Source organism: Crotalus tigris, unplaced genomic scaffold (assembly GCF_016545835.1).
Source record: "Crotalus tigris isolate CLP2741 ecotype Arizona unplaced genomic scaffold, ASM1654583v1 scf7180000017903.3850313, whole genome shotgun sequence".
Classification (NCBI taxonomy): Eukaryota; Metazoa; Chordata; class Lepidosauria; order Squamata; family Viperidae; genus Crotalus; species Crotalus tigris.
In genome coordinates, this window is record NW_024096713.1 from 1,120,219 (window position 1) to 1,192,307 (window position 72,089).

Sequence of the window (72,089 nt, forward strand, 5' to 3'; positions counted from 1 at the left end):
TCTCGACGGTTTCCAAATGGACTTTTGCCTAGAACGTGACCATTCTTACTGAATCAAAGATTTTCATTTATGTGTACCTGGTAATGTCTTAATGTTGGTTAATTCCAATTTACTTTCAAAATACACAAACTTTTGCTCAGAACAACTAACAGAACAATATTCCTATAGATGTTTTGGCTCTTTTTCATCACATCTTCTAGTTACTCATCACCTGGGAATTTGTTTTGACTGACCTTGGCTAAATGGTTTATACAAGTGTAACATTAGAAAAAGATACCATTCTTAGTCTCATCTCTCTATCACATTCTTCCATTAATACATCAATTTATGTGAATTCCAGTCCTTCCATCCTGGCTTTTATACCTTATGAACCTCCCCCTTGAAAGTTTTCTACATTTTCAGCGTTATTAGTCACAGAATGCTTTTATACACACTAGGCCTTGATCCAGTCCTTCAGATTTTTGAGGATTTACACATAAAAAGACAATGGATAGTACATGTATTAAACATCCAATTTAACATGTAACATTCAAAAGAGACAAGTGGAGAAGGAATACAAGCACTGCAAAGTGCATGGGGATCTCAATTGTTCTTAGTTTGAAGGATTATTTCACTTCCTTACCCCAAATTCTAAAAGAGTTGAAGGAAAGGAATAGGTTATATCCAGCCAAGCTCTTTAAAGTTCCCTCTAAAATACCCCCCCCCTTTTTTTTTTTTTTTTTTTTGGAAAGAGGGATTCATCCTATCGAATTGGCCGGGATTAGCCGGCTGACGTATTGCCCTCTAGTGAATCTTGAGCCTTGTGAGTTTCCGTCGCGGCCTCTGCCGGCTGAGTTTCTGTATCAGGCTAGTCAGCGCTTGCTCTCAGTTCTTTTCCAGCCTGAGTGACTCTACTTCTTTCCCTGCAACCATTATGTCTCGGATCCTCAAATCGGTGGATTACGAGGTTTTCGGCCGGGTTCAAGGTGAGCAGCGGAGAACGATGCGAAAGCTAAATATTTAGGAAAGGGGAAGAGAACGGCACTGGCAAAAATAGCTTCAGAGTGCACGAACTGCCCTTCTCGGGTTACAAAGAAAAGCTGGCAAGGAGAACCGTTATATAAAGCGAATTTAATTGCCAGATCACGCTGGACGTGCTTGCTCAAAACAGTTCTGTGCTCAATTTGTCTTAAAAGTGAATTGAAGAGCCGGCAAGGGTCTTGCACGTGCGCAGCAGGTGCAAGAAAAGGCACTCACGGTTTCCATGTCCCCAGCTCCATTAATGCTGCCCCAGTTACAAGTTATCATTACCTCCTATGCTATCTTCACAGGAGAGCTGTTCACCTGCTTACTAGGATTAGTATGTGTTTTAAAAACGGGGGAGATAAAACATTTTAAACTGGCAATGAAAGATTGTATTATTAAACCCTCCTTCATGCAAAAACTAGTCATCAGAGAGAATAGTCTTTTTCTTAATACATTTTATACATAGGGATTTATCCATATCAGCCATCTTTCAAAACTGCACAAGCACACTTTAGTGAAATACAAAGGCGTAGGAACAGCAACAACTTGACCGATATATGTGTTCTCTCTTCAGGGAAAGCACTGTAAACTATTTTTTTGAGCAGTGATTTTGGATGATGATTGTGAGCATTTGTACAATGCTTTGGATACATATTTTCAGGGAGAGTTTAATTTTCTTGTTGTTTTCATAGAACTCCACTTCAGCTCAAAATCAGTCATTCTGGGTAAAATGATGGTAGATTTGTCACTGAAATGACTGCACATACAAATAAACCAGGAAAGAAAAAAGAAATGGTTATTTATATAACTCATCCTACATCTTTTTCTCTCTAAAAGAGCTCATCAAAATATGGCCTTCTCTGATATAGGGAGCAAAGAGTTAAAACCACAATTATAAAAATAGAACTCAAATGCAATATTCCTAATTTAAAACAAAAAAGTTAAAATATGACAACTAATCTAAAATGAAAAGCAGAGGATTAAAATTGATTGAGTGCAATAACAGAACCATAATAAAAGAATAAAATATTTTCCTGTCAGGAAAATAATATAAAAGTAGACACCAACTGGGCTTCTATGTAGGACATACCACAGTTAGGAATCCAGCCCTTTAAGAACATGCAAGTACATAGCTGATATCCACATCTAAAAGATGTGGAATGGAGAGTATGTCTCTACATGTAAAGAAAAGCCATATTTCTCTTTACATACATCAGTACTTCTGAATTGCTATACAATTTGGATGCATTTTGTAAAATGATATGCATTCTCTCTTTGTATATGATGAATCTATGTAATAGTTCTGATTTAAATATTTTCTATCTACATGACAAATTTATTGTATTGCAATTCCATTAATTGCTAAATAAATTATTTGTTTGTTTGTTTATTTATTTGTGTAATTAATTTATATGCTGCTCATCTCACTATCCAAAGTGACATATTCAGTTTCTGAGTTATGATTATATAGTGAAAAACTTGATTTTAAACATATTTATATAAGTGAAAGATAATTGAATATATTATTTTATTAAAATATTTTTCCTACCCTACATATAGCTGAGTAAAATCAGTAGTACAGCAACCTAGTATCGTAATAAAAACACAGATGATAAACTGTGATAAGTTTTTATTTTGCTCTGTTTATCAGTTCTTTATGATCCCAAAAGAAAGAACATAATAAGAAACTATACAACAGCTTTAGCAAAAACAACTGAATATCATAGTGTGAAATTATTTTCCAATATTACCTGCCCCAAATATAGTTCCCTAACCCAGATGTGTATCTCACTAACAGTAGAGGCCAGTTAAGCAATATTCCACTGAATTCTGTTGCACATCTGGATCTCACTGGATCTATCCATTGTTCTATCAATTTTATTTGTTTTTCAAAAGATGTTATTCTTAATCATTTTTCATTTTACAAAACCTATCAAATTAAAAAATGTATTGCAATATTTGATTGGTTGTTATAATGTTGTTTTGTAAATGCAAATGAAATGTTGCTCCTTAGTTTGAGCAAATATTTATAATTTTATTTTCTTCTTTCTCAGGGGTTTGCTTCAGAATGGTAAGGCAGCATGAAGTACATCATCTTTGCATCACTTCTCTGTAACTTTTTTGAGAATAAAATAGAAAGCCTATGTGGAGACATCAGAAATCTGCAATGCCAAGTTTCTGTGTTAATATGGAGAGTTAAGCATCATATAACTGTAGGGTATGCTTCAGTAGAAATCTTTTTACAGTAGAACCCTGATTTTATGACCATTAGTTATATAAATACCCTAATCTGTTTAGTATTTTATTGAGCGACATATGAAAAGAGGTACTTTTAGATGAATTTAAGCACTGTACAAGGGTCCCAGGTTACCTGGAAATCTTGCATTTCCCATTATCCATATTTAAGATTGTGCATCCTGGAAAGATGGGAAAGCCCATCTTTCATAATAATCAAGAAACACAAGCAGATTCTGTCCACTTTCCAAAGCAAAGTAGAGATTGTTGAAAGGTTGGGAAAAGGTGAAACAGTGACAATATTAGCAGGGGCGTTTTGAATTGGGAGATCTACAATTTTACAACCAAAAGGAAAAATGCCTTCTTGCATTTTCAGCAACGCGGAATGAAAATGAAAAAATGAAATGGAAAACAATGATATGTGAAAAAAAATCAGCATTAGAAAATACTTTTTATGCAAGGTTTTTCCGAATGAGATGTCTTGGTGAACAAGAAATGATTAAATGGTAATCCTCACGTTAAGGGAAGCTGAGGAAGGTTAGCATAAATCAGGTTTCTCCACTTTGGCATTATGTAAAATTTATGAGCTGATCGGACAGGTACTCAGTGCCTGAGACAGAAATTCACAGATTTCAAAAATGAGAACTTTAGTGCTGCAAATATTGATAATACTGTTATTATTTCTGGATCCTAATGTATAGTGCATTAGAAATTGTTTTGCAGTGGCTAGAAGATCAAGAGGACTGTGATGTTGTACTGTTCTGTAGGATTTGGCTGCAAAAAAAAATAACTAATTCTCTCAAGAAATAATTTTGAAACATTATAAATAAAATGCAGTGTAACCATTTGAATGGACATAATCCAAATTCTTTTGGGCACAGAGTGCAAAGTATAGTTATTTGGTTCTCACTTAAGAAAATAAATCCAGATGAATATTTGTTCAATATATGAATTTCCTCTCTCCTATCACAGAAGAATCCTTTATGTCTTATCTTGAAATTGTTAGTGCCAGGCTCAGAACAAACTTATCTTAAAAGCCTGGCACTTAGTGTATCTTGAAGCAAGTACTGTATAAATCATAGCTCAGATCTTAAACTCCATAACAACATTTGCAGCATTCATGTGAAATGCTTCATTAGAGGACTTTGATTGGGCAGGATGTCTAGAGAAGATGAACAGCCTAGTTGCAAAAGATGTCATATTCTTGATGGCCTAAACTGAACAGTGTTTATAGTAGTTATCTGTGCTGTGTTACACACAGAACGTTTTTTCAAGCAGGCATATTTCTAAATAGTTATCAGATGGGGCAAGGCTATGTATTAATTTCTATGTTGAGGTTTTTTTCCCCTTACTTGCTTCAGTTTTTCTGCAGAAATTTGTATAAGTAAAAAGTTGAGGGCTTATGTTATTACCTTATTCTACTGCATCAAAAGGAATCGGAAGTCAGTGCTTTTCTTTTTACTTTCCTTATCCTACTCCACGGGTGTCAAACTCGCCATGTCACGTGACATGTCGCGACATATCGCAACTCTTTTTGCATTGCTGGCAATGGGGTGGGGGTGGCTTCGGTATGATGAAACTAGCCCGCGGGCCAGCAGTTTGACACCCCTGCCCTACACTTTTCTCTTTTCTCATTATCTTCATTTTTCTTTGTATTTTTGTATTTTATATGTTGATAAACTAATAAAATATTTGAATCTAGAATTATAGGGGTGGGAGGGATGTTGGAGGTCTTCTACTCCAATACCTTGCCCAAGGCAGGAGTCTTTATACAATCCTAGACAAATGATTGTCCAATCTTTTTTAAAAAACCTGCCCTGATGAGGCACCCAACCCCAAAAGGAAGCTATTCCATTGATTTATATTTCTCACTGTCGGGAATTCTTCCTTATTTCCAGGTTGAATCTTCCTTTGGCAAGCTTCCAGCCATTGCTTCTTGTCCTTCTTTCAGGTGCCCTCATCAATAAATTGATGTCCTCTTCCCTGTGACACACTTTCAAGTATTGAAAGACTGCTATCGTATCTCCCCGAACCTTCTCTTCATTAGGCTAAACTTACCCAGTTCCCATAGCTGTTCATTTTATGATTTATCCTCCAGAACCCTTATCATCTTTGTTGCTCTTATCTGCATTTTTTGTAGGGCCTCAACATATTTTCTGTATTGTTATTGGAAGAGAAAGACCTCATTTTGCAATAGTTCTTTCTTCAGGACAGATTCCAGTCCATGTTGGTTGGCAGAGAGCATGGAGCAATAGGCCTTAGCTTTAGGATGTACTTAGGGCACTATCTTCTTCTGCCTCCTTTTTAATATATACAAGACATGAAGCCACTGGGCAAGTTATTCAAACATCTGTGTGACTCTTTAATATAATTGTATCTCTTATTTTTGGAAAATGCTCTGAATATATTTTTAGAAAACCATCCCACACATCTCCAAGGTCCCTTCCAACTCTATCATTTCTGTGCAATGGAAAGCATGAGGTTAATTCTACTGCCAAATCTAAAATAGCAGAAACAAATTTAAGATGTTACTGGTCTTTTAGAGGAAGACTCTAAAAAGCAAATCATATTGAATAAAACTGAAGTTTTGAGTCTGAACTGTACAGGTAGTCCTTAATTTACAATCATTCATTTAGTAATCATTTGAAGTTACAATGGCACTGAAAAATTGACTTATAACTGTTTTTCATATTTATGACCGTAGCAGCATCCCTGTGGTCACATGATCAAAAATTGAATGCTTGGCATATTTATGACAATTGCAGTGTCCTAGTGTCATGTGATCAGCATTTGGAACCTTCTGACGAGCAAAGTCAATGGGAAAGTCAGATTCACTTAACAACCATGTTACTAACTTAACAACTGCAGTGATTCACTTAACTACTGTGGCAAGAAAGGTCGTTAAATGTGGCAAAACTCATTTAACAACTGTTTCATTTAGCAATAGAAATTTTGGCTCAATTGGGATCATAAGTCAAGCACCACCTATATTATCACAGTTTAAATCCTAAATGCATGCTGACTATATCTTCTTTTTCTGTTTGTTTTCTAAACCAGTACACAGAGGATAAAGCTAGAAAAGCAGGTGTAGTTGGCTGGGTTAAAAATACCAGACAAGGAACAGTTACTGGACAAGTGCAGGGTCCAGAAGAAAAAGTGAATGAGATGTAAGTACATGCTTTCCTTGGTGTGCTGGCTAGCTTCATTAATTGCTGAGTTTGATTCAAATGGTGGTGCCAATTAATAAAGAACAAGTTTTCTAGGGATGATGATATTTAAAACAATTCACTGAACCAAACTTTCTTCAGAAGAAAACCAAATTGTGGTAATGAGAACTTGAAACCTCAAGCAAGCTATAATAGGAATGGAGTACTAAAGTACAGTTCAATTGAAAGGTCTTAAGTTTCCATCATTATCTAAACTTCCAGAAGGGAAGTACAACTACCTTGTTGGTACCCTATTTTTCTAATACAGCTAGTTGCTGTACTTGTTGTCATTAATTGTGTTTTCTTTATATTTAATCTTAATCACATATTTTCTACTGTACTTCTGATTTTTATTATTAGAGCGTTTATATCTTTTGCATTTTCAGCTATCAGAGTAGTGTTATCAATATAGTGCAGGTTACTGATATTTTTTCCTCCAATTTTAAAATCACACTTATCTTCTAACTCACCTTCTCGATAGATAGATAGATAGATAGATAGATAGATAGATAGATAGATAGATAGATATACAAAGATATACACACAGATACTGTATATGTATATACCTGTATGTCTGTAAGGAACGGCTCAAGGCTACTGGTGTGAATTTTCCTCCTTATAGTTTGTGATCCATTGTATTTCAAAACAGGGTTCCCCAACCCCTGGGCCACAGCCCACTACAAGGCCTTGAGTCATTCAGAACTGGGCCATGAAAATATCGGGTGAGTGTGCAGATCCTCACTTGCGCAAGCAGTGGGTGAACATATGCATTTGTGTTCCATTTGCATGAGTAGCAGAAATGGAGCTTTGCGCGCGCCTGCTTGCCCTCCAATCATGTGGATTCATCCTTTCTCCTCCACCTGTCCACAAAGCCAGGTTGGGAAACACTGCTTTAAGAGAGAAAAGGACCACATTTGTGCTGAAGGGAGATAAAAGAAATGCTGAAGGCAAAGGGTGTGCTGTTGGTGGAAGAAAGAAAGGAAATTATTGTAATGGAATGTGTGAATGACCTTGGGTGTCCAGGGGAAAAGAAGCTACCTAGGAAACAATCAGACAAGAAAGGAAGGAGCCCCCAGTGGCTTAATGGGTCAGAGAAAAAAACTTAGGAAAGAGCCACCCTACCTGATTAGTTAAAAGTGAGATGGGAAGTCTGTACCTTCAGACCTGCACAAAATGTAATGTGGTAAAGTAGTAATAGCTCATCTAGCTGTGTTTACTGTCTGGTTAACCTGGAAGGGCTGACAATTGTATTGGAGAACTAAAGCCAATTGTATGTGAAGGAGGCGAAACTAAAGTAGTTGGTGAAGTGAGCAACAAGACTCTGAAATTATTATAGCTATGAAAGTAGTAGCAGAGCCTTATAACCTCCCAACCTTTCCAGAAATGCAGACAAGCTACAGTCAGCCAGCATGAAGTAATAGTTATCCTTCTTACAAACTAATGAGGACTGAGAAGTGGAGAAGCAACTCAGTAAAAGGAAACACAAGGCTAATTCAAACTTCAGCAGGACGTAACTGTTAAAAGTGGAGGATAGTATAGGATTAAATGTAAGGTAAAAGGACATTAAGCCCTGAGTAAAAGGAACAGAATTCCCAGTGCTTTAAAATGAAGATTAGGAAAGAACTGTTTAACATATTAGAAGTATATGTTTTGTATAATAACTTTATGTACATATCAAACTTTATGTATATATCTGCTTCATAGTTTCTACCATAACTTAATTGGAATCTTTCAGTACGTAAAGAGAATAAATAAGGGGAGAGCAAACAACCTTGTTCACTTCTTTGCCATGTTCTGACTGGACTGTGGCTTCCTGACCTGGATATAGGTTTTGTATGAGGACAATGAGGTAGAGGTGGCGCAGTGGTTAGAATGTAGTATTGCAGGCTAATTCAGTTCACTGTCAGGAGATCGATCCTGACTGGTTCAAGGTTGATTCAGCCTTCCTTCCTTCCTTCCTTCCTTCCTTCCTTCCTTCCTTCCTTCCTTCCTTCCTTCCTTCCTTCCTTCCTTCCTTCCTTCCTTCCTCAGTAAAATGAGGACCCAGATTGTTGGGGGCAATATGCTGACTCTGTAAACTGCTTAGAGAGGGCTGTAAAGCACTGTGAAGTGGTATATAAGCCTAAGTGCTAGTCTTATATGCCTGAGATGAAAAGGTTGGGAATAGTTTAAGATGACAGTTATTTGATAGAATTAATGGCGGAAGGTTCAATTATATGTTTTCGTTATTTTCAATTTCTTCTTTATTTCTTATTTTCTATCTTTGTTCTTATGTGTATTTTATTACATTAAAAATTTCTAATTAAAAATGTGTTGTCAGATTCCTGTTTTCCTAAAGATATTCCATAGGTTAATAATGGTTGACACAATGAAAAGTCTTTCTATAATCATCAAAGCACATGCTGACTTCTTTTTGGTATTTTTTAAATGGTAATTAATTTCTCAGTTATCCAGCATGTATCAACAATAATGTCTTATATTGCTTGCTTGACCTTTTCTAAAGCTAGTTTGAACATCTGGCTTTTCCCTTTTCATATGGGCTCTAATTTGGGTTGGATGATCCTAAGCATTGTTTTGCTAGCATGTGAAATTAAGGGTGTTGTATAATAGTTTGCATGCTCCAAGTCTCCTTCTTCTGTATTGGAATGTAGGTTGACTTCTTCCAATTGATCGGCCACTATGGCTGTCTCCAGATTTGCTGGCATAGTTTGGTTAGAACCTTTATCACTTCTTCTGTTGCTTGCCATATTTCCATGGGTATTGTCAGTTCCTGTTGCTTTCCAGTTTAGTAACGATTGAAGTGCTGATCCAGCTTCATATTCTAGTAGTAGTGTTTCTTGAAAGTTGGGAATATCTCCTAAGAATCCTGGATGTTGACATCTTTTCTGTCAGACTTTAACTATACTCCTTCCATCCTTGTTTGATCTTCTTTGAGGCAGTTAATCTGTCCGTTAGCATCTTTTAACAAATTAATCTGAGGTTAGAACTTCCTTCATGAGTTCAGAGATCTTTTGGAAGACTTCTTTTATTTTTCCATATTTGATACTTTTACATCAATTGTTCTTTTCTAGGTTCGGCTTCTCTTCTGGGCAGTTTCGACCATTTGTTCTGACTTCTAGTTTTTTTTTTCTGTTTATCTTCAGTAGGTTTTTTTTCACATTCATTATTAACAACTTGATTTCATTCAAGGGTTGTTCTTATTCCGTATTCAGGACTTCAAAGCACTTCGCAATGTTCTCTGTGAAAGTACTGGACATATGCTCAAAATCATACTGTGGAAACTGCTTAACCTGGACCTTGTATATGAGTATCATGTTAATCCCTGAGCAGATTTTTGCTAATTGAGCTCTTCTACCTCCTTGGACCAATAATAGAGTTAATTTGGTTTCAGTGTACTCCATGTATGTACAGACTTTGTTTTAATTTTTTGAAAACCATGTTAACTGTACACACACACACGTATATACATGTGTGTGTGTATGTGTGTGTGTGTGTAAACCAAAGCCTCCCAACCCAACAAGAAGGAATCCAGCCTAATTTGAATTGAGTCAATAGGAAAAGAAACACAGAAACTTGAAATAAGATAGAGTGGGCCACACCCTTCTTGAGTCCTTTATATTTGATAATATTCTACATAGGACATGATTATCATAGCCCTGAATTAAAACATTTTTTTGTTGAAAGGAGAGAATATGCTGTAACATTTTATTGTAAACCATGCTTGTCAAATATAAGTATTTTAAAAGCCAAATTTTAAATCTGGCCATTTGCCAAGAGCAAATGGATGAGGGCAGAATGGAGGCTTGTTAGTGTAGTTCTTGAAAGAAAGGAATCAGTGCATTAAGCCCTGAGAAAACAAAACAATAAATCAAAACAATTCTTCGTTTTATGAGACTGATGAGAAGCAGTTACAACATTGGAAATTGGTATAGCTATGCTAGGATCACTGGTATAATAACTCGTGAACATTTATTTGGTGATTTGGTTTTAAGATACTGATTTTTCCAGCAATACACAGCTAAGATTAGAAATCAGAATAATTATATTTTACCAGTCTGGTATTCTTCAGATATGTTAGACAACAGCTTAATTGTTTCCAGTCAACTTTATCCAATATATCTGGAAAGTATGAGATTGCTTAAAATTCTGAACCTTCCAGAAAGGACTAGAATATTAATGTTTGTTTTCTGTATGCCATCATAATCTGCATAGATTCCCAAACGTTTAACAGAATAAACTATTAAAACTAAAGCAATAGTAAAGAACAGAGAAACTGTACATTGCAATAATATAGATGGTATCCCTCATCATTCCTCAAGGGCTCTGAAAAAGTTCTGCTTTTACTAGTTTCTAGGAAACCAATGGATTTGTATGTGCTGATCTAACTTTTTGGGAAGACTGTTCTATAACTTGGAGGCTACAGAGGAAGAAAAAAAAATCACTATCCCTGCCCTCTTAAACTGTCAGCAATGGGGAGATTTGTTGGGGAACATGCACTAGATGTATAATTTCCATAAAGAAAATGTGACCCTGAAAGTCAAGCCATGTTGAAATTTATGGACTAAAACAGCACTTTAAACTGAACCTTTGAACGTATAGGCAGCATTGTTAAGACCCTCTGAAAGGGAATTTCTGTCACAGGCTGCACCTGCTTAGTCCTGACCAGGGTAGCTCCAAGCAGTCTTTGCTGCTGCAATTAAGCTAAGGCAATGAGCTTGTGCAGGGCTCTTCATGAGCCCAGGGTTTTGGTGATTGATGACTAAATGTATTATTTAGCTTTAAAATGTAATATTTACGTTCACTTTATTTTGTTAAATATTCCCCAATTGCATTTAAATCTGGCTTGAGCCACATTAGGCTGTATGTTGTAGACTGCATATTTGATCCCTCTGGTTTAAATGATTGACTTCAAGATATGCTATAACTGGCTACATCTATTTTTCCCAAAAAGAAGGTTGGAGTCAAGACACCACCGCTTCTTTAAGGGCAACTGCCATCACCCTATATCAGAGAACTATTGATTACCTTCCAGACTATTACCCCAGCCACCTCAAGGAGTTTGGATGGGAATGAATCCAAGCTATCAGTGTGAAAGCACATTTAGCTCCTATTCACTGGAATCTATAGGTTAAGGAGTCTCATATAACACTGCAAGAGTTGACACCATTTTAGACTCTGTCTACGAGGTATTAAAACTATGATGGATATAAGCAAAATGCTGTGACAAGAAGTTACAACAACCAGACAGCAACTCTTCTTGCTCTCTAAAAAGAAGAGGCAGTCTTACACAAGGCCACTGTATAACACTCCTCTGACAAGTAGAAAAGTATGAGCACTTCAGTGCTATTACTGCCACTTTATAGTTCAGATGTGAGCTTGTCAGATTTATGCATTTCTATCAATGAAGACTTGAAAACGGTATTGAGATATAAAGTTCCAATGCTCTCAGACATATGCCCTTCACTTCTTACCATTCTTTGCTGTCATTGCAAACATGGCTTAGTAATGATAATTGGTATGTAACATCAGCTTCAGTTCTCATAGCAGCGAGGCAGCTCCTAGCCAACCATGGCTGATCTTATAGAAAAGTCAGACATGGTTAGTTCTTTGATGGGGGATTGCTAAGAAAACCCAGGACTTAGGCTAGAGGGGGATATTAAAAAAATCCCAGAAAAAGCAGTGACAACTCAGTCTTATACTGTTAACAAGAAAATAGCATGGACATGTCCATTGGCCATAAGAAGTTGATCCCAATTTCAAAGAAGTTTTACCTTTTTTCATCAGCCTCAGACAAGGTTTATGCAAGAGCTATAGAGTAAAGAAACAAACATTTATTTGGTGTTCTATGATATGATAATACAGGAAGACATTTTTATAACCAACAAATCTACCATCAGTAAATTGCAAAAGGCATTACTTAGAACAGCTTACATCCTGCGACCATACTTCTAAAACCACAAAACATTAACATTTGCCCATCCCCGGCCCTTGGGAAGGTGAATAAAAATGCCAAATCCAATCTGAACATCTGCCTAACTGCGACACACCATTATGCTAATAAAATATTAATACAAATTAATAATTAAAAATAATAGACAGACAGACAGACTTCAAAGGACAGACCTGATAGATCACTGGGTCTTTTTTTGCCATCAGTTTTCTATGTTTCTATGCTTATGGCACTGATCATGCAGTTTTTGTAATTGACTATTGTAGATACATATGAAGCATATATGAAGCTGTGCACTAAACGCATTATTCTAGGGTTTATTACAATACTTGGCATCCCAAATACTTAGCAGTTTATTGCTATATATAGTTAATTAAAATGCACTGTATGCACTGGATTGATTGGGCTCTTAGGGTTTATTTATTTATTTATGAGACTTATATACTGCTTTAAGTGCAAGCACTCTCTAAGTGGTGTACACCAGTAAGCAATGTATATATATATTTACATTGCCCCCAACAATCTGGGTTATGGGTTTTATTTTTAAACTTGCTAACAGATCTCTAGATGGAGCTATTTGATGGATAATAGTAATTTCTGAACTGCAGTCTCTTTGGATGCCTATGCATTTTAAACTGCTCTGCAGTGAGCTTTGCCTCTTTTTTCAACATGAGACCCCTTTTCTCTTGTTCCTACATTATCTTCATAGAGAGACACTCTACCGGTTAAGGCTGAGGCAGGATCCACATTCTGAGAACTAAGAACATGACAAAGCAAACAAATCAGCCCAAAGCTAAAATGCCCACTTTAAAGAATGTCCTTGTCCCTACTACCTTGCCATAGTCTTTTGGAATGCAATTCCTAATATGTAGCTCTTCCCAGAATCCCTGCTCCCAGATTGAGTTTCTATTTCTTTCTGAATGCTTGGTGACACTTCAAAACAAAGCACTGAGCTGCAAATGCTAACAGCCTTGCTTAGTGACTGCCTCAGACAGAAACTATGCAATTATGAAGGTGATGAAAAAGTAACCTTGTGACCATTGCCTGCATTTACAAACTTCACAGGTCTGTAAAGTAAAGGAAAGTTGAAGTAAGATTGCATGCACAGTCACAGTCACAGTCATGTGTTTTTTCACTTAGTGACACTTAGCTTAATGACTGAGTTTCTGGTTCCAGTTGTGGTCATTAAACAAGGATTACTAGTCCTCACCAATCTCTTTTCCCCCTTCTCTTTTGATTTTTTTTAAATTGAAACTGAGCAAAAGAAAACATATAGTGTTCTTATTTAGAGCACTGTATTCAGCAGTTCACATGAAACTATAAATATTTAAATCTGTATTTTTATAAGAATACATATAAAACATGGGGAATAATATTTGTTTCCACCACACCATACATAGTATCAAAGGTCAATTTATTTTAGCACACTGACTTAAGAATACAATAATAGTATCCTAAACAGTGTTTTATTTTTTGACAATTTATAAACATTCATTCTTAATATTCTCACTCTTGTGCCACCAGGATATGTTTCATAGCTAATAGTTATCACTCAAACCCACTGAAAAATTGCCTTCCAGTCATTTGTGCTATCTGTTACAAAAGACTATTTCTTTGCTAAAAAATGATATCCAGTATGGCCACAAATACATGTGTTTATAACATCATTTTTAAATTTCTTCAACATTTTTACTGCAAAAATGAAGTTTTCCAATTATTTTCATAAGTCACGGCTATACTTCATAATCCTTAGCAAAAATGGAGCTGTTGCACTTTTTGCTATAGTAACCTGCAGAAGTATGATAGGCATACCTACATTTCCTTACATTTACAATGCAACAATTCATTGGAAGACGCAGGCTGCTTGCTGGAGGTGGTGGTACATTTATCTCATAGGCCAGGGACCAAATTCAGACATGATTTTATTGAGTTGCAGAGGCTGAAAGAAATAAATGTATTCCTGAAGAGTATTGCACCTGATGAACAATATGAATAGAGCTATTTTTGATAAATACTGCATTTCAATAGAATTAAAACCATTGTCTGTCTTTGCATGATGCTGGCTTAACAATGGTTGACTTAATTCAATTAATCCAGTATCCTGTGATATATTGAAACTTTATCCAACCCCACAGGCTGGATTTGCAAAACCTACTAAAGTACAGATAGTCCTCGACTTACAGCCACAATTGAGCTCAAAATTTCTGTTGCTTAGTGAAACAATTGTTAAGTGAGTTTTGCCCCATTTTACGACCTTTCTTGCCACAGTTGTTAAGTGAACCATTGCAGTTGTTAAGTTAGTAACATGTGGTTAAGTGAACCTGGCTTCCATGTTGACTTTGCTTGTCAGTAGGTGGCAAAGGTGATCACATGATCCTGGGACATTGCAGTGGTCATAAATATGAGCCAGTCACTAGGTATCTGAATTGTGATCACGTGACCATGGGAATGCTGCAAGGGTTGTGTGAAAAACTTCAAACGGTCATTAAATGAACTGTTGTAAGTCGAGGACTACCTGTAAAATCCTTTGCATTTTGGTCTATCAGAATAGTTTCATCAACATAGCTCAGGTTATTTTTTTTTTTTATTGAAAATTTTTATTTTTTAAAACATACAATCATTTATAAAAATACAATAAAATTTTAAAATAGAGAACCCCCCCCTTACCCTCCCTCCCACCCCCACCCCCCCTCCCTTCACTTCCCAGAGCAGAATACAGGGTTAAGAAAAAAAAAGAAAAAGAAAATTATAATAATTAAAAAAAAGAAAAAAAAAGAGAAAGAAAAAAAAATATCATAATTAACCTTTAACTCCATAACTTATAAAACAATTCTCTATAATATTTGATATTCATTCATAAAATAAATAAAACTTTTTAATTCCATATTTTTTCTGAATATAATCTATCCACCTTCCCCATACAGTAATATATCTTTCTTGTGTATGATCCTTTAAATAAGCAGAAATTTTTGCCATTTCTGCAAAACTAGATACTTTAAATATCCATTCTTCTAAAGTAGGCAAAGAATCTTTCTTCCAATATAGACCTACTAGTAACCTTGCTGCAGTTAATAAATTCAACATCAAAGTAGTTTCTTTTTCATTTAAGTCAACAAAAATACCAAGTAAAAATAGTTGAGGAGTAAACTTTATCTTCTTTCTAAAAATCTTTTGAATGTTCCACCAAATCATAATCCAAAAAGCCTTTACTTTTTTACAATTCCACCAAATATGAAAGTATGTCGCATCATTATTGCCACATCTCCAACATTTGGGCTGTATGTTGGAATACATACAAGATAATTTTTTAGGATCTAAATGCCATCTATAAAACATTTTATAAAAATTTTCTCTCAAATTTTGAGCTTGTGTAAATTTAACATTTCTTATCCAAATTATCTCCCATAAATCCAATGAGATCGGCTCCTGTATATTCTGAGCCCATTTAATCATACAATCTTTAACCAATTCTGTTTCCGAATCTAACTCTAATAAAACATTATATATTCTTTTTATATGAGCCGGACCTTGGTTTTTAATCTGAATAACCAATTGTCTATCTTCTAGTGTTATTCCCTCTTTCTTGTCTACAGTCCATCTATCCATTATTTGTAAATATTGAAACCATGACTGTAGAATATTTTGCTGCCTTAATACATCTAGGGATTTCAAATGCCAATTCGAACCAGAACAAATTAACAATTCTTTATATGAAATTTTATCAAAATTTGTCCCCTTAGAGGTTCCCTCAATTGCATGTCTGGGAATCCCCCAGATAGGTATTTTATAATTTAATCTATAATAATACTTCTTCCAAACACGAAGTAAGGCATTCCTCAAAATATGTGATTTAAAAGTCCGATCAACTTTCTTATTAAAAATTAAATATGCATGCCAACCATATATTAAATCCCAACCTTCCAAAAAAAGAATATCCATATTTGTTAAATTAAGCCAATCACTTAACCAAGTTAGGGCGGCTGCATCATAATATAATTTCAAATTGGGTGCCTTAAGTCCCCCTCTTTCTCGAGCATCCTGTAATATCTTAAATTTAACCCTTGGTTTCTTCCCGGCCCATATAAAATTATTGATACCCTTTTGCCATTCCTCCAAATTTGCCTCTTTTTTAAGAATAGGTATCATCTGAAACAAAAAAAGAAACTTTGGTAGAACATTCATTTTTACAGCTGAAATTCTCCCCAACAATGACAATTGCAATTTTTTCCAATCTATTAAATCCTTTTGGACTTTTGCCCATAGTGGTTCATAATTGTTCTTGTACAATTTTCCATTTGAAGCAGTTAGATATACTCCCAAGTATTTAACCTTTTTTACCATCTGAAAACCTGTGGCTTTAATCAAACTTTCCCTTTCTTTAACTGACATATTCTTAGATAATATCTTAGTCTTATAATTATTAACTTTAAAACCAGAAACATTCCCATACTGTGTTATAAGTTCTAATAAACCATCAATCGCCTGATTCGGCTGTTCCAAAATTAAAACCAAATCATCCGCAAATGCCCGCAATTTATACTCATTCTTCCTTATCTTTACACCCTTAACTAACTTCGATTCCCGAATCTGAATCAATAAAATTTCCAATGTTAAAACAAATAACAATGGGGATAATGGACATCCTTGTCTTGTCCCTTTTTGAATATTGAAATTCTCAGTCAATCCCCCATTTACAACAATTTGTGCAGATTGCTGCTGATATATAGCTTTAAGTGCATGTAAAAAATTATCCCCAAAATTCATTTTCTCTACCAAAGAAAATAAAAATTGCCAGTCCAATTGATCAAAAGCTTTTTCAGCGTCCAAAAAGATAAAAGCCACAGGAATCTGATTATTCTTATCCAAGTACTCAATTAAGTTAATAATTTGTCTAACATTATGTTTCATATATCTCCCTGTTATAAATCCTGCTTGATCACTATGAATCAAGTCTTTCATAACCTGCATTAATCTATTTGCCAAAATTTTTGTAAAGATCTTATAATCAACATTCAATAATGAAATTGGCCTATAATTCTTAGGCTCTGTAAGATCCTGATCTTCCTTCGGAATCAGTGATATAAAAGCTCTTTTCCAAGAAGGAGGAACTTGCATACCCAACAAAATACTATTAAAGAGTTCCTTTAGTGGCTCTATCATTTCTTCAGATAAAATCTTATAATACCTAGAAGTCAGTCCATCTGTTCCAGGAGACTTTCCAACCTTTAACTGCTTAATAGCTAAGCCAATTTCCTCCACAGTAATTAAACTATTCATCCCATTTTGTTGTTCCTCTGAAAGTCTAGGAAAATGTACTGATTGTAAATATTTATCTATATCCAAACCCCTTATATTATCACTTGAATATAATTTTGTGTAAAAGTCCAAAAAGCTTTTTTTAATCAAATCTTGCTGAAAAACCTCAGTACCTTTATATTTTACTTTCTCTATAATTCTAGCTTTCTGTTTCTTTCGTAACTGATAAGCCAACCACCTCCCAGGCTTATTCGCATTGCAAAAAGTATTATGTCTCATATACGACAGATTGGTAGCCACCTGATCTGCCATCAACATGTTAAATTGTTCCTTAAGCATCTTTATAGATACCTTTAAATTATTATCAGTAGGGTTAAGAACCAACTCTTGTTCTTTTGATTTGATCTCTTCTTCTATTTCTCTACGTCTTTGTGACCCTTTTTCCCTAAAAACTTTATTCAATTGAATCAAAATTCCCCTCATATATGCTTTACTAGCGTCCCACACCATAGACATCGATGTTCCCTTATTCATATTTATAGTAAAAAAGTCCTTTAAATGTTCTTTACACTTTTGTACGAACTCCTCCCAATTAAATAAGTTCTCATTCAATCTCCAGGATCTTCTATTCCCGTCTTCCGAATATAACTCCATCCACACCGGACTATGATCTGACAATGTTCTAGGAAAAATTTTCACCTTCCTCACTCTAGGGAGGAAGTCACTAGTAATCAAAAAAAAATCAATCCTTGAAAATGACTGGTGTCTATCAGAATAAAAGGTAAAGTCTCTATCACTTGTATTCCTTTCTCGCCAAATATCAATAAGCTCCAATTCTTCCTTCAAATCAAAGAAAGTCATAGGTAATTTAGTTTGAATAAAAGTTTTAGAGGAACTTCTTTTGTCTATAGTTGGGTCTAAAACCCCATTCCAGTCACCCATCAAAATTACCGATTTATAATCCAACTGAGATATCTTGCCATGCAGCAACTTATAAAATTGTTTCTGTTGTTGATTGGGAGCATATAGTCCAACAATAAGAACCTTTCGGCCTTGTAATAATAATTCCACAAAAAGATATCTTCCTTCAGAATCAGCCTCAATTAGTTTAGCTGAAAAAGTTTTCTTCACATAAATTACCACTCCCCCTTTTTTCCCAGGGGCTGGAGCAGTAAAATGTGTGCCCAGACGGGAATTCATCAAAAATTTAGAATCCTTTAAAGTTATATGAGTCTCCTGCAAACATATCAAATCATTATTATGTTGTTTCAAATAATGGAAAATCTTTCTTCGTTTCTGGGGCACGTTTAAGCCATTAACATTCCAGGTCAGGAACCTGACCATCTCCACCGGCCTGGAGCCTCTGGAGCATGGCCTGCAGATCTGCTGTCGAAGATCTTTTTGGTCTTGCCCCTCCCACAGGCTCTGTAACAACCAAACTTTCACCACTCTTCTGCAACTGCTCTTTTTCTTTACGTTTATGGGCAGCTCGTGTCATCCTTTGCTCTTTTATGTCAGAATTCGGTGCAGCTTGTTCCATAACCATCATTGATGAGGCTCCTGCCATAAGAGACTCTTCCGTCATCCTTATTTGTGGAGGTGATGACAATCTTGTTTTTAAGATAGACTGATAAAAATCTCTTGCTTTGGAAACAGTAGTTAATCTGTGACGTATCCCTTCATAATTTACTATTATTCCTCTTGGAATCTCCCATCTGAACTGAATTTGACGATGTTTCAACTCATCAGACAAGAAAGTAAAATCTTTTCTGGCTCTTAAAATTTTTGGAGGTATCTCTTTTAAAATTATCACGTCTTGATCAGCAATTTGAAACTTTTGTTTGTAAAAAGCCTGTATAATTTCATTACGGATAGATCTTCTAGAAAAATAAATAACCACATCTCTTGGTAGATTTCTCTGTCTAGCAACCCATGAATTAACTCTAAAAATTTTTTCTATCTCATTCTCAATTATTTCAGGCCGCCAACCAATATTAGGAGCAATATCTTTCACAATAAGCATCTTTAAGTCTTCCTGAGGGTTCTCCCTCAGGCCTCTGATACGCAATGCGTGTTCCATCTCCCTATATTGTGAAATGATTTGTTCATCCTGTGTAATTTCTATCTTGTTCTCTACCTCCTGCATTCTAAATTCCATCCTTGATGCATTTTCAGTAATCTTTTCCATCTGGTCATCAATCCTTTCTATGTGCAGGGCTAGGCCCTGAAAGGCCAGAAGGATATGGTCTCTTACTTGTTTATTCTTTTTCTCCAATAATTCTTCTGTATTAGCCCTCTCTGCAATTATAAGATCTTTTACCTCCTCCTTAATATCCAAGGCATGCTGTTTTAAAGCATCTTGTAAATCATTAAGAGAAATTGCAGGAGGAGGAGGAGAAGGTGGAGGTGATTTTGGTTTCTGAGATGCAGGCTGAGGCATTGGAGAAGAAATAGGAACCTTAGGGGCGGGAGGCAGACGTTTTGAAGCCATTTTCTTAAGTTCCAAGAAGAAAGATTCTTATTGAAAAAAAAAAAAAGGCACAGTTCTTTTAAGTGTTCTTAAAAAAAAGAGAAAAAAAATAGAGAAAAAAAGAGGAAAGAATAAAAGCCAAATTCTTACTTCTGTATTTAAAGAGTTAATCTGTATCCAGGTTTTACTCTGTAATGCAAATCAGGCAAGAAAGACGATCGCCATTTTAGTTTTCACTTTCCCTTTCTTCTAAAGGGAAAGTGAACAAAAGAAAAGGAAGAGGAAACTTGCTGAAGTTAAAGGCACCATCAAACTTAAGCACAGTCTCTCCTGGTCTGCTCCGTCTGCTTTCAAATACTCACAAGCAGCTGGAAAAAAAAGCAGATGTGGAAGCGGCAACTTGCTTCATCCCAAAAACTTCGGAATGAAGTCTCCCTGGAACGCGGAGTTGCTCAGGCTCCGAGGGAGCTCTACCCTCCGATCCCCAAAATAACAGGAATCCAGGGGAGCTCTTACCTCTACCTGAGAGCTCTCCTCCTCCCTTTTTCCCAGGGAGGAGATTCAAGCCGCGGGACAGCTGATTGTCAAAGTCCCTGTCAATGCTGCAAATACTGTATATTCTTGCTTTGACAATATGCAAAACTGTCTGGCATTTATTGGGTTAATACTTAGCTTAGACTGGGCGGGGGAAAAAAGCCCGGGAAAGAAAGAGGAAGTAAACGTTTGACCTTCTCACTAATTGGATAATGTGACCTGTGACTGCATGAGAAGGGAGGGGTTGAGCAAGGAAAGCTTGATGCCAGCGCCCGGAAGTTCAGATTCTGGCATCAATTAGTCCAATGGTGACCGGCATAATTTGTAGCTCTGCAAATAAAGACTTTAGGAAACATGCCTGAAAGTTCTTTGAAGTGCTTCATTAGTCGGAACTTGTGACAGTCCCGCGGCTTTTACACGCACCAGGAACGGGCGGCTCTGTAAAACGCCGCCATTCGTCATCGCTGGAACCACCGGAAGTCAACATAGCTCAGGTTATTGATGTATCTTCATCCAGTTATAAAACAGCACTCATCTTCTTCCAATACAGCTCCCCTTAATATTTATTCAGTATTTAGATTGAATAAATAATTGTCTTGTACCTTTGCCAACCTGGAGCCATACTGTTTCACCATGTTCTGTCTGTACTGTGGCTTCCCATGCTTGTATATAAATGTCTCATTTATATGAGATGTTCTGGAATCCTATTTTTCTGAGTACTTTCCACAGCTTGACGTGACTGACACAAAGTTTTTTCTCTAATTGATAAAAGATGTACTGACCTCTTTGGCTTCTCAAATTATTCACCGTGCATCACATTATTGTCTTGTGTTCTTCATCCTTTATTACAGCCAACTTGAACATCTGAGATCTTTTTTTCTATGTGGGGCTCTAATCTGCTTTAGATGATCCTAAGCATTATTTTGCTAGCATGTGAAATTAAGGACATTGTATGATAGATTGTATACCCTGTTGAATTTTTTTGAGGTGGTAGGTATTGGAATGTAAACAGGTCTCTTTCAATTGGTTGATATTCCTCAGAATAGCTGATATAGCTTGGTTAGAACCTTTGCTGACTCTTTTTCTCTTGCCTGCCATATTTTAATGGGTATTCAATCTCTTCCTATAGACTTCCAATTTGGTAAAGCTGGAGTGTTGCCCTAGCTTTATCTGTTAGTACTAGAAATTCTTGAATTATGGAATATCTTCTAAGGTATCTTGGATGTGGTTATCCTTAGTGTACAGTATTTCAATATACTCCTTCCATCTTTATTTAGTCTCTTTTGAATCTGTTACTGCCCATCAGAGCCCTTTAGCATACCAATTCAAGATTGGAACATCCTTCTGAGTTTAAGATCTAACATTAATTGCATCAGATTGTGGAACCAGACTCTGCTCTCTGTTTAACAAAAATCCCAGTGTCCATTGGATAACAAATGATTCTTCCTTCCTTCCTTCCTTCCTTCCTTCCTTCCTTCCTTCCTTCCTTCCTTCCTTCCTTCCTTCCTTCCTCTCTCTCTCTCTCTTTCTTTTTTTCTTTCTTTCTTTCTTTCTCTCTCTCTCTCTCTCTCTCTCTTTTTCTCTCTCTCTCTCTTTCATAATTTTTTGCTGCTGTATTCTTGTTGGCTGTGTTCTTACAGTCAGGAACTGATGGTTCTAGCCAGTGTAGACATTATAAAGATTGTGATTCCAGAGTACAGATATTCCTCCAGGGCTGTTTGTCCTCATTTGAATGAAAGTGACAAATGCTATATGCCAACTAAAGACTTGACATAATCTTTTAATTAGAATTTTCTGAATGTGTCTTGGAAAATCTGAATCACAACATTTTTCTTGTTTTTTAAGGTCTTTTTGAATGGAAATGCTGCAAGTTAGCAAATACTAGCTTCTTCTCCACTGCTCCTTTTTTCTGAATTATAGCAGCATGATTTTCAACTTCTGTGCATCTGCCAGAATCCATTATTAACTATTTCACTTCCAACACTTCTAAATATTATGTAAATGTAACACATCCTCATTCACACTAACTTGCCAATTTAGACAAGGTAATATAATTTCCATGTAAGAGATACTGAAAGTATTTATCAGTTTAACACAATTTTAACACTACTGTCTTCTCCCCAAGACAGTAGTAAGATCATTCTGTCCCCAGGCTTACACAAGTCTGGGGAAGAAGGAGGCCAGATGTTCATTCTTAAAATTACAATTCTTATAATAATTAGTTGGCATGAAATGATTAGCACGATAGCACAAGTGCCAAGCACGTGCCTTTGGGGAGATGATAGAATTTCTTCTTTGTCTGCAATGCAGTACACTGGATTGGCTGCTTCTTCTGTAGCTACATGAAAGGTGAAGAAAGGTAAAAGATTATATAATGAGGAACCAACCAACTATTTTAGTGGAGTCAGAAGGAATTATATGGTTCAAAATTGGGAAAGAGATGTGCTCAGGTTCTATCCTATCACTTATTTATATATGTGGAAAAAATTAAAATGGTATTAAAACTGTGGAAAGAAACATCAATAATTTTAGACGTGCTGATGATACCACTTTTAGGTCAGAAGCAAGGAAGATTTAAGGAAACTTTTGTGAAGGTGAAAAATTATAAAAGCCTTTCTGATGTTTCTGACTATTTAAAATAATATTTGAATAGTCGGTGCCAGTCAGTAATAGATAGATCAAGGGTAGGCAACCTTGGCTCTTTTATGACTCGTGGAGCTATGCTGGCTCAGGAATTCTGGGAGTTGAAGTCCACGAGTCATAAAAGAGCCAAGGTTGCCTACCCCTGAGATAGATGATACTTTCCATATGAATGGTCTCTATCCCATGACATGCCTGCTACTTGAATGTAAGACTGTGACAGATCTAAATAGAATATTGTACTGTACAGATAATATACTGACAACAATGGTAATAGTATTGTTAAGGCCATAGGGGTTTTTCTAACTGTAAAAGATAAACATACTATATAGAATCTAGTTTCCAAACTTTATGAATCTACATTTATGAATCTACCAGCTGAAAACAATTTTGGGAATTCTCTTTCCTTAATAAATGTGGTGATGGGAAAGTACTGTAATCATACTTGTATATGTGTATGCTTTTAGTTATTATGTGTGCCTGTGTATTGATTTTTTAAATATTTTGATAAAAAGGCTTTAAATCAATATCAAATTATGTTCCTCATTTCCATTTCTTGTAACAACGCTACATTACTGCAATCATGTGATAGGTCTGGGACTATATAACAACTTTAATGCATATAATGACATTAGACTAGATTGATCAAATACTCAAGGGAGCCAGTATGGAACTACTCTATAGTTAGAATATCGACTTAAAAATGGGGAAACTCATCATTTTAATTTTCTTAAATCAAGTGTTAGCTCTCAGTAGCAGTGGAGGGCAGCAAGAGCAGAGCAAGAATCCATAGTTTCATCTGCTGAATAACAGGCAAAAATCTTCATAATCATTTTGGAAAGACTTAATTTCTTTCCCTTTTTTCCACTGCTGGCAAATTAGCAAAACAGAATTATAAGCTTAAAAAGCCCATCAAAACTGAAATGCCTAAAAAATTGATTCCAGAAGGAGGGGACAACTTTGCCTCTTATTATTACATACCTGTTGTGCCTCATCTTCCCACAACCTCCAGAAACATATTCTGCTCAATTGTCCTGCAGCAAGAGTTTTTTGTAAAAAGAATAACAACTGATTACTCTTCAGCATAATGTGAAACAAGTACTGGGCCAGGAGTGATGACAGAGGGATATATGGATTCTTTGTCTCCATTTTGTATAGCTTAAGATTGAACTGGATGCTTTCTGAGTTTGACTGTGCTCTTTGAGCACCAAGGACTTCTTATATTTTATTTCATGAATCATTTCAGCATCCTCTCATTGGCCTTACTACTGATTAATTTGTTTACATGGCCAGATATCTTTGTATTCTTACTGTCCTACCTTAATAAGAATGATTTTTTTTCTGTAATTGAAAAATGGATATCTGGAAAGTGGAAATCTACACCTAATCTAGCAGATGCAACAGCTGTGGCCAGAGCTGACATACATTGTGCCTAAAATAGTTCTCCTGCAAGTTCAAAAGATTTGTATGCATTATGAAAATATGGTTGCATCAGATTGATTAAAGTAGATGGTTGCTTAAATTATGTCATGTATTGTTTTAAATGTAATAAAAAGGACGCTTGCTGTCAGCATTTTTTACAATAAAACTACATTTTAAATTTTTTTAAAAAAGAGATACCTTAATCTGCAAGCATCCCAATGAGAGGAACAATAATAGTTCAGGTACAGCTGTTTAGGAGATGTAGTATTCCTAAGTCCACATTCTAGACCACTGAAACCTAAATAAATATGGTTGCATGTGTTGTGGTTCTGGGGTTCATGCTTCTGTGTCATCTTTTTGTGCCTTTCCCTATCTCTGCTCTATATCACTGCATAGCAGCAGTAATGGAAAATATAATGCCTGGCACCAGAATATGGAGCAAGTGATTACATACTACAGAAAGAGACTTCAGCACAGATGCTATTTATAGCAATGGTTTGATCTTTCACTCAATCCTTAGTTCTACCCAGCTATTGTGGCCTTGATCCAGAATGCACATTCTCAGAAAGTTGTTAAGGCATGGTAAAAGCAAAGGAGCCCAGCCCCTTTTTCCATTTGGTCACTTTATCATTGATTCTTACATACATGCAAGTGAATGTGCAACCTTTATGGATTTGCATATTCTGGTTGGCTGTGCTAGAAATATTGAGGGATGTAGAAGATTACATTATTGATAGCTTGTGGCAATTTCCACATTTCAAAACTCGTTTAGAAATAAATCTGTTCTTACATTTCCTTGTTGAATTGAAATTTGAACTAATGATTGCCCTGACTGTATGTTTTCCTAACTCTTGGGTTTTAAAATAATTCCCATTTATAAATAGGGATTTATTTTTAAGAAGTATGTTGTATTAGTATTAGTCAACTAGGAAACATATTCTCTTCATAAATACAAGCAGTTACACTGGATAGCACAATCTGAAAGGACAATAAAGCCTTACCCATGTGGAAAATGTAATCCTATCTTTCCAATTGCTTGCTTGACTCCCTATACTTTAAGCTGGTACTATTATCGAACTATTACAATGCTTTTTTTTTTAGAAATTGTCTAACATTTCATTCTCCTTAATTTAAATCAATTAAATCCAAGCCACTCTGAAATAATAAAGAAGCCATCCTGCCTTCCTCTCATTCCATCCTCAGTGTTTTTCCCTCAATATCTGATGGAAAAGAAATTTTGGATTTCCTACAGTTTGTGGAAAAATATCAAAAAATTGATTGAAAATAGTTGGGAAAAGTCCTTATTACAAAAAAATGCAAAATCATTGTGAGCACACAAAGAGAAATGTATTTGTCATTTGGGTCTTGGTCAATATTGAGGGTGCCCTATCAGAAAGATCAACCAAATTAGACAAGCTATGCTATTTTTTTTTCATTTTTACATACAGAACTAATGGTTACCAAATCTTGTTTTATTTCTTAAGCAATCTCCTTCATAAAGTGGAGGGCAATGTTTACTGAACATGTCTCAACAGCTCCTTCTCCAATTCATTTACTAGCAACACACCAAAATCCCTGTTCTTCCCATTGTGGCTATTAAATGGAACATGGAGTGCCTTAGGTGGTAGGGCAGGCCCTGGGAGCCTGCCGTAGCCCACACTGTAGCATCTCTCCAACTCACTCATGCCTGCCCCAGGCCTCTCAGGGTCTACCCCAACCCTTGAAGCACCTCTTGCACAATTTGCTCCACTTTCCTTTTCCAAAGATGGGTAAGTATTGCAGCTGCTCCCAAAATGGCACCGGTTCCAAGATCATAGTATATGCTTCTGTATAGAAAGGGCATGTAGGGTATCGGCTGCTTCTCCTTGAGGAAGGTGATCTTCAGAAAAGTTAAATGAAGCAAGGCATAATGGTGGGGAGGAGGTCCAAGGATGTGGTATCCAACAAGGCAGAACACAGCCCCAAGGTCTGTGGGGACCCAACCAGGTGGGAAGTAGACTCAAGGAACCCAGCAGGGTGCAATAGGGAGAACATAAGTGGGTAGGAACAACTAAAGGATCCCTAAACATTGGTCATAAGAGTGGGCAGATTGCCAATCACCTGAATTTTATTCAGTTGACTGCAGGGGCACTGCAGCAGCCATAACTTTGGGTATAGGTCATAAGTCCCTTCAGCGCTATCGTAATTTTGAGAGGTCACTGAAAAAATTGTTATAAGATGAAGACCACCTGTACTGTTTTGTTTCTGATTTTTAATGAGCAATGATTATATCCGCAAAGTCTAAAAACAAAAATAAAACAATATTATAGAAAATTAAACTTTGAATTAGACACTTTAATATTTCAGAAAAGCATTTGACTCAGGGCTCCCCACGACTGGAATGCACTTGACTCAGGGCTCCCCACGACTGGAAAATAGCATGAAAACTGTATGATTTATGTTTTTAGTATTTTATTCGTATTGTGTATAGGTTTTATACAGTTTAATGCTTTTAATATTGAAGCTGCCCAGAATTGTCCTATGGGAAAATGATAATAATAAAAGTACTGGGGTAACAAGGACAGAAGACCAGGGCTCTATTCAATGAAGTGAATATGAGCCACTCCCCAACAACACCATAACATTGGCATATTTAATTCTGAAAAGAAATAATACATATTACTATTTAAAGAGCTTCATTTCCTATAAAATTGTTGAGTTAAAAAAATAAACATATTCTCATTTATAGAGACCCATTGGTTAATAATACTGACTTTGTAGGTAGGCATAATGACAAGCATCAGGATATGGAATGAGCACATGCACACAGACGATAGACAGACTGCAGGGGCTCCTTTTTAGTATTTTTATATTTAGTATTTTACTATTTGGTATCTTACTGTTTACTATTTTACTAGGTACTATTGTTTAGTATTTTTAGATTTAAAATCAGACCAAAGTCTTCAGGAATTACTCATTTTGCACACATATAGCCCCTCAAAATCATATATTGTACTGCAGAATAATTTGCATGATTTGCCACTGCTATCCAGTTTGACTGAATTTCTTTCTGTTTATTTTGTTAATGTTACAAGACCTGCAAATGAACTTTTCAAATAAAAGCCATTGTTGGTACGAATACACGAGCCTTTATGACAGTATAAACTTTGATAAATTATCTATGATTTTCAGAAAATAGATTCCTTCTCTAAAATTCTTTTTGGACTTTAAAGAAGGAAGAGCATCAAATGTATTTCTAATAAACTTGTATATTTGGTGGATATTGCAGATAAAGAATGTTTCATCACAGCCAAGAGTACCAGAGAACGTATTATCCATGCCCCTTTAGTGAGATCTTGGGGAAGGTCTCTATATGGAACTTTATTATACAAAAATACTTTCCTTACTTTATAGTAGCAGTTATGGCTTGCAGACTCTGAAGAATGATCCCATCTCTAAGTATAAATGGAAAAATATACCTTTAAATATTATTACTTCTATATGATTCTGATTCTAAGGATGCTATACTCCCCAAGGAGCCCAATCATGCAATGCATAATTCATATGTATTTGACTTTTTATAAATGTGGCAATGATGTCCTGGACAGAGTGGTTATACAATTAGATCACAATCTGAGATTGAGGTATAAAGTCTGTAAATGTAAAAGGGAATGGATCTTCTCCAAGCTGATACCACCACCGTCCTGCCACCACCAGTATTTGGAAGAAAAAAAAATAGAAAAAAATGAATATGCGTTTGTGTGTAATTTTTCTATTTTGCCTCTCAAATTATTTAAACTTCTGAATTTTATTACTGCAGTCTTGGAATCACAATATTTAACTGGCTATTGTAGCATTTTGTGTCATTCAGTTTTCATTATGAATAATTCCAAGAATAGACTACTTAATATTGGAACAGTTAAACGTTAATTACAGCAAGATGTAATTAAAGAATTGATGAAAATAACTCAAAGTGGAGGGCAACATATAGGTAAAAGTTAAAGTTCATAGGGTGAAATAGATAGCTATTATTTGAAAAAAAAACAGCAAAAATAGTTACTTCTCAACAAAATCCTGAAATATTTTTCTTGCAGGCATTGGCTTCTATTTCAATCCACCCACAGGCCTTCCCATTATTACTGTTAATTTCCCATTTAGCTGAAAAAGTGAAGGCTGGAGTACCATAGTAAACATCCTTTAAAAATTTCACAGCTATTTCCTGTAATTTCATGGCTCTTAAAGGTTTTCATTTTTAATCCTAAGTATCAAACAAATTCATGGCTCTTTGGTGACTTCAAAATATGGAATACTTCAGAATGCAACATGCAGAGACTAACCAGATGGGCAGGGCATAAGCATGAGGAGGGTCATACCTATGTTTGTTAGTAGATATGTATTGGATTTTTGTTCCATTGGAAGAACATATCTGAAAAATTGTGGTGTGATATAAGGCTTATGTATGTAAATATGCAGACCTAGTATAGCTTTTAAAAAGAATTACTGTCAGTGTCTATATTTTTATATCTCACAGAATGGCAGTTTATACTATAATGCTCTACCCCTAGAGGTTTGTATTGATCATAAAGAGGAGGTGATATATTGCTTAGTTGCACTTAGTCATGTGCATGAATCCTAACATACAAAATGTCTTTTGTGGTTACAGTTCAACATTGAAAATGCATTTGGTTAATGTTTGTATCCATTATACCGTCACTCTAGTTGAAGTGGCTCAAGCCACCATTAGAACTATTACAACTAAAGCAGATTTGTAATTTCACATTCTTGTTGTTAGTAGGCCTCGTCTATTTCTACTCCTTCCGTTTTAGATGCTTGCTGGAGAAATGCTAACAAAGAAGCTTACTTAAAGCAGGGCCTCTTTCTCTCGTCATTTCCCCATACTCAAAGGTGCCGAAAAGTGTTTGGGAGCTATATAGATAATAAATGGCTTCTAGTTCAGTAAAAAGGGCAGTAAAGTAAAATGGCATGAAAAGGAGAAAGGAGTGCATGATCAAATTAAGGGTGCCAAATTACTAATCATTATTGATCTCATATAAGTGCCAGTTTGGCACTGTAAAGAGGCAGACAAAGAATGAGCTACTTAATAAATAAATGCCTGGCCATTATAAAGGTGAACAAAGGGAGGTGTGCATGATAATTCTGGTTACATTACTAGCAGAGGACGGGCATCATTCTTAGCTATCTCATGTGATACTTTTTTACTTTACTTAGGCTTTTTATTTGTTTGTTTGTTGGATAATTAGGGGGTTCTTCATAGGTATAGCCTTTTACCTTTCGTTCAAAACACAGGAACTTGATTTAAAAATGATTGAGTCTTCATGGCATCTGATAGAACCATATGGAGAAATACTGTACAGAAAACTTATATATATATATCACTTGGTTCATATGTCACACATAGTTTTAAATATTGTTTATAAAACAAATTTCAACAGTTTAGTTTACAAATAATATTCAGTCACAAACTAACAGTCTATATAATACTAATTCATAAATCTTTATGACTAGATTCAAGGAATATAGTAAGCCCAAACATCAACCCACATTGTGACTTTGTGTGATGTATGAATCCACTGTATGTATTGTATTTTTACAAGGAGCATTCAGAACTGATAGGCATAGCTGAAATTACATTGTTAAGTGCTTATGGATAATGTGAAAGACAAAGGAATATCATAGAGAAATCTATTTTTTGCTTTATTGATTAAACAAGGTTTTTAAATCTGTGGATCACAGCAAATTATGGGTAGCTACCTCATCTGCTTATTGAAAAAGTGTTATGATGACCAGAAAGCAATAGTTAAAACAGAATATAGAGGAAACTAGCAGGTTCAAAATGTGCACAAATGCATCAACATTGTATTTATTTAATGTATGTAAAGACTATGTAATAGAAAATGCTGGATTAAAAGCAAGAAAAAATTGAATAAAAATTGCTGGAAAAGATATTTACCTTAGAATTTTTTTTTAAGGTGAAAGAAGAGATAGAACATAGAATAATAGAGTTGAAAGGGGCCTTGGACGTCTTCTAGTCCAACTCCCTGCTCAAACAGGAGACCCTGTAACTTTTGACATAAATGATTGTCCAGTCTCTTTTTGAAAGCCTCCAATGATAGAGCACCCACGATCTCTGAAGGCAGTATGCAAAAGCCTGTCTCAATAAAGGAGAATATTTATAGCTCAAGATTGAAATGAGGTTTCCTTGGTGCTCTCTGAGCGTAGTTGTTTTCTTGCAGACATTTCATTACCCAATTAGGTAACATCATCAGTGCTATTGCTGATAATGTTACCTAGTTTGGGTAATGAAATGTCTGCAAGAAAACAACTAAGCTCAGAGAGCACCAAGGACCCCTCAAAAGCCTGTCTACTACTCAGTATTTTATATATATATTGCTAACAAGGAATAAAGAGAGAACTGGTATAGCTATTTCGAGTTCCTTTAACTCTCTTCAGCCAGACTTACTCTTCTGAGATTCAAACCTGGGCTTATCTGCATGCTAGGCAGTTGTTATAACCTCTAAGCCACAGGTTCCCTCCCACTCTGTTAGCTATCAGGAGAGAGACAGGGGGAGGAGATTTTTACCTTGAATGTGCACCCTGTCAGCCCAAATATGGGAGAAAGAAATCTTCTTTCTTTTTCTTTTCTTTTGCCTGTATCAGCTCAATCTAGAGCCATCCACAAGCAGCAGTCGCCAACTGCGACATCATTTTACATTTTTAGGTTGCTAACAAAGAATAAAGAGAGAACTGGTATAGCTATTTCGAGTTCCTTTAACTCTCTTCAGCCAGACTTACTCTTCTGAGATTCAAACCTGGGCTTATCTGCATGCTAGGCAGTTGTTATAACCTCTAAGCCACAGGTTCCCTCCCACTCTGTTAGCTATCAAGAGAGAGACAGGGGGAGGAGATTTTTACCTTGAATGTGCACCCTGTCAGCCCAAATATGGGAGAAAGAAATCTTTTTTTTTTTAACTAAAACATATATAATACAATTAGATGAAGGTGATTTTGCAATGGTAATAGACTCTGTTGTCCTAACTCAATGATCCTCAAGAATGGTGACTGTAGCCATGAAACAAAGAACCATCTGTTTGAAGGAAAAGCTATGGTAGATCTTAATAAAATATTAAAGGATAGCAATATTACACTGATAACAAAGATACATATCATCAAACCCTTGTTTTTCCAGTTGTAATATGATTTTGAAAACTGAGCCATCAGAAAGACTAAACAAACAAAAGTGAATGTTTTTCAGTTGTGGAAATGGAGAAAATTATTAAGAAAACTTGGACCACTACAAGAATTTAGTAGTAGCCTGCTCATTGTAAGCACTAATAATGCAACTAAAGCTTAAATACACTGGACACTGTGTGAAGGCAAAAGTCATAAAGAATGGCCCCAGTACTTGGAAAAATCAAAGTCAATTGAAAAAAGAGGCCAACAGGAAACAAGATGGCTATTTATTATCACAGATAATTCAAGAGTATTGTTGTTAATTGCAAAGTCGTGTCCGACCCATCATGACCCCCATGGACAACGTTCCTCTGTCCTCTACCATCTTCTGGAGTCCATTTAAGCTCACACCTACTGCTTCAGTGACTCCATCCAGCCACCTCATTCTCTGGTGTTCCCTTCTTCTATTGCCCTCAATCTTTCCCAGCATTAGGCTCTTCTCCAGTGAGTCCTTCCTTCTATTAGGTGGCCAAAGTATTTGAGTATTCAAGGGTGAGCTTACAGGAATTCACAGAAGCAGTTATGGATAGATATTGCTTATGAAATAGCATCCTTTGGGTGACAAAGAAGCAACTGTGTAATTAATAAATGAGTATTGTAGCACCATGCTCAATAGTAGTAACTGTGAGAGGGACCTCGGAGTCCTAGTAGACAATCACTTAAATATGAGCCAGCAGTGTGCTGCAGCTGCCAAAAAGGCCAACACAGTGCTAGGCTGCATTAACAGAGGGATAGAATCAAGATCACGTGAAGTATTAATACCACTCTTCAATGCCTTGGTAAGGCCACACTTGGAATACTGCATCCAGTTTTGGTCACCACGATGTAAAAAGATGTTGAGACTCTAGAAAGAGTACAGAGAAGAGCAACAAAGATGATTAGGGGACTGGAGGCTAAAACATATAAGGAACGGTTGCGAGAATTGGGTATGTCTAGTTTAACGAAGAGAAGGACAAGGGGGGACATGATAGCAGTATTCCAATATCTCAGGGGCTGCCATAAAGAAGAGGGAATTAAGCTATTTTCCAAAGCACCTGAAGGCAGGACAAGAAGCAACGGGTGGAAACTAATCAAGGAGAGAAGCAACCTAGAACTAAGGAGAAACTTCCTGACAGTGAGAACAATTAATCAGTGGAACAGCTTGCCTCCAGAAGCAGTAAATGCTCCAACACTGGAAGTTTTTAAGAAGAGACTGGACAGCCATTTGTCCGAAATGGTGTAGGGTTTCCTGCCCGACCAGGGGGTTGGACTAGATGACCTCCAAGGTCCCTTCCAACTTTACTACTATTACTAATAGCATACAATATTAAGATATTTTAAAAAAATCCAAGACCTGATAAATTGTGGGTCTTCAGATGTTGCCAAACTGTTCATCAGTGATTATGCTGTTTGGTAGAGCTGGAAGATATAACTTAGCAAGATGTCTCCTAGCAAAAACTTATTACTTTGTGCTTATTTCATTTACTGTAAGGCCACTTAAACATTATTTTAATACAATGCATAGTTGCAATTTAAGCCTTGATTTCCATTAACTAGAGGTTTGCAATAGAGAATATAAATAGTGACTAAGAAGCCTGTTTCTTAGTTGTGACAAGCACAAATGTGAATCTACAGTTAATTTTAGCAACCTGCTGTCAAACATCCATAATAACAAGCTTCTTAAAATGCTTCTCACCAGTGTCTACTTGTGGTACAAGTAATCCTGGAGATTTCCAGGTGGCAAAAATTTATCAGGCAGTGGAATTGGATATAAGGAAAGTGTATACAAAAAGTTTCAAATATGCAGAGACTAAAGGAGAGGTCCAGTTCTTGTATATCCACCAAAACAAAGCTGTGTTTTAAAGTGTGTCTTGGTGCCCATTCTGGGCAGAAGGAATTTTAGAGATTTAAATAAAGCAGTGGAACTGGATATATAACTCTAAACTGACCTTCACTGATCTGAAATACCTTTCAAGTCGTTTTCTTACATCCAATTATTAGTAGTATTAGTGCATGTCATATTCTCATCATACACTAAATAAATAATAATAATAATAACTGGGTATAGGAAAATGACTTGAAAGGTATTTCAGATCAGTGAAAATCAGTTTAGCAAAAGAAATCTAAGAAAGCTCAGGGTCTCCGATGCACTACCAGTTCTCCCAGTGAATACAGACTACAGGTAATTCTTGACTTATGACCAGTCAAAGTTATGACAGCACTGAAAAAGGTGACTTATAAAGAGTCTTCACATTTACGACCATTGCAGCATCCCGTAGTCACACGATCCAAATTAAGGTGATGTCATGTCCCAAGAACGACATGTGGAGTTACTTTTGAGTAGGTTCTTTATCATTTTGACCTACAGAGAGAATCTTGCCAAACTAAAGCATCATGACTATAGATATACACTGTGAACTACTAGGGAGGAGTCATCTTAGCTCTTTTCCTGCCTACCAGACTTTCCAAGCTCTGTTGCCTCTTTGCCCTTTGGGAAGTAGTCTCTCCCTCTTGTGACTCCAGAGTACATTCCATCACAGATGCTTGAGAACCAGTATGTATTTATCACAGTTGCAGCATACTGTGGTCATATGATTGCCATTTGTAACCTTTCCAGGAGGCTTCTGACAAGCAACGTCAATGGGAAAAATTGAATTTGCTTAATAACTATGATGATTTGTTTAATGACCATGGTAAAAAAAAAAGTGAACATGGTGTAAAGTTGGGCACAACTCACTTAACAACCTCATTATTAGCAATGGAAGCTGTGGTCCCAATTGAAATTGTAAATTTAGCCATCTTTTATTCAGTGACCATTCAAAGTTACGATGGCATTGAATGAGTGGTACTTACTCCCAGTCCCTGAAGTTACAATGGTTGCAGTGCCCTTGTGGCCACCGGATCAAAATTTGAATGGTTGGCAGCCACCCACATTTTTGACCATAGGGAGCTTCAGCTCTCCCTGACAGATCTCTCCCCTCACCCGATCTTTGCCTTTTTGGCTGCCCTGCAGAGTGACAGCAGCACTAGGCTAGAGACCTGGGACTTCAGTAATCTCAGTCAGTCACCCTTTGCCTCTGTTTCAGCCCTAGTGGTCACTTGCTACAGAAAATGGCTGCCTCAATCCACTGTTTTCCAAATTGTGAATGCCATGCAATGCATTGATTTGGAAAGTCTCAGAAGCTTTCTGAAAGTTTTCCAAAGCATTGTGAGAATGGTATGTGCAATTTGGAGAACAGTGCATGTTAATTGGAGAATGGTGGAAGCAGATTTGGTAAGAAAGCCTAGCATAATTAGCAGCTGCCTCACATATGGCTGGGCTGGGCACACCTCAGCAGTGGGATGAACATGGTGAAGGGGATTCCATTACTACTACTAATAATAAAAATAATAAAGTTGGAAGGGACCTTAGAGATCATCTAGTCCAACTCCCTGCTCTGGCAGGAAATCCTATACCATTTCAGACAAATGGCTGTCCAGTCTCTTCTTAAAAACTTCCAGTGTTGGAGCATTCACCGATTCTGGAGGCAGGTTGTTCCACTGGTTAATTGTTCTAACTGTCAGGAAGTTTCGCCTTAGTTCTAGGTTGCTTCTCTCCTTGATTAGTTTCCATCTGTTGCTTCTTGTCCTACCTTCAGGCACTTTGGAAAATAACTTGACTCCCCCTTCTTTGTGGCAGCCCCTGAGATATTGGAACACTGCTATCATGTCCCCCCTCGTCCTTCTCTTCATTAAACTAGACATACCCAATTCCAGCAACCGTTCCTTATATGCTTTAGCCTCCAGTTCCCTAATCATCTAAAATATATGAGATATCTAAAGGCATTCATAGGAATAAAAAACCATTAATTTTTTTTGCTTAGAATTTAAATAATCTTTAAAAATTATAAAATAATAAAAAGTAGAGTGGTACAGCAGGAGTTGATGATAAAGGAGACAACCATATTGAGGATTAATGCCTGTGACATCATAGAAGGGTTCCCAGATATAAAAAAGGACCCTAGAACTGAACATTGATAGTGCATGGAGTGAGAGGATTATTATAAGGTTGCTTTCACTAGTTTCTACCTCAGCAGAAAATAGGCACTGTGACTGTATAAGGAGGTTGTTCTGGTTGTTGTGATTATTTATACTTGTAAGGTTATAAAATAATTTCTTTTCCTATTGTTCTTATCAAAATGAGTCCCAAAACAAATATTGTAATAGTCAATATCCAACTCAAGGCACAATAGTAAAGAATGAAGATAGTTATATAATAAAAATATGAAAGAAAATTATTGTTTTTATTTGTGATTCTGTGATTTTTGTTTTAAAGAAATAACAATATGGATTATTTTATCTAAAACCTGCTGTTTTGTATTGCCACACTAGATGTCAGTCTTCCAGCACTCTCTACTAGATGCTGCATTATATTTCTCACATTCTGGAATCTAGATTGTTCTTTCATCTAATTCTTCAGACAAATATCAGAAAGGGCCTTCTGAAAAAATCTACAAAACAAAGGACTAATTAGAGCTTTTAAGATTGTCATCCCAATTCAGAATATATTTGTTGCCAAATCAGCTTCCATCCAGCTTCCACCTATTCCAATCTATAGTCTTTCTTGAAGAACCCTGAAAGAATCATATTGTTTGCTAAAAACATCCTTAAGACTTGGATTTAATTAAAACTGTGACATCTCTATTTCAAATATGCAACCTCGTCCTTCGTGTTCTCTAATATAATCAGCACAGAAGTGTATTATTTTTGTGGGTAACATATCTTTAAAAAGAAAGACAAAGATCTCTCTTATCTAATATATTTGAAATTGCAAATTATTAAGCATAAATCCATGTTAAATTACTTAAATTATTACTAGTTATTTCTATTTCTCAGAGAACTTTGTAAAGTGTAGTTCTATGAAAAGGAACTGGGGATTATGACATAAACTCTACAGATCTTTGAATAACATCATACGAGTTAAAATTAAAAGTGTCAGATCTGGGTATTAGACATTTTGAGGACTTGCATGAGTTATTTTGCTGCTTGAGGCAAGGATGATATCCTCAGGCCATTCCACATTAAAACAACTGAACTGGCAGATAAATGTTTTTTATCCTGGGACAGCATCCTCTACCATATAACACTTTGTCAATTCTGTACTGTATATCTCTCTCTCACTCTGCCAAATGATTAGGGCCCATCCTGATAGCCATGAAAAGGAAAGTCAGGAACTAAAGCTGGGAATCAGAATCTAAGACCAGGATGAAGTGCATTAGAGTAAGTTATACCATGCTTGTCCAGGCAAGGTCCCAGCTCAAACCCAAATAGCTTTTTAACCTTCCCTATTCAAATGAGACCAGTGAGCAGAAGAAAATCAGAAGCTACATGTAAATGCTCCAGTCTACAGGAGATGCTCCACATTGCGGCTTTGCAGATCACTATAGGAGGAGGAAAAATCCTGGTTTGACTTCTAACAAGTTTGGTAGTACTCTTAACTTCCACTGATATCCGTAGTATAAACAGTGCTTGTGATATTTCCATAGAGTGAAGATTCCAAAACAGATTGTTAGATTGCTAGAATCTAATTCTAACAAGTGAAACTATGGCACTGAAGGCTTTTCCAGAGGAAAGAGTATTTATTTATTTATTTATTTATGAGACTTATATACCGCTTTAAGTGCAAGCACTCTCTAAGCGGTGTACACCAGTAAGCAATGTATATATATATTTACATTGCCCCCAACAATCTGGGTCCTCATTTTACCTACCCTGGAAGGATGGAAGGCTGAGTCAACCTGAACTCTTCCTTGGCTTTCCTTGGTTATGGCACAGAAGGTCCTTGAGCACTATTGCCAATGTTTCTAGATTGGACTGTAGAAAAATAAGGCTGGGGGAAGGGAGAGAGTCACCCCAGCAACTTCTTCCTAGCTTCCTATTAACTTTGTTTGGGGGAAGCCAGCAAGGTAGTTAGCAAATAGTGATCATGTGATTGTAAAATGCTGCAGCTGATCTTAAGGGCAAGTTGATTGCCACCCAAATTTTGTTCACATGACGGTGGGGCTGCTACAACAGCCAGAACTTTCAGCACCATCATAGTTTTGAATGGTCATTGAACTAATTGTCATAACTCGAGAACTATCTACGGTATATAATGTTGTAGCAAGATGCATGCTAGCTCTGATATAACATCTTGATTCTGAATTGGGGCATAAGAGTGCTTGTGTGCTTGTATCATCTGATTTATTTATTAAAGCTTCAAGCCCTGCTCAGTTTCTAATGTCATGGAAGTTCGCACATTATATTGAGCCACAACATACCTCTTTACCTGTTATGTTCTTAGCTTGGCCAGAATAACTCATTCTAACTTCCCCCATGAATAGTGATGAGTACTAGTGACTGTCCTTATAATGTGAGTTAACTTTCTTTGTACATCACCCATTATATCTTGGTAAAAGTGTGACAAAGATAGTAAATAAAATGTTCTGCTTTGGGAATTTTTGAATAGATTCTTTCAACATACATCTCCTCTTCTATTTTGAAATTTATTTATTTATTTATTAGATATTTAAATAAATTATATTTAAATGTCTAATAAATAAATTAGGGGATAGATGGAGAACTCATCAAAATTTGCAGAAGACACCAAGCTGGCAGGAATAGCCAACACTCCAGAAGATAGGTTTAAGATACAGAAGGATCTTGACAGACTTGAACATTGGGCACTAACACAATGAAATTCAATGGTGAAAAAAGTAAGGGTTTACATTTAGGCAAGAAAAACCAAATGTACAGGTATAGTAGGTGGTACCTTGCTCAATAGTAGTAACTGAGAGAGATCTCAGAGTCCTAGTGGACAATCACTTAAATATGAGCCAGCAGTGTGCTGCAGCTGCCAAAAAAGCCCACACAGTGCTAGGCTACATTAACAGGGATAGAATCAAGTTCACATGAAGTGTTAATACCACTTTACAATGTCTTGGTAAGGCCACACTTGGAATACTGCATCCAGTTTTGGTCACCATGATGTAAAAAAGATGTTGAGACTCAGAAACTAGAGTACAGAGAAGAGCAACAAAGATGATTAGGGACTGGAGGCTAAAGCATATAAGGAAAGGCTGCTGGAATTGGGTAAGTCTAGTTTAATGAATAGAAGGATGATGGGGGACACGATAGCAGTGTTTCAATATCTCGGGTTGCCACAAAGAAGAGAAAGTCAAGCTATTCTGCAAAGCATCTGAAGTCAGGATAAGAAGCAACGGATGGAAACTAATCAAGGAGAGAAGCAACCTAGAACTAAGGAGAAATTTTCTGACACTTAGAACAATTAATCAGTGGAACAACCTGCCTCTAGAAGTTGTGAATGTTCCAACACTGGAAATTTTTTTTAAGACGAAACTGGACAGCCATTTGTCTGAAATGGTATAGGGTTTCCTGCCAGAGCAGGGAGTTGGACTAGATGACCTCCAAAGTCCCTTCCAACTTTGTTGTTGTTGTTGTTGTTGTTAAAGTGCCGCTTTAGCCCTGAAAGCATTTAGTGATTTTGGGCCAGCTACTCTTTTGGCTCAATCCACTTCACAAGTTCATTGTAAGAAAAAGGACAGTATGAAGGAGGAGAGGGGGTGAGTGAAGAAAAAGAGCGAAAGAAGTAAGTTGGTTTGAGGTGGGATGCAGTTTGGGGGGAGATGGGCGGGCAAGACCGAATGTGGTGTGTATCAATTTGTTTTATTTTTTATCTGAAGTATTTGTAAGATTGTTATGTATTGTAAAGTTGAAAATAAAAATTTTTACAAAAAAAAGAAAAAGAAAAAGGACAGTTTGTCCTCAACTTATAGTCATTCGTTTAATGATTGTTTAAAGTTACAATGGCACTGAAACAAGTGACTTATGACCAGTCCTCACACTTACATCTGATGTAGCATTGATGGCCACATGGTCATACGATCAACATCCAAGTGCTTGGCAATCGGCATGTTTTTATGGTGGTTGCCGTGTCCTGGGGTCATGTGATAACCATTTGCAACTTTCCCAGCTGGCTTCCAACATGTGCAGTCAGTGGGAGAAGCTAGATTCGCTTAACAAACTGTGATTCACTTAAATACAATGATTTGCATATCACCAATAGGGAAAAAATAATGTCTGATTTCATGATACCTCAAAGATATGGAAACAAATTCTTATTGGGCGCACCTCACTTAATAACCACCTTCCTTAGCAATGGAAATTCTGGCCCCAATTGTCAATGTAAATTGAGGACTACCTGTAAATCAAAATTAGTTAAGTAACAACTATAGCAGACTTCCTTAATTCCATAATTCTACTCATTAAGAAAAATATTGTACATATCTCTGTTATTTACTTACATACCTATTCACTCACCCACTTACCTGTTCATAATAGGATTCCCAGCAGTTTTCTGCGAGTTATGGATAATTTCAGTAAAGCCTCTCATGTCGTATTATGTTCTAAAACAGGCAGAAGCTATTTTTGGCACCATTTTGGTCTTAGTCCTCACTGCCATCATCTCTTCTTGCCTGCATAATAATTGGCCTGGATGGTTATAGCATCTAATAAAACTTTCCATGTCTTTGAGGCATCGTGAAATCAGACGTTATGTCATGGCATCATGGAGAAACTTGAATGATTTTGCTACAATTGGATTCTATAGCAGTGAGATCAATTGAGTTCAAGAATAACATGGGAAAAATTAAAAGGCAAATGAAGGATAGCAACATCATTTGAAACAAGATATTTGTAAAGAATATTAAAAATTACAGAAAAATACTTTAATATGAAATGAAATACCCTTTTTAATAATGTCCTGAAATTTCTGAGAGCTACTAAAGAAGTTGAACATGATACAAGAAAATCAAAGGTGAAAGTTATTTGAAATTATTTTTTGGTAGATTGTCTCTTGGAAACATGTAGGTCATTGTTTCTGGAAAGAATAACAGTAGGATCTGCAAGCCAATCTTATTTCCCCCATTTGTTTAGCAGTGAAATATTATCCTTTATTCTGATGGGCCTTTGGGGATATATAGCAATGAAATCAAGATGGTTCAGTTCCCAAAAGGACTATTTCATTCTTCCTGCCACATTTCAGCATGGCTGCATAGATATGGACTAAAACAATGTGTGAACGGGGCAACTGATGGAAATACAGGTAGGCCTCAAGTTATGAATGTAATGGAGCCTGCCCATTCCATTCGTAACTCAAGGATTCATAGGAGTGAATCTCATACCTTGAAAGAGATCACTCCCTGCTTTTATCCACACATTTGCTAATTGAATGAGTGATTTGTTAAATGCACATGAGGTATCTCAGGGTGGGGAAGGCCATGGTGGGCCTAGTGATGGAACAGGCCCCTAAGGGCTCCCTGACCCACTAAGATACCTCATGCTTCCCTCTCCCTTCCTGCTGCACCGGATTCACCTTGCAAAGTTCCATCTCCTCCTGCCCGTTTCTTTGCCTTTGAGGAAGAGGAGAGTTGATGGAAGCTCCTGGGTGCAAAAAGAGTTTGCAGTGCCTGTCTCCTGCTCCCCCCCCCCAATTCCTTTCCGCCACCACTGGAACGCATTTCACCCAGAAAGACAACTGATGGAGACTAGAAACTTGGTCTGCTTGCAAATGGGGCACTTGGGAATGGACCAAATTGCTTCGTTCCCAAGCACCATATTTGCAAGCAGATGAAGCTTCCGATCTCCCTCTGGGTGAAAAGTGTTTGGGTGCCTATGGGGTGCTTGGAAACGGAGCAATTTGCTCCATTTCCAAGCACCCCATTTGCAAGCAGACAAAGCTTCCAGTCTCTATCAGTTCTCAATCTGGGTGAAAAGTGCTGTGGTAGTGGTGGAAAGGAGTTAGGAGGGGGAGGAGAAGCAGGAGACAGACACTGCAAACACTTTTCACACCGAGAATGAAAGTTTCTGGAGTCTGTGATCTCATGAGAGTTCAGGCACCCATTATCTGGCCAATCCTAAGCAAGCAACTCTTGGGGCTATATTTTAATTGATATGTTTTATAGAGCTGTCTGCTTTCAAAATGATTCAGAGGAAATCCTTTGAACTTCATACAAGCACAGCTCTTCATTAAAGAAGCACTGTCCATTTTTCATGCTTTCACATGAGCCTGGAAAAATGAAGCAATTTGAAGTCAATTAAACGACTTTTGAAGGAATAAAGAACAAACAAAATGAATATGTGCTTAATGGAGATGGAGTAGCATTGAAGCCACTGATTGTGTAGGTGAATTGAAATTGGTCCAAGATACATTGTTCAGTTTAGTTCAGTGATTGGAGCTATTGTGAATGGCTGTTTGAAATAGCAGGTATTGTGATGGTTCTACATATATTTTTTCTTCTATATGCTCTTTAATAAAAAGCAAAAAAAATGGAAAGATTGGAAAGATAGTGCCTATGAAAAGTAGAATGTACTATTTCTGTACTACAGGAGGGTTCAGAGTAAAATTGGTTGGTGATTTTAAAAAAAGGAGCCCTTACTCTGTGTTATCTCTTCCTTTTAAAATGAATGCTGAATGAAAGAGTTAAAAGTTAAAAGTTAAAAAAAAAATGGTTTAAGGCAAAAGTCAACAACATAAAACTATTAAAACAGATCTACAATTTTTTTTAAAATGAAGACAACAGGTTACAAATTCTCACCAGATTCTCATAAAATATTGTTTTTTCCAAACTTCATGAGATCTTGTATGAGAACATCTTCTACAATATCATAATCAAATTTATTTTTTATTATTAATCACATTATTATAGTCATGAGATTTTACCAACTTAGATAAAATCCTAGATTTCAGCAACTCCAGAAATTTTGAGTGACTACAATTATGAGTTCTAGCTTAAAGTATCTGGAGCAGGAACTCTTAAACCCATTGTAAAGTGTTGCCCATATGACAGAAGGGCAGCTTATATCAGCATAAGAACTCAAAGGGAGTCATGACCTGTAAAAGTGTCTAGGTAGGCTTTGTAAGTAGGCATGATTTCTTTTGAGGGAAGAATACTGAAAATGCCAGATATTTATAGCTTCTTTATATTGTATTTAATTACAAACATACAGAAATATGGTAGGAAGTACAAGGCAATGCCTACCTCATAGCAAAAGTAGCTCTTAGAAATACAGAATATAGAATAACAGAGTTGGAAGGGACATTGGAGGTGTTCTTGTCCAACACCCTATACCATTTCAGACAAATGGCTGTCTAGTCTCTTCTTAAAAACTTCCAGTGTTGGTGCATTCACAGCTTCTGGAGGCAGGTTGTTCCACTGATTAATTGTTCTAATTGTCAGGAAACTTCTCCTTAGTTCTAGGTTGCTTCTCTCATTCATTAGTTTCTATCCATTGCTTCTTGTTCTGCCTTCAGGTGCTTTGGAGATAGATTGACTCCCTTTTCTTTCTGTCAGCCTCTTAGATATTGGAACACTGCTGAACTATATTTTTCAAAGATCCTGGAGCACTGGGAAACTACCAGAGGACTGGAAAAGAGCTGATGTAGTTCCCATCTTCAAAAAAGGGGAAAAAAAGGATCCAGGAAATTACAGACCTATCAGCCTGACCTCAATACCTGGGAAGATTCTGGAAAAGATAATCAAACAGCAAATCAGTGAACACCTACAGGCAAACCAAGTCATTACTAAAAGCCAACACAGATCATGCCAGACAAATCTTATTGCATTCTTTGACCAAGTGACAAAATTAGTGGACCAGAGGAATGCTGTGGATATAATTTACTTGGGCTTCAGTAAGGCATTTGACAAAGTAGATCACAACCTACTACTTGATAAGATAGAAAAATGCGGGTTAGACAGCATCACCACCAGATGGATCCGTAGCTGGCTGACCGGCCGTACTCAGCGTGTGGTCCTCAATGGAACCCCATCTACATGGAGGGAAGTGTGTAGTGGGGTGCCCCAGGGCTCTGTTCTGGGCCCAGTACTCTTCAACATCTTCATCAACAATCTGGACGAGGGGATAGATGGGGAACTCATCAAATTTGCAGATGACACCAAGCTGGCAGGAATAGCCAAGACTCCAGAAGACAGGCTTAGGATACAGGAGGATCTGGACAGACTTGAACACTGGGCGCTATCTAACAAAATGAAATTCAGTGGTAAAAAAGTAAGGTTCTACATTTAGGCAAGAAAAACCAAATGTACAGGTATAGTATTGGGGGTACCTTGCTCAATAGTAGTAACTGTGAGAGGGACCTTGGAGTCCTAGTGGATAATCACTTAAATATGAGCCAGCAGTGTGCTGCAGCTGCCAAAAAGGCCAACACAGTGCTGGGCTGCATTAACAGAGGGATAGAATCAAGATCACGTGAAGTATTAATAACACTTTACAATGCCTTGGTAAGGCCACATTTGGAATACTGCATCCAGTTTTGGTCACCACAATGTAAAAAAGATGTTGAGACTCTAGAAAGTACAGAGAAGAGCAACAAAGATGATTAGGGGACTGGAGGCCAAAGCATATAAGGAAAGACTGCTGGAATTGGATATATCTAGTTTAACAAAGAGAAAGACAAGGGGGACATGATAGCAGTGTTCCAATATCTCAGGGGCTGCCACAAAGAAGAGGGAATCAAGCTATTTTCCAAAGTGCCTGAAGGCAGGACAAGAAGCAACGGGTGGAAACTAACCAAAGAGAGAAGCAACCTAGAACTAAGGCGAAACTTCCTGACAGTTAGAACAATTAATCAGTGGAACAACCTGCCTCCAGAGGTTGTGAATGTTCCAACACTGGAAGTTTTTAAGAAGAAGCTGGACAGCCATTTGTCCAAAATGGTATAGGGTTTCCTGCCTGAGCAGGGGGTTGGACTAGATGACCTCCAAGGTCCCTTCCAACTTTATCATTATAAAAATATATTTGAAACTAAATTAAAATAAAATTTACTTTGATTGCTTCTTCCAATAGTTATGTAAACAATTTATTTACAATTTAAATTCTTGGCTTGTTATAAAATATCACCCCTAGTCCGTTTTTTCATTAAACTAGACATGCCCAATTCCAGCAACAGTTATTTATATGCTTTAGCCTCCAATCCCCTTATCATCTTTGTTGCTCTTCTCTGTACTCTTTCCAGTTTTTGTCACCATATTATAAAAAAGATGTTGAGACTGTGGAAAGAGTCTCAACATCTTTTTTACATCGTGGTGACCAAAACTGGATGCAGTATTCCAAGTGTAATCTTACCAAGGCATTATAAAGTGGTATTAACACTTCATATGATCTTGATTCTTTCCCTCTGTTAATGCAGCCTAAAATCCGGTTCATATTCCTGTCACATTGATGGACAGTCCCCAACCATCCAGACACAATGCAGTGGTTGTTAATTTTGATCTTCTCCTCCTCCTGAACTCTTTCACTCTGAACTCTTCCTAAATGACTTTTATGTTTCAGCTTCACACAATTTTTTGCTCTTGCATAAATTTTACAAGAATGGATGAAAAAAGAGACATTTTTGAGATATGTCCAAGAACAACTATCTCTTTTTATAAAGCTTTTGAAGAAAGAAGGCTAACCATCTCAATATCCAATCTTTATGTACTTGTTTGGTGCGAGATAATAGAGATGGCGGGGAAGGAAGAATGTGATAGTTTCCAGAGTACCCATTGAACTCTTTTCAAGGACTTTCCATTCAGACACCTGCCAGTTTTCTCCTCTTAACTTTTTTGAAATTTGTTTTGTTTTCTCATTCCAAAGCATGGGCAGGCCATAGCGTTCACTTTATCTAGGTTTTCCATTATCTGTGAGCACTGCAATGCCAGGAATCCAGCACTGGACTTCGCATGTACTTCACCACAGTAAATTCAACTAACTTATTTCTCCAATTTAGTTGACTTCCTCAGGCCTGCAAGCAAAATAAGCATGATTAAAATAATAAAGAAATAATAGCATCAATACCAATGTATTGGTATTGTCAAAAGAACAGTTATTTCCTGATATTTTAATTTGACAGGACACAGTATTATATATCCAGTAGCTAAGATTGTATCACTAAAGCATTTTTCTTTTGTGGCTCTGCGTATTTCAGTGATATAATGGTATTCAGGGTAAGCTGTGAGAAGTAACCTAAGATGAATTAGGTGCCTTGTGATAAAGCAATCCCAGGACTGAAGTTAGAATTAAAAGATACTTCAGTAGGCAAGTCAAGGACTAGGCCAAAATGACAATTCAAGTACAGGCCACAAGCAAAGATTCAAAAATATAGCAAAGATCTAAATGTTTTTGTTGCTCAGGTTAGACTGAAAGCTATTTAATATTCCTTTCTCCCTAGGAAATCTCAGGGTGGCCTGAAATGCTGGAGTTAGTGAATAATGTACTTCACTAAAAAGTTTTTCTTGCAATTCAGTGGTTCACTATGTACATCAGCTGACAACATTCCTGACAACCGGATTATATGTTCATTCTTTTCTTCATGAAATGGATAAAATGCTTCCCTATTGACAGCAAATGATTCACTTATTCAGCTGATTGGGATACAGATGAGCATTGCAGTGTGGCTATAGATACATATTTAGACACACATTTGCATTCATATTGGCTTCCCAGTTGTACCATTTTCTTCATGGAAACTTCCCCTTGCTTGACTTGTGCAACTGTGTCCTATTGACATTGAATTAATTGTTCCTTGAAAAAGAATAAGTTTCAAAAATTGAATTATAAGTTTTGACTCCTTCACTGAAAGCCAGAGTAAATACTAATGTCATATGATGATGCAGATCTTGTAATATCTGGCTTTATATTCTCTCTTTAAGCAGATTATAAATGGCGTACATTCTTTTTGCAAACATCAGATTACCAGCAAGCAATTTATGTGATCTATTAAGATTGCAAACCAGTTTTAGCTACTTCCACTCCTGACAACATATCCATTATTTTTGTTTCAGTGGAGAAGACTGCTCTAGATTTGCAAAGAAATGAACACCCCAATTTATGCTCTACTGAAATGAAATTTAAAAATTGTTTACTTTTGAGGTCTACCATCATATGTGCAGTCTTTTGTGAGTTTCAGATCATGTATCTACTCTGGTGCAGTTCTATATTTTTTTACTTCATTAAAACATTTATATCGCCACCCATCTTGAATGAAAACCTGGATGGCTCACAAATTTTTGTTACAGGTGATCGATTTCTTACACATAGTGGATGCTGATCTTAATATTGTGTAACTCTATATAGTCATTAAAATTGGAATTAGCTTTTCCAGTGAGGCCCAATTAATAATGTGATGTTTTATGGATTTGCATCCTTGTAAACAAACCTATAAATTTATAATCTTTCCATATTTCTAATTAACTTGCTGGCAGAAGCAGCTCAAAGACATTTAGCTGCCTGAATTGAAGACCAAGATGTACCTCCCCATTCTATGTACAAAACATAATTGAACTGGCAGTTGAATCTTACTTTAATACTTCTGATGAAACAGTTATATTGATTGGATTTGACAATGGTAGATAGGTTTGGAATAAAAGACAGCAAATGCAGCCTATATGGTTTTTTCCCTCCAGCATGCATAATTCTTTTTTTTTTCCTGTTCTAGTCAGCCTTTGACACCTGAGATGGTCCTCACTCTTATGAATAATAATTTTAAATTCACCCACATGCTATTTCATATCACCAATGGCTGTTGGGCTGGTGTTGTAGGATATAGGATATGTTATGTCTTCTGTCTTCTGGAGTATATTCAGTGTAATTGCTTGATGCTTCAACTCCACAGACCAAAAACTCTGGCAAGGTAATGTTTTCTATGTACTTAACAAGTTTTAGTCCTATAGATCCAAACACTTAAAAAAAATCTCAGGGGACCTCACTCTTCAGAATACGGTACTTTGAAATAACTCAACGTGAAACATAAAGAAAAGCAGATGTGCATGTAAAAGGGTCAGAAAGTTTAGACTAAAGAACATAAAAATATCAGAGTTCTTCCCTCTTCCTTTGAGCCATACCCAACAAAACTGTACTAAATTAAAACTGCAACATTGAAAGTTTCTCCAGAGAACTCTTTTTAACTGCAGGCTCTTTGCCAGTTCCTGTGATTGTAATTTTTCCCGCTAGGCCTGGGAAGTCATCTGAATGTACCATGTTCCTTGTCTGCTTCTCTTTTTAGTTCTGTGAGATAGTATATCTTTATATTAAACTATGAATTCATTGACAATAGATGTGGTAGTACCTTAATTTAGCTGGTTTTGTGAAGGGACTATGGGAACATTATGCTATCAGTGATTGGCAATTTTGATAATTGTCATCACCATCTCTTAAATACTAGCTGTCAGTGGGCAGTAGTGGAAGAAAATCATCAGCTGTCCATGCTTGTGAACTTACTAAATGTATCAGATTGATCACTGTGGGACACAGAATTCTAGAGGCCACCACCCTATTTATTTGTGTGTGCATGCAGACTTCCTGTCCGATGGAAAAGAATCAAACCCAATAAAATAAAAGGATAACATGCCTGTTGTTCTTTGGCCAGTTATCATTAGAAATTGCAAATAGAGGATGCTTTTCCTGAATACTGTACATTTAAAATTGAATCCTGAATTTAAGTTCTGGGGCAAAAGAGTTAACCGAATATACTCATGCAAAATTGCTACTGAATTACAGGACTTCACTGAAAAATGCTGGGGATTGCGTTATATCAGTAATGCCTCCATTTCACCAACATACTCGTGCTAAGCACATGCAGATTAATATTTATTTCTTTTCTTCCTTCTGATAGTTACTCCTGCAAAAGCTTTCCACGAGGCCCATTCAAACAGAACAAAACTTAACTGGAGTTGAGACAGTTTAGTTTATCTAGCAGAGTATTTTGCATACTCCTTCCCCCACTTTAAAGAATATAATTTTCATTCCAATATCTTAGTATTTAAAATAGATTTCACACCAAAGTGGGTTTTTTTTTTTTTTTACATCTTCCTTGGGCTTTAAAATAGAGATTGAGAAGCTTGTAGTTGAAATTCAAATATAAATTTAGATCATACTTTATAAGCTTTTATTTTTGTAACTGTGTTACAAGTGAGATAGCCCAGAATAGTGTATTTTTATTGCTGAAGAATAAGAATAGGCATATCAGTTTTATATCAGTATCTTGGTATTCCAGGGAAATAGATTTTTACAAGTCCACGTAACATGCGAACATAATATGCTAAATATTCAATTACTGTATTACACCCAGGCTTCAGTCTCTGAAAAAAAAATCAGATACCATAAATGCCATCCCTCAAATTAAAGATCGCATGATCTATATCCATTAAGTGGTTCTATGCCTTCATTTTAAAATAATCAATTTCCTAAAGAATAAAAAGGTAGAGCTCATCTAATCAGGGGGCAAGCTATTCCATAGTGAGGGACTACCATTAAGGAAGTCATCTCCTGGCCCTTGATTTCCCAAAGAATAGGTATCCCCAACATCATCTCCTGGTTAGCCTGTGGAAAAGGGGCAGATTCTACCTAGAGTGAACAAGTAACATGTTTTTAAGGACATTAACAAACAAAGTTTTAGGAAAAATGACAGGATGATGATACGTCTAGCTCAGTATGTTTAGCCTAAACAAGTAAAGATTCAAGAGAATTGTGAAAGAAAATTTCAAATATCTGAAGGCTGTCAAAAAAAGAAGAGGCAAGAAATAGAAGCCAACAAATGAATATAGCAAGAAAAACACAGCGACTTTTTAAAAAGAAACTGAGTAGCCATTTGTCACTATGGCTATAGCTTTCTCCTGCATTGCATAACCTTTGAAGAGCTGTCCATTGTTTTAGCTGACAATTAGAGCAGGGGTTTTCAACCAGTGATACACATACCACCAGTGGCAGGTGGTGCACGACCCACCTAGATAAGTGTAGCGGGGGAGGGGAATGAGCTGAAGCGACACAAGCCTGAGGCAGAGGCAGCTGGAGCGGCAGGACTGTCGGGGCTCAGTAAAAACCCCAGGATTGCTGCAGGGCTCCAGCTGATTAGCGCTTCTGGAAGCAGTAGCTGGAGGTGAACCAAAGAGAAAAAGGAGGGGGAGAGAAAGGAGAGGATATAAAAGGAGGTGGTTTTGGTGGGTAAGGGAAAAAAGATGACAGGAAAAGTGAAGAGGATGGAGAAGAACTGTGGAAGGAATGCTCAGCAAGCAGGGAGGAAAAAGAGACAGGGAAGAAGTTGTTGCTGGAAGAAAAGATCCCCTGGTTCGTTTTCTCCAGCCAGGAGAATGCAATCAGTGCTGATGAAATGAAAAGCTGGGAGACAAGCATGTCGGAACAGAGGTTGGTTTATTTAAAAAGTCAGTGGCAGCTTGAATGGATTACCATAAAGATTTTTATCTAGTTTTTACAGCGTTTTGTAATTCAGATGTTTGGTTTGTGTGCTTTTGTTATTGGAATATTTTAGTCTGTTTCACAAAGGTTAGCAAGTTTTCTTTGTAGGTAAACAGACTTAATTTAAGGTGTAGCGCTTTTCACAATTGCTTTTCGCAACATTGTTAAAAAAAAACTCAGTTGTTCATCAGTTTATTCAGTTTGAAGAAAAAAAACCCTGGAGTTAGTGGGTTTTTTTTTTATTCTGGGAGGCTTTTATGAGTCTTTCTTGCTTTGCGCTTATTCCTGTGTCTTTAGGGGTACAGTGAAGGGACTGGGGTGTGTGTGCATTCTTACTACACTGTGAAAGGAGGGAGGCAGGGAGGAAGAAAAGAGAGGAGAGGGAGAGAGGGCCAATCAGCCAGCTGCCCACCAAGATAGTGGTGCATATTAATAAATAAGGATAAATTTGTCATATATTTCTCGGTGCAAAGAGAAAGTGATTCAGCAGAGGAACTGCCACCTAAGAAATTAAAACTGTTTTTTTTTACAATTTGTAACATTTTATTATAGAATGAAATATAAAAATACAAAAGCAAATAGCAGGATGCTGTGGGGAGGAAAAAGGGGAAAAAGTGAGGGAGTGAAGGGAAAAAGAAAAGGCATTGACTTCTGACTTCTTCTGTTGCAGTAGAAGGAAGCATTAACACCAAACTTCAACTTTTTATTTTTCCATAACATTATAAACTAGCCATTTCTATAACAAGAAATGAATCTAATGTAATCAGTAAAATCCAAAATCCCCCCCCCCTTTTTTTAGTCATCAAATTTTTGACGACTTGCTAAGCACTGGTGGTACTCAAATATTGTCATGTCCTAAAGTGGTACAATCTGTGAAAATATTGAAAAGAGATCCTTTCTACTCCTTAATTCAGTTATTTATATAGTCATATTCTATTCTTGTCAACTGGTCTTCCTGGATGTTAATGTTCTGGTATGCTAGAGTATGTGACAAAATACTCAGTACATTTCTGTAAGCACGGCCTTGTAAAGCTATGCATTTTATTTTGCATTTTTAAAATAATCACATCAGGAGTTCTTGAATATGTTGGTTATATATTACAAATCTTGAAAAAAAGAAATCATTTTCTGTCATAGAACATGAATTGCACTGCAGAAAATAAAGTGGAGCAAGCAAACAATCCCATTTATAATCCATTTACCAAGAACATAGCTCAGTTTATCCATGGGAATTGAGTAACTTTTATACAAAGCTTGTAATATGCATAACTCCTTCATGTGGCATGAGGTTTTAAATCACTTTCTCTTTTTCTATTCTTCTCAATGCTTTGAAAGTACTTTCAGTTTTTCTTATTTTTCACTAGCACCGCAGGATACCACAATGCTGGATTCCTGAATATGAACTCTTTGTTCTTTTTCTGTCAGATGTTTCCCCTTCCAGAGTTCAACTCTTGGTCTGTTCTCTGTCTCAGACTGAAGAAAAACTAAAATAATTTAATTAAATTCCAGAATTATGAAATAATTGAGTGTTGGGCATTGTGGAAAGTCAGCCCCTCCCAGAGAAAGAAATATTTTTGGAAATATTTAAAAGACAGAATATATTTCCCTAAAGGATTTTAAAAGCAGAAACCAACCCCACCCCAAAACCTCTCTGTCCCAAACAGAAACCAAGTCTGCAGAATTGCAGATGTGATAAACTTGTCAGAAAGACTGGAGTCAGGAAACTGGGATTAGGAAGAAAGATCCCTAGAATCAACAACCCCTCACACCAAAAATCTAAGAGTCATCAGCCACAGCCCCAGGGAAGCAGGATATGACCTTTGGGACATAATAGGATTAACCCATCAGAATTACCAGAAAGGTACACTCAGACTCAGGTCAAAGTTCCTGCTACAGGAACAAAAGGCTCAAGAAGATATAAAAACCCACTCCTACATGTGCTCGCTCTTTTTTCTTCCAGAGCCATCTTTCTGTCTGGCTCTTCCCTTCAATAAACTGCAACCTTCTTTCTAAAGCAGTCGCCATATTGTTTATTCCCGGCTTGAACTGAACCATGATGAAGATTTATACTTCAACAGCATAATCTTATTGAAGTTCTCAGAAAATGTTATAGATCTATATTGAACGTATAGTGGGTGGATATATTGCAAATCAAGGGATGTGATTTTCTGTTCTTCTTTCCTTTTACATGGCTATTTAATTCCTCCCTCCCTTCAATAGCTACTTAAATTTTACAAGGGCTTTGAAGTTCAGGCAGAATCAAGCACAGACTTGACGCTTAGAGGAGAGGTGGCGCTTGAAATAAAACAGTTACCAAAATTTCCCATATGATTACAGATTGGCTGTACTAATAATCGAATATAAGCAGTGAGGTATGTTGTTGTTGTTCTATGTTGTTGTTGTGACTCAGAAACCCTCCAAGAAGCATAGCTCTCTCTGCATCTTCTGCCTCTCTTTGTTTGGGGAAATGCTGTGTTCATGTTATGGTAATGTGATTCATAACCTCTGAGCTTCAATCAATCTTGCAACCTAAGTTTTCTCAGTTTTTAGTATAAACAAAAGATATAAGACACTATTTACCTATTTTTGCTAAATGAGTAAGTGTGGTTTTCATGGTAGCCAGAGACAGACATATATTGACTTGAAGAGCCTTGGCAAATGGGTACAGCTAGTTCTCAACTGATAACAGTTCATTTAGTGACTATTTGAAGTTACAATGTGACTCATGGCCATTTTTCACATTTAGTACCATTGTAGCATCCCCATAGTCATGTGATCAAAATTCAGATGCTTGGCTTCTGACTCATATTTATGACCATTGCAGTATCCTGGGATCATATGATAAAGTACCACTTTATAAAGCCTTAATAAGACCACACCTGGAATACTGCATCCAGTTTTGGTCACCACATTACAAAAAAGATGTTAAGACTTTGGAAAAAAAATGCAAAGAAGAACAACTAAGATGATTAAGGGCCTGGAGACAAAAACATATGAAGAATGGTTGCAGGATTTGTGTTTGTCTAGTCTAGAGAAAAGAAGGACTGGGGGAGGGGTATGATAGCAGTATTTGAGAGATTGCCATAAAGAGGAGGGGGTCAGCTTATTTTCCAAAGCACCAGAGGGCAGGACAACAAACAATGGATAGAAACTAATCAAGGAGAAAAGCAACCTGGAATTAAGGAGAAACTTCCTAACAGTGAGGACAATTGATGAGTGAAATAGCTTGCCATTAGAAGTTATGGGTGCTTAATCACTGAAGGTTTTTAAGAAGAGACTGGACAGTCACTTGTCGGAAATAGTATAGGGCACAGGTCGGCAACCTGCGGCTCCGGAGCCACATGCAGCTCTTTGAGCCTTCCCCTGTGGCTCCCAGCCTCCTCTGCCTTTGCAGAGAGAGACAGAGACAGAGAGAGGCAATTGCGCTTCCCTGCTTCTCTCTCTCTCTCTCTCTCTCTCTCTCTCTCTCTCTCTCTGTGTGTGTGTGTGTGTGTTTGTGTCTGTGTAAAAGAGAGTGCACTCACAGTGTTCTCCGAGGAGCTGAAAAGCTTACTGGGCGGAGCTCCCCCCTTTGCTGCATCTCTGCAGGAAGCAGGAAGGGCAGGAGAGAGCTAGCTAGCCTAGCTAGGCTGACTCAGGAATTCTGGGAATTGAAGTCCATGAGTCATAAAAGAGACGAGGTTGCTTACCCCTGAGCTAGTTGGACAACAGCTTGAAGCTTGCCAGGTGAGCAGCAGATAGGAGGGGGGGGAGAAAGAGAGAGAAAGAGAGAGAGGGAGGGAGAGAGAGAGAGAGAGAGGAAAGAGAGAGAGAAAGAAGGAGAACGGGGGAAGAGGAGTGGCAGACCAAGGGCAGATAGAGAGGGAGGGAGAGAGAGAGACAGAGAGAGACCCTTTTGACATCTAAAATGAAGATAACACTGCATATATCCTTTTTTACCTTTATTATGGGTGTGTGTGTGTTTGTGTGTGTGTGTGTTTGTGTATGTGTATGTATGTATACATACATATACATATATACACACACACATACATACACACACACAAACACACACACACACAAACACATACACACCCATAATAAAGGTAAAAAAGGATATATGCAGTGTTATCTTCATTTTAGATATCAAAATGGTTTTGTGGCTCCCAGTGTTTTGTTTTTGGTGGGAAACGGGTCCAAGTGGCTCTTTAAGTGTTTTGGGTTGCCTACCCCTGAGGGTCTCCTGCTTGAGCAGGTGGTTGGACTAGAAGACCTCGAAGGCCCCTTCCAGCTCTATTCTGATTGATCGACCTTTTTGACCTTTTGACAAACAAAATCAATGTGGAAGCCAGATTCACATAACATCTGTGTTACTGACTTAACAACTTCAGTGATTACCTTAACTGTGGCAAGAAATGTCGTAAAATGAGGGAATTCATTTAAAAGTACTATGAAGAAGTAAATCTGATAACTTATGTTGCTATGGAATTCATTTGCTGACTTAGGCCATATCAACATAGCCTAATATGTGTATAGGATTCCTGTGAATTCTTTCTTGTTGTTAACAACATCCATAAAATGGAGAAAATCCTCTCTGACTTTCTTTGCTTTGCCATACCTTCAAGAACATACAATAGCAAAATACAGCAGCAGAAGCATGAACAATATTGTATTAGTCTGATTCCTCTACTATTTTTTTCCTTTTCAGGAAAGCTTGGTTGACCAGCGTTGGAAGTCCTAGCTCACGCATTGACCGGACAAATTTTTCTAATGAAAAGGAAATTTCAAAACTTGAATTCTCTGGATTCATCACAAGATACTAATAAAAGCAAATCATAGAATTATCTTACTTCTACCGTGGCATCAAACATTTTAAGTCTCCCTAAAGCAAATTAGGAAAATATAACAATTATTATATTTACATTCTGGCCAAATGTTTATGTGGTATGTTAAGGCAGAAAAAAGTATCACTTCGTTAAACTTTTTTTTTCTTTACAGGTACTTTACAGATACCAATTTGAGTATTATTAGGCATGTTGTTTTGCTATCATGTGCATGTTTATTTGGAAGTGACTCCTCCTGTATCCACAGGGTTAGTCCAGATAATTATACTATATATATGCCTGTAGCTTTAAGGATCTGCCCCAAATGTAAGGGTGGAATGATTTACACCTTAAAACTAATATATATGACTACATTCAGTGAAATAATTTATTAATCCTTAAATATTTAATTCTCGACACTCTACACCAAATGTTTTACAACAAATTAAAACATTTTTAAAAACCTTATCTAGTTCTCTGGCCAATGAACTTTCCTCTCCCTACAGTATTCTAATCAAAAGCTATCTGTCATCTTTATTCCTAGATGGAAAATACCAAATGTGTCACATTAAATTTTGAAAAGACTGTTGGTGGTATTTTTGCGCATGAGGTAGCTGTACTGAAATAAATTTTGAGTGCCATAAAATTAGTTTAACTCTTGTCAGGGTGGAGCTACTTCCTCCGTGTTGGTCCACTCCTTGCTTCTGTTTTCAAGTTGGCACCCTCTACATTGGGGGGGAGGGGATTCCATGTCTTTGGCCTTCTTACTATTTTTTTATTGAGCTTCCTTTCTTTGCCTTACTGTTGTATTGAAGCAAAGCAAAGTAGAAGAGCAGATAGTCAGGATAATCTGAAAGTCAAGAAACAGCTTCTTGAAGAGGTGTAAGCTCTGACAAGTGCTTGTGATACCAACCTCTGACATCCCCCAGCTTAGGAAATACTTAAATGTGCCCAGTGAAAGGAAAATAACATCGGAGAAAATTATTTTTAAGCTTATGTAATCCAAGTGAGAGGAGCTTTTCCCAGTTGCTTCTGTGAGGTATTTTCAGTGTGATAATGGAAAAAAGATGGATATTTATCTGTTCAGAGATGGAAACTGAGCCTTTTCTATGGCATTGTATATGATCATTGACTCTAGGTTTGCTCCTTCAAATATCAAGGCGGAATAGAATAACAATGGATCTTTATTTTAACTTGAGCCAACAATATTGGCAAATTGCAAATATGCAAAACTACTGACATTTATATGTATAATCTAAGCAGGCATTCCCAGGAAACTATTGATCTGACTCATTAATAAAGCATGAATTCATTGCTAATTCAAATGGGCACTTGAAAAGGCCTTCCATGTGTATGAAGAAGAGTATTTTTTTCATAACCAGATTAATTTTAATTGGTTCTTTTATTCAAGTTCTTGCCAGCTTAGTAAGTTGTTATAATTCCAAACACACACAGCTTTTGTGATCATCTACAAACATCCTTTGTTAAACTCCTTAAGAACAACCCTCGTAAATCTGAAATGCGAAATGGCAAAGATCAAGTGTAGGTCTTGTTCATTAGCCAAAATATCTTTCTGTTGGGAACCAGTCTGTATTTTCTCTTGGACCATAATGAATATGAACAATAATAAAGGGACACACAGAGCTGCTCAAAAAAATGTCCCCCCCCCTCATTCTTTGTTGCTTGGTATGTTATAGGAGATAAAAAGATAATGTAAGATTTATGCAGAATCCCATGAGTATCTATGTGTATCAAATATTAGGTAAAATACACAGGAAGATTATTTTATTTTTTCACTTATCATGTTTGTATATTTAAACTCATTCCATATCCAAGCAAACTTTCAAAACTGATGAATCAGAAATTCTAGTACAGCATCTCCCTGTTTAATATCTTCCCATCCAGTATACCCAGTATATGAGCCGAGGTGGCGCAGCATTTAGAGTGTAGTACTGCAGGCCACTTTAACTGACTGTGTTCAGCAGGTCAGCGGTTCAAATCTCACCGGCTCAAGGTTGATTCAGCCTTCCATCCTTCCGGGGTAGGTAAAATGAGGACCCAGATTGTTGGGGGCAATGTAAATATATATATACATTGCTTACTGGTGTACACCGCTTAGAGAGTGCTTGCACTTAAAGCAGTATATAAGTCTCATAAATAAATAAATAAACACCCAATATGCAGAAAGATGTTGTCCTGATGCTAAACGTTTTTCAGAAAATATGGTTGGGATCAGTGGAATAAATATTTCTAAAATGATGCAAAGAGCTAGAACAGCGGTTCTCAACCTATGGGTCGCGACCCCATTTGGGGTCGATCGCCCTCTTTTGTGGGGTCGCCAAACGCGGCGATCCGCCATTTTGTCGCCTCCGGGGGTGCGCCGCGCCTCCGGGGGGCGGTGCCGCGCATGTGCGCCGCGCATGGTGGTGGCGGCGCACCTCCGGGGGCGGCGCCACGCATGCGCGCTGCGCGTGGGGCGGCGGCGCGCCTCTGGGGGCGCCGCCGCGCATGCGTGCCGCGCAGGGGGGCGGCACTGTGCCTCCGGGGGGCAGCGCCGCGCATGCGCGCCACGCGTGCGTGCCGTTTGCGGGGGCCCGCCCCCATGGGCGCCGCGCACGGGGGGCACCGTGCATGCGCGCCGCGCGCGGGGGCCCCACCCCCATGCGCGCCGCGCCGCGTATGCACATAACGTTTGTGTAACGGGGGTCGCCGTCACACAAACATTGAGAACCGCTGAGCTAGAATTTCATGGAAGCTAATTTTCATGAAAATTAATGGGAAGTAATATAGGAAATCAGTGTATGGTTCAGGAAAAAAAGGAAGCATAGACCAACATCAAGAACAGAAATGGATCCATTCAGAACATCCATGCAGCAATGGATTAAAACTGTCAATGCCCTAGAGCTAGCAGACCAGGGCATATGCCAAAACATTTTAGCAATGAAATAGCTCATATTCATTAAGAGTGTATTCATTGGAGGGGTAAATGAGTTGGACACTTACTCAGTTTTTGTGAATGAGTTCATTCTTGTTTAACTGAATATAGGATAAATCTCTTAGAAGGTCAACTGCTTGTTTGTTGGATCCTTGTGAATTGTGATAAAAATCTGCTACAAAAAAACTAGACAGTATAGGAGGTAGGTGTTTTCTTCAGGGATGGGTAATTTGATCTTAAGCTTCCAAATGTCTATTGAATACAGTATTCAGTAACAGTATTTTTCCAAACAATATCTTAGAATCATTAATAACAAGTCCCAAGCTTTATTTGATAATGAAGATTAATTGGAGCCTTTCAGTGTTAATTTGAGATTGGATGAAGAGACATAAACAACCCTGAGTGGCATTGATGGATGATTTATACTGGGGATTAACTAAGGAGAATTCCTTTTGGTTTCTGTTGGACCTCTCAGCATCATTCAGTATGTCAAAGAAGAATTATTTGCACTGGTTCCTTGTAATCTCTGCAGAAAGAGGCTATGTCTTATCGTCTTTTCACTTTTTTTAAAAAAAAAGTCTCCCTTTTGTCTGTATATTTTTTAACATATATATATATATATAATTTAAATATGTCTTATAATACACCAGTGTTTCTTGACCTTAACAACTTTAATATTTATGGACATCAACTCCCATGCCAGCTGGGGATTTTTAGGAGTTGAAGTCCACGCATCTTAAACTTATCAAGGTTGAAAAACAGTGTTAAACATGATAGAGAGAAAAATTATCACTTGTAATTTATAAGAACCAGCTGCCAACATGCGAGATTTATTGGGGGATGGGGACAGAGAGAGAAAGGAAACCACTATTCAGCAATGAGGCCTGCCAGGTATCAGCTGCTGATTCATTTCTGCCCAGCTTCTCTACATGATTGATCTCCACTACTGAAAGCAACTTCACAGTGGTCGCTTCAGGCAATGGACTGACTCCATCACCCAGGCTGGCAATTTTGGATGCATCTGTTATATGGTTGAAAAGGTTGTCTTGATGCCAGGTTAAAATCTTAAATAGAATATCAATGATAAAATGAACAAACACATAAAAACTTTATGCACATGCTAGAATTTATTATTTATTTGTATTTCACCTTTATTATTTTAGAACTAACACATGCTGGCAAACATACCAAACATACCTTTCATTATAAGCAGAAATGAATGTCTGTGGATTTAAAATGTTTTAATTTTGCTTTTAATTTTTTTCCAAATTATTAAACTTTCAATACAGTAATACGTTAAAGGAAAACATCTAAAAAAATGAAAACAAAGTAGGCAATTATGCAGTTAAACCTAGAAATATAACATTTGTCATCACAATTTTTAGCTACTGCTAAAAAGTATAAAATTAGACCCCAGCTACATTTCTTTTGAGCAAAGATTCCTCAGCAGTGACACCTTCATTGTAAAACCCCAATCAATTAGCTTTTTCTCTCTTGAAAAAACAGTGACATCCAAGTGAAGGTATTAAATAGTTAGGTCCTCGGGGGCCGGGGAGGAATTGCTCATGTATGAAATAATATTCAACATTATTGTCAGTCATATAAAGCTGCATTGGAAAAAAGCTTTTATAGATTGAACTGCAGAATTTTCTTTAGTCAGAATTGCAATGCTGTATGCCATCAATGCAATAATAAGTATAGGGTAATTATTGAAACAATATAATATATCAAGATTTATAACAATATAATAAAAAGAAAAAAAATAGGCCAGGGCTTCAATTGTATTGCTATAGTCACCATTTTGACTTTTTAAAATACCTGATGCCTTTATTATGGAGCTCTTGCCTATAATTTTAAGATCACTCAGCTGTACCAATATTGACATTGTGGAAACAGTGTAATAAGATTAAGTCTCTTTCTAGAATATTATGAGCAATTGTTCCCCCCTTCCCCCTTATTATAGTGCTTTGGTTTGCAATACAGATGAGTGCTATATGGTTATGCAACAACCTTTCTTGTGTTGGCTATTGTATTTAATTAAATAGTCATTTATCTAATGCTGCTAAATACATTAGCGCACATTAAAGGCAAAGCTTTTACATGACAGAGATGTCCTAACATCTTTAGTGGTGCTTTAGAATAAATAACCCAACTGAATAATACCATCAGGATTCAATGGCTTCAGCAAATCTGTCTCCAGCATTGCCCAGCCACAATGGGCAAACCACGTATAGAGCCAACAGCTTCCCATTACTTAAGCATATGCTTCCAAAGTAGAAAACCATGCTGTGATCATGGATAATAACTGATGGAATTGATGGAATTAACTTACAAAAGTCTACCAAGCTCAACCTCTGCCAGCCTGGTGTTTTGCAGAACTATTGTATTACTATTTGTGAATTTCTTAACTAGCAAATTCTGCAATTTGTTAGAGAATCTTCAGTCTGTTTCACATATCTGGAAACAGCTGATAGAAAAAAAAACTAGTTTAACCTTCTAAAAGCTTTTGAAACATGTAACTGTTATGTCCCGAGCCTTGCAAACGGCTCAGGCGTTTGCAGGCAGTCCTGGGCAGGTGCAAAGCTGCCCGGGACCAGACAGGCTGTCGCCAGCGCCGTGCGCATGCGCGGGTGCTGGCGCGGGAAAAGTATTGCATTTACCCGGGAAATGTCTATATAAGAAGCTGGGAGGTTTTGGGAGCTGCTGAAGCCATCTACTTGTAAGCTGAATAAAGAAAACTGAGAACTTCAACTGCTTCTTGTGTCTGCTTCCCGTCAAGGACTCAACACTGGCGACGAAGGTGGGATCGCCTTACACCGCCTGGAAAGGAAGAAGTGTAAGCTTACCCAAGTGAGTCCTGAGCGGCGGAACGGCATCGACTTGGCAGCTACCCGCCAATCCAGTGCGCATTCGGGGGTAGGCTGGCTGATAGACCCGTCTCCTGAAGATGGCGAAAATCGGAAGGCTTTCGGAATTCGACGTCTCACATCCAGAGTGGTGGGAGTCATACGTAGCCAGGGTGGAGAACTACTTCAAGGCAAACCAAGTGAGGGAAGAGAGCTTGAAGGCTGCCACCCTGCTTTGTGTTTGCGGCCAAGACGCCTTCGACATCGCAGAAAACCTTGCAGCACCTGTTCCAGGAGAGTCTGTAAGCTACGCAGATCTGAAGAAGCTACTGAAGGAGCACTTCCACCCCAAGATGTCCGTCATCGCATGGCGCCACACCTTCGAGCAGAGGGATCAACGGCCTGGTGAGTCGGCCAAAGAATTCATCGCCGCATTACGGAAGGCCGCCAAGCACTGCGAGTTCAAAGACCTCGAAGAACAACTGAGGGACCGATTCGTGTGCGGGTTAAGGCATCGAGATCTACAACAGAGACTTTTCGCTAAAGAAGAATTGTCCTACTAAGATGCCTTAAGGGAAGTCACCGCAGAAGAAGCAGCAGGCGGCGCTATCAAGAACATGCGGCCGATCAGAAACAGTCCAGAGGTTGCATCCGTGTACCAGGAAGACGCCCAAAGGAACTCCGAGGAGGATCCGGACGAGGAAGTTGACCGTCTCCACCCCACGACGGAAGAAAAACAGAAGGGAAGCTCTTCAGCTCCGCTCAAGTGCATCGGCTGTGGAGGTCGCCACAGGAGAACCGACTGCAAGTTCCGCTCCGCTACCTGCCGGGAATGCGGCAAACAAGGACACATTGCAGCTGTGTGTCTGGGCCGACGGAAGGTACAACCTCAGGAAGAACCGCGCCTGAAAGGTACCAGATTCCCCAGCCAGAATAGGGTAGGGTTTTGCGCTTCGCGAAGAAGCATCCTTAGGACAGGCACACACAAGCCCATTAAGAAAAAGCTGTCACTCAAGGTGAAGCCACAAGGGGTTCCATTATCTATGGAACTAGACACAGGGTCTGCCTTTTCAATTATCTCCTTGCATACATTTAGGAAGATTTGTTCCGGTAGTGGAACTCAGGCCAAGTTAAGGCCTTCTGACATTGTGTTAAAAGATTTTCAAAATTCAAGAGTGTGTGTTAAGGGGGAGGCCACCCTTAACGTGCAATACAAGAGTTTTGAAGGTCCACTATACTTATTAGTAGTAGGGGGTGAACGAACGAGTCTCATAGGACTCGATTGGTTTGAGGCCCTGGGGATACACGTCACAGGACTCAACAGTTTACAAACACTTGACCTACAGGAAGTCTGCAAAGAATTTGCAGATGTTTTCAGCCCCCAGCTGGGCACATTCAAAGGAACCCCTGTGTCCTTAAAGCTAGACCCCACTGTCACTCCCATTAGAATTAAAGCAAGAAGGGTCCCTTTTGCTTTAAAGAGTAAAATTGACACTGAGTTAGACAAACTGATTCAACAGGGAATCCGAGAACCTGTTGATTCCAGTCCTTGGGAGACCCCCATTGTCACGCCTCTAAAGGCAAATGGGGACATTCGCATTTGTGCTGACTACAAATGCACTCTGAATAAGGCATTGCAGCAACATGCCTATCCTGTTCCTGTGGTCAGTCATATTCTGGCCTCCCTCAAGGGGGGGTGCGTTTTTGCAAAGCTTGACCTAGCTCAAGCGTATCAACAGCTGCCTGTTGATGATGATGCTGCTATAGCTCAGACTATTGTGACCCACAGGGGAGCCTTTAAGGTAAAAAGGCTGCAGTTTGGAGTGAATGTCGCTCCTGGGATTTTCCAAAGCGTAATGGAAAACACTGCGGGGCATACCGGGGGTTTGCCCCTACTTTGATGATGTCTTAATTGCAGGAGACTCCACACACATTCTAGCTGAAAGGCTAAGAGCTGTTCTGTTAAGATTCAGGAAATCAGGCCTCAAGCTCAAAAAAGACAAATGCATGATTGGGGTGCCTTCTACTGAATTGCTGGGGTTCAAAATTGATGCTGCTGGGATTCACCCTGCTGAATCCAAACTGACTGCTATTTTAGAAGCACCTAGGCCAAAGTCCAAGGCCGAACTTCAGGCCTTCCTGGGCCTCCTGAATTTCTACAATTCTTTTCTTCCACAAAAAGCTAGTGTAGCTGAGCCTTTTCACAGGCTACTAGACAAGCAAGCAGTGTGGCAGTGGTCACAAACGCATGAGGGTTGTTTTAACAAAGTCAAGGCTTTGCTCACTTCTAACAGTGTACTTGCACCTTTCAACGAGTCCCTTCCTGTGTGCATCGCTTGTGATGCGTCCCCTTACGGGGTTGGAGCTGTCCTGAGCCACCTCAGGTCTGATGGAACTCAGGTTCCTGTTGCATATTACTCCAGAACCTTGTCTTCTGCTGAGCGCAACTACGCTCAGATAGACAGGGAGGCTCTGGCTGTTGTTGCTGGAATTAAAAAATTCCATGACTTTCTATATGGCAGGCACTTCATGGTCTTCACTGACCATAAGCCTCTGCTGGGACTGTTTACCACACGTAAGCAGACTCCCCAAATCATTTTCCCTAGAATGCTTAGGTGGTCTATTTTTCTGTCTGCATATGATTTTTCTTTACTCCACAAGCCTGGGAAAGAAATGGGCCATGCTGATGGCCTCAGTAGATTGCCTCTGCCAGTAGTAGAAGATGACCCTGCGCCAGCTGTCAACATTCTATCAATCCAAGCCTTGCCCGAGCTCCCTCTTAGTGCCAGGGATGTTGCCGCTGAATCAGGTACAGATCACACACTTTCACGTGTCCGTTCCTGGGTTTTGTCTGGTTGGCCTGAGCACTGCCCTAGTCCTGAGTTTCAGAGTTTCTGGTCCAAAAGGAACGAGCTTGTCCATTTCTCAGGGTTGTCTGCTTTGGGGAAACAGAGTTGTCATTCCCACCTCAATGAGGACTAGGGTCTTAGAATCCCTCCACGAGGGTCATCCTGGCATTGTTCGTATGAAGGCTCTTGCGCGCAGCCACTTGTGGTGGCCTGGTTTAGATAAAGATATTGAGGCTCAGGTGCATGCATGCCACCTGTGCCAACGATCTCGCCCAGAGATGCCCCAAGCTCCCGTGCATAGATGGGAGGAAACACAGTCCCCATGGTCTAGGGTGCACATTGACTACGCTGGACCCTTTCAGGACCAGTTCTTCTTGGTCCTTGTTGACAGCCATTCGAAATGGCTTGAGGTTGTACCTGTCTCATCCACCACCACTGCAAAGACTATTCAGGTACTGAGGGGGATTTTTGCTGCACACGGGCTGCCAGATGTCATTGTGTCCGACAACGGCCCTCAATTCACTTCCTCCGAATTCCAAGCTTTCTTACAGGCAAACATGATTCGTCATGCCACGTCTGCACCCTTCCACCCGTCCACCAACGGTATGGCTGAACGTATGGTGCGCATCACAAAGGACGCATTGAAAAGACTCACCTACGGGGACTGGCATCACAGGTCGGCTGACTTTCTCCTTTCTTATCACACCACACCGTCCACTTCTACAGGGAGAAGCCCAGCTGAACTTTGTTGGGGGCGTCAACTTACTACTAAACTTGACCGGCTGCATCCGGACAGACTGCCTTCATCTACCTCACATCCTAGGGCACCTAGACAACTACTTGTGGGTGCCCCGGTTTGGGCTCGCAATTACGGGCCTGGTCATACATGGGTCCCCGCTTCTATTTCCAGGGTCACAGGTCCTCTCTCCTACGAGGTAGCCCTGGACAACGGTCGTGTCCTGCGTCGGCACATCGACCAACTCCGCCCTAGGCGGGACTTTTCAGATGAGACTCCTGGGTCTTTTCCAGGGGGGGAGGGGGACCCTTTGGAGCAAAGGGAAGGGCACGAGCTGCTGCCCATCTCCACTGATGGAGCCACAAACGGCCCATCCCAGGGTTCCGCGAGAGCTCCGAACAAGAATTCTATGAGCCTACCTAACTACCAGGCATCCACGCCTACTCCAGCCAGGGAGTCACCCCGGGGGCATACTCACTTTCCACACACATCACACAGCACTCCAGTCATGGAGGATACCCGGGGGCATCCCAACAAATCATTCCCCGCAAGAGAGCTGGCACACAATCCCCAGGTTGGCCTGACCTTACCCCAAATCCTACAGGGGGTCAAACATACAGGGAGGTGGTCGAGGAACCAAGTCCCGACCGCAACACCTCTAGCCCAAATCAGGGAGTAACTGAGTTTTGGGAAGGTACAGAAACCCACACGAGCCCGGACACAGAACGGGGTTTAGGGAATGGACAGCCTCCTGACAGGTCTTGGATGGACCTAGGAGGTTCTACAGAGACGCCCAGCAGTGGCTATCACTTTAAGGGGCCCGAGGGCCTACAGCTAGGCAGGTCAACCAGGTCACAAATGACAGAAGCCCTGGCCTGACGAGCCCGGTGGGCGAGCAAGCAGGCCAGGCAGCGGGGCACAGTCCTTGGAAGGCACCAAGGCAAAATAAGGAGAACAGGCTCACATCTCCCTCCAGTCAGGGAACTCATGCTAGTAACCCAGAGCTGAGAAGGTCACAGAGAGCAAAGAAGTCTCCTAAATACTTAGAGGATTACATAACATTGCTGGCTAAACAAAAGCCAGGTAACGATAGGAGCACTGAGGAGCAGAACACTGCATAAAATAAATGATTATATGTTGGTAGTAGTTTTAGCCCGGGGGAAAGGGGTGTTATGTCCCGAGCCTTGCAAACGGCTCGGGCGTTTGCAGGCAGTCCCGGGCAGGTGCAAAGCTGCCCGGGACCAGACAGGCTGTCGCCAGCGCCGTGCGCATGCGTGGGTGCTGGCGCGGGAAAAGTATCGCATTTACCCGGGAAATGTCTATATAAGAAGCTGGGAGGTTTTGGGAGCTGCTGAAGCCATCTACTTGTAAGCTGAACGCAGAATAAAGAAAACTGAAAACTTCAACTGCTTCTCGTGTCTGCTTCCCGCCAAGGACTCAACAGTAACCATAGCTTCTGTACTTTCCCTTGTGTGCTCTGAATTTTGAAATCTAGTACCCATCACATTAAAAGTTTAAAATCTAGTCAATCTACTAATTTTGTTCAGTTGCAGCAGAATAGCTTGGCTGGATCTTAACATGTTATTCAGCTTTATATAGTGAGAAAAACATGTATTTTCACATAGATTACATCATTTAGATGATGCATTTAAGCATTAGAAAGATGCAGTGAGACTTCAGCTTAACTCTGATAAATAGGGCATAGCATCCTATTCTTTTTGCAATATTATCCATCATTGGGAGCACATTGCACCCCTGTCATCATTTTGTCAACAATAGGTTAAGTACTCATTACTTCACCAATATTCCACAAAAATTGCATTCCTGTAATTCTGTTTTATATTTAAAAGAAAGAATTAAAGGCTAGAATTTAGCTCTTCCGCCTCCATTTACTGCCCCTGGATTATCTGAATGGTTTAAAGCTTATACCCAGTGTTGTTTGCAATTTCTTAACAACAAGCCATTGCACATTAAACCTAAGGGAATTTAAAGATCTATCTAAAAAGAAAATAAATGTATATTATATACTGCAGTTTATGGACACAGATCACATTCTGTGACCCTTCCAAGTTTTTAATGAACACTGTGAAATGTGCAAAATATTTCTAAGAGAACTAGTTTATTTTACACTCTTAAGATAACCATTTTATTCTTCTCAATTACCTATTATTTTTAAAAAGGGGTGTTTATAGGCATTCTCATAAAATGGCTGCCATGAGGGACATACTCAGTCGCAAAATATCCATTTAGTGGAGGCAAAGTATTATAATCTTACAAATGTTTATGCCACTATGCTTTGGCTAATATGGGTTTGTAAAGCATTCAGAAATAGTGCTTTGCCAGATATGGGCATGAAAATAAAAGATGTGACTACTTTGAAAATTTAAAAAGGGGAGCCTCATTGGTTCTTCTGCAGAGGGCAAAGCACTCTTGCAAAGCCTTTGTCCAACCACACTTGACAGTTTATAGACATAAATACTAAAGTTCCACAACCAGCAGTACAGGAAAACTCTAAAAGCTGGTCCACACTGTCTCCTTGGGCTTCTTGGGATGTTCTTTACACTGCAGCTCACTGATTTATTTTTTCTGAGCTGGTGGGCACACTTCCAAAGCTTGCATAAGGCTGCAGCCATTCACTCCCACCCACACCTACTTTTCATTTTGTAAGAAGGTGTCTCACATCTCAACCCATTTTCAAGGTTCATACAATAATAAAATCCAATGGTTTATATTTTGAAATAAAGAAATGGATGCTGAAGACTATACATCTCATAAACAAGTAAACATATGTTCTCTAAAAGTAAATATAAAGGTAAAAGGTTTCCCTAGTCTAGTGGTGTCCAACTCTAGGGAGCAGGGCTCATCTCTGTTTCTTAGCCGAGGAAGCCAGCATTGTCCGAGGACACTTTTGTGGTCTTGTGGCCAGCATGACTATATGCCAAGGCACACAGAACACTGTTACCCTCCCACCAAAATTGTACCTATTTATCTACTCATATTTGCATGCTTTCAAATTGCTAGGGGGGAAGGAAATAGGTTCTCTATTTTCACAGATTTTTCATAAAATAGAGAACATGTTCATATTTTCTACTTTTTCACTATTTTGTTGCTTATGCCAGGGGTCCCCAACCCCTGGTCCATGGACCAGTACCAGGCCGCAGCATGCCAGCAACTGGTCTGCACAAACAAGCAAAGCCCCATCTGCGGGATGCAGGCAGCACACAAAACCATGTACCCTCCAGTCCACGGAAAAACCTCTCTCCGTGGAACCAGTCCCTGGTGCCCAAAAGTTATGGCTTATGCTAATCATAAAAGTGTGGCTATGTGCCACTAGTTCCAGAAATTCAGGAATTCCTATTCAAGGCTATTTCTGAAACCATATAGACTGGGTATTTAAAGCCTAAAATCACATGAAATTCAAGACACTATGGCCTCTTGTAGTATATTTACTGTATATATTGTATCTGTGCTGAAGAAATGTGAGAAAACACACTTTATTTTTATAAGGCTTCACTAATGCAGTTTTAAAAAAAACACTTTGCTCTTTGATGATACCAATTTCTCACCCTACACAAAATTTGGCTGTTTCAAGGAACCAACTTGGACAATTACATGTGGCAGATATGTAATATTTTCCAAAATGAAAAAAGCCATGATTCTGAATTGAAGGCCAGCGAAACACTTAAAAGCACTCCCTGGTTGCTGTTCCCACACAGAATTTTAGCTGTTATGTTTACTGTTATAAATATATAAATAGAACCCAGGGTAGAAAAAAAGTGGTATTTTTGATAATCTTGGAAGAGGTAAAATTTGTACATACAATTAAAATAGGTTAAGTACTCACCACTTCCTCGCCACTATCCCACAAAAATTGCATTCTTGTAATTCTGTTTTATTTTTAAAAGAAAGAATAAAAGTGTAGTGAGAATTTCATGACATTTCCATAAAACACACCTTTTAATAACAATGTTTTGATAACAAGTGATAATTCATCAGAAAACAAGAAAACAATTAGATTACAAACTCTCTATTAAATCTATCCTATCTAAGTCACAAATCTTGTTTACAAAACAAAGCATAAAATAGGTTTGTGAAGGCCTAAAGATATTTAGAAGTCTTCCAAAACACCAGCCTTTCTATCTTTCTCTCCCATTTCAAAATGTACCTGGGATTGATCAGGGCTATTTTTACTATTTACAGATCTATTTAGACATCAAATGAAAGGTGTCCAGCAATGCCTATGGCTGTAAATCTAGGACTCACAGAGAATGTCAGCCGTGAAAGTTGTTTTTAATCCAATAGCTGATCACAGACAATTATTAGCTACTCAGGGCTCTTTTTTTCTAATTGCAAACTTGTCAATAACTGAGTCCTCATCCTATTCATAACCCCCAGGCTCCTCTGGATTTGGATCTAAACCAGCATGGCTGACTCGGGAATTCTGGGAGTTGAAGTCCATGAATCATAAAAGAGCCGAGGTTGCCTACCCCTGGCCTAAACAAACAACTGATTTTTGTTATAGGAGAAATAGAAATATATTGGCTTTCCTCTCCTTTTATTTATTTGCCTGTATACGTCTATGAACATTTGTCCGTTGTTACACAACAAGATTCCAGAGGCAATTTGGGAGCAGGTGTGTGAAAAGAGGTTGATAATTTAAATATATATAAACTGTACTGAAAATCCTAATTAATTATTTGTTACATTTATTACTTGTCTTTCTTCTAGGAGTTCAGGTTGGTGTATGTATCATTTCTCCTCCAACTTTTGCCCACAATATTATGGGGAATTCTGGTTAGCTGGTAGCTCAAAGTAATCCAGGGAGCTTTTATTGTTTTGGAATCCAAAATAGAAGTCTACCAAAACAACAAAAGCTCCCTGGATTACTTTGAGCTACCAGCTAACCAGAATTCCCCATGAATTCCCCCCCCCCCCAGAAAAAACCCTCTTGCCATTTCTTATCTTTCAGATGATGTTTGGCAAAGGTTATCAGTTTTGTAGGCAATGAAGGAGGGATTTTGTTGGGATATTGTGTGGGTTAGAGAGTTAGATGAGAGTTGCTTGAAGAGACTCTACCAACTGAGAATAAGGAACAAAACAAGGGAAGACAATTGTGAAACAATTAAATATGTGTGTTGCCTGGTACCTGATGGGTTTTAATTGCTGTATGTGACTGAGCTAGAGGAATAATTGTGAAGAATAGAAGGAAGCACCACCACCAAGACAATGATCAGATAAAAACAACTTGAGTCCAAAATAGAAATGTAATTTGAGAAAATGTCTCGAACTTGAGCCTCCCTAGGAGAGGCACGTTCAGATTTGCAAGATTCTGTGCCTGTCACCCTGTAATAAAAGTAGTATTAGCAGTCATAGCTTTGGTTTTTCAGTTTGATCTAGCATGAAAGACTGATACTCCTAGACTAGCAGCTACTCTTAAATAGACAGGTATCCTGTTCCAGGCCAAGCATACACAAATATACAAAGGGGTGGTTTTGTTCTTTTTACTAAACAAGGCTTACAAGCACACACACTTACAATATAGAAATAAGATTATCCGAAAAATTCAGCAAGTTTGGCTTACAAGTATTCCAAATCAAGGTGGCACATAGGAGGGAAGCTAGGTGACATCCGAGGATCAAGCTTGTAGTAGATTCATCAGCCAATCCAGGTTCAAATTTAGGGTAGCAAGGTTTACAAGTCAAAACACAGGGATTGAGAGTTAACAGATGGTTTGTCACACATGGTGTGTAAATGAATGCTGGTACACAAGCAAATAGGCATTTAGGCCCCTTTCTTGTACCATGCCACCATGTCAACATCATGGAAACTGGCAGGTGATGCAAAGCAAAAATGTAAAACAAAACTCCTTATATATAGATGAAGAAGTATCTACCATCCTTTAAAATTTTCTCTGTTCAGGGAGCAGCATTGGTGTGAGAATATATTACAACTGAACATCAGGGGAGGGAAAGTCAACCCAACCCAGTGCCAGAACGCTAATGTTGGCTGGAGGGTCTCTTAATTGTTGCTGTTGGCTGGCTGGGGAGTTCTGGGGGCTGAAGTCCACACATCCTAAAGGTGCCAAGTTTGGAAACCACTAAGATAGATCTTTAAGCACTGTCCAAAATTCTCAATAACAGTTTACCTATTAGTACCCTCACTGCCTCATTTTCTTAAATGTGGCCCTTAAATGTGGCCCCATTTATCTATTTAAAACATTTGTACAGCCACTTATCTTAAACCAAACTATGGGTGGCTTACAATCAAAACAAGACCACATATTTATAATAAAAACAATAAACCCAATGACCAAAAAAAAAAGCCCATAGAAAAACCTGGCACTTCAGTGATGCTTTCCTGATACAACTTTCACATTCTTTCTAACCTCACCCCATGTACAGAGCATTGCAGCAGTCAAGTTGCAACAATGAGCAACAATTGACCATGTTTAGAACTGCCCTATATTTGCATGAATGGTGCAATATTGTTACACATTGTTTGAACATTGGAAAATGAGTTTTCTGTTGCTCCATAATATAAAATAAATCATAATTATGCTTAGATCACAGTATATGTGGAAATAAAAGCATAATCAAGTTTAAACAAAGTGAACCAAGATACTGAGATTTCTTTTTACTCAAGTCTGGCGAAGATTTATGAGGCTTTCTTTTAAGTCTGATGTCACTGACCATTTTATAGCTCAGCTAAGTACTCAGCAATATTTGCCTTGCTTCAATAGTCTTATATCTAAAGGAGGAATCAAATTCATTTTAAGGTAGCTCAGAGAGAATATGTATTCCTATTTATTTTTAATCATTCTTCTAACTACAGTTGCTACTTATAGCTGGGGCTGTGACAAATACATATAATTACTTCAATACTACAATATTTCCATTAAGCATTGAGAATGCCTTCTCAATGGATTTCCTAGATTTCTGAGTATACAGTCCATTGGGTATATGATAAATATGTTCCCTAGCAGCATAATACTAAAAGGGATCCCCGCAACCAGGCATGCAAAAAGGAGAGAGGGAGATTACCTAGGCAAGAAAAAAAAATAGCAACTATGTTTCAGGACAGGGGTCTCCAGTCCCCAAGACATAAATTGATAGTAGTCTGTGGCTTGTTAGGAACTAGGCCACACAGTTGGAGGTGAGTGGCAGGTGAACGAGCAACTCTAACCCTAACCACCACCATCTGTGGAAAAATTGTCTTCCACAAAACTGGTCGCTGGTGCCAAAAAGGTTAGGGGCCACTTCTAGGGAATTAAAAACAAATTCTGAAGGCAAAAATTGTTTAGGATTGTAAGAGTTGGAAAGGGTACTTAGTCTCTCATGTCCAACTGCTTGCTCAATGCACAACTCCAAGGTAAAGTATCTCCGACAAATGACTATTCAATCTGCTTGAATATATCCAGTGAGGGAGAGCTCATACTCCTTTAAATATCTGGATCCTTCATTGAACTTATTTTATTGATGGAAAAAATTGTAATGTTCATGCAGAATCTGCTATGCTGCTGTTCTGTAGTTTAAATACAGTACTGGATGTCCTGCAATTTAGAACAATAAAAAACAGATCTTAACAAATGATATGTAACAACTATCTAATACTCAAAAAGTGCTAGCTATTTATTTATTTGTTTGTATCCCACCTTTATTATTTGTACAAATAACACAAGATGGTGAACATATCCAACACATCTTCTT

At 38.1% G+C, this 72,089-nt stretch overlaps 1 protein-coding gene across 2 annotated transcripts; it reads left to right on the forward strand.

Moving 5' to 3' along the window:
* Positions 1-789: 789 nt before the first annotated feature.
* On the forward strand, positions 790-55,602 carry ACYP2 (acylphosphatase 2). 2 transcript variants are annotated; one of them, XM_039344334.1, is made up of 4 exons: positions 790-965; positions 3,060-3,076; positions 6,298-6,407; positions 7,096-7,844. In XM_039344334.1, the coding sequence occupies exons 1-4, from the start codon at positions 914-916 to the stop codon at positions 7,157-7,159; spliced, it is 243 nt and encodes an 80-aa protein (XP_039200268.1). In that variant the 5' UTR covers positions 790-913; the 3' UTR covers positions 7,160-7,844. The 2 variants fall into 2 exon arrangements, with proteins under 2 accessions (XP_039200268.1, XP_039200267.1); XM_039344333.1 differs by lacking the exon at positions 7,096-7,844 and adding an exon at positions 54,903-55,602 and having other exon boundaries at positions 797-965.
* Positions 55,603-72,089: the final 16,487 nt, after the last annotated feature.

Bases quoted from the DNA above. Each gene is read 5' to 3' on its own strand.
- ACYP2 (XM_039344333.1), top strand. From the start codon at position 914: ATGTCTCGGATCCTCAAATCGGTGGATTACGAGGTTTTCGGCCGGGTT. The intron at 6,408-54,902 runs GTAAGTACATGC...TTTCCTTTTCAG, and splicing joins GAAGAAAAAGTGAATGAGAT to GAAAGCTTGGTTGACCAGCG.